The 72089-nt window shown below is 42.2% G+C and overlaps 2 protein-coding genes across 2 annotated transcripts; both read left to right on the top strand.

Annotated features, from left to right (window-relative positions):
• The first annotated feature begins 35680 nt into the window (after nucleotides 1-35680).
• Nucleotides 35681-42927, top strand: LOC141157707 (uncharacterized). The gene is made up of 6 exons (XM_073645252.1): nucleotides 35681-36673; nucleotides 36825-36886; nucleotides 37043-37203; nucleotides 39308-39405; nucleotides 40523-40608; nucleotides 42310-42927. Exons 1-5 carry the CDS (start codon nucleotides 35681-35683, stop codon nucleotides 40580-40582), a joined length of 1374 nt encoding a protein of 457 aa, XP_073501353.1. The 3' UTR covers nucleotides 40583-40608; nucleotides 42310-42927.
• A 5780-nt stretch (nucleotides 42928-48707) lies between these two features.
• On the top strand, nucleotides 48708-68972 carry CDC20 (cell division cycle 20). The gene is made up of 11 exons (XM_073642648.1): nucleotides 48708-48841; nucleotides 51095-51313; nucleotides 51828-51973; nucleotides 53110-53206; nucleotides 54093-54221; nucleotides 57984-58180; nucleotides 58259-58353; nucleotides 66288-66519; nucleotides 67757-67882; nucleotides 67953-68070; nucleotides 68149-68972. Exons 2-11 carry the CDS (start codon nucleotides 51106-51108, stop codon nucleotides 68322-68324), a joined length of 1524 nt encoding a protein of 507 aa, XP_073498749.1. The 5' UTR covers nucleotides 48708-48841; nucleotides 51095-51105; the 3' UTR covers nucleotides 68325-68972.
• Nucleotides 68973-72089: the final 3117 nt, after the last annotated feature.

Genomic DNA, 72089 nt, shown 5'->3' with positions numbered 1-72089 from the left:
TTTGCTCTCTGGTATCAGCCATTTCTCTGAAGCAGTCTTCATTGACTAGTTTTTCCTTAAAAGGACCACTCTGCTCCCTGATGGTGGCTTTCCTAAGTTCCAGCAGATTAATTTCAGATGTTAGCCTCTTTACCTCCGCCTGGAGTTTAATCTTCCTCTGTTTGGAGGCCCCCGCAGCTTTTGTGCTTGTGCAGCGCAGCTCCTCCCAAAGTCTCCTGAGAAGCTTACTTGCATCTTCATACTCATGGAGGTGATCATGACCCGGGAGGCATAGGTGGACACAGACTCCTGGGGTCCCTGCAGCCCCCACCCCCCCTCAGTGAGGTCGGCCTCACCTCCGTGAGCACTCAGCTTTCCTCCGGAAGGAGCACCATCGTGCACACCGCTGTCAGGCTTTACCTCCATGCTGGAAGCCTTGCGGCTTCTGGGAGTCTCCACAGTCCCGGGGGGAGTAGGAGCCACATTGCTGCAACTCCTGGGAAAGCGTTTCACCCCCGAGTCCTCCGATGTGCAGGCCGGTTGCTGGTTTCTTCTGCCCCCCCGCCGGCCTGGTTCGGGAAGCAGAAGCCTGGGACTTGGCTCCATCACTCATCCCAGGAAACCCACTCCCTCCCTGGGTAGGAGAGAGAGCAGATCCCCAGGTGGAGAGGTGTTGGTTCTCAGGAGAGCTGGAGCACACAGCAGGATCTGCAGCCACCACACTCACAATCAGCACACTGAGCAGCAGCTGATCAGAGCTGCACTCACTGTTCTGCTGGTACAGTCACTGTGTACATACATTACATTACTGATCCTGAGTTACATCCTGTATTATACTCCAGAGATGCACTCACTATTCTGCTGGTGCAGTTACTGTGTACATACATTACATTACTGACCCTGTAATGATCCTGAGTTACATCCTGTATTATGCTCCAGAGCTGCACTTACTATTCTGCTGGTGCAGTCACTGTGTACATACATTACATTACTTATTCTGTACTGATCCTGAGTTACATCCTGTATTATACCCCAGAGCTGCACTCACTATTCTGCTGGTGCAGTCACTGTGTACATACATTACATTACTTATCCTTTACTGATCCTGAGTTACATCATGTATCATACTCCAGAGCTGCACTCACTATTCTGCTGGTGGGATCTGTGTACAAAAAGTTCATGACTTTACCTTCTACTGATTCTTATCCTATAATTACCTTTAGGTGCACGAACTGACCAATTATCAAAAACTACAGCAACACAGGCAACTATTACATCAAGTACACAAGTAAATTCTGCGAGTACTGTAAATGTAACACAAACAACAACTGCTGGAACACAAACCACAAAATCAGATCAAGTAATCTCATCTGCAGTACCCAAAACTAAAGCAGCACAAACAACTATTTCTGCAAAAGTAAATTCTTCACATTTTGCAAACACATCTTCAGGAGAATCGTCAACCACAAAAGCGTCACCAAAAAGGACAGCACAAACACATTTTACAACAAATACACAAGCTAATACTACAACTAGTAAAACTTTATCACAAACAACAGCTACTGAATCTTTAGCAACCACAATATCTGCTAAAAATATCAACATAACTGCATCACCCACAACTAAAGCATCAGAAGCTATAACAAGAGAAAATGCTTCATCTGTTACAATTACATATTCACAATTACAACCAACCACCGAATCATCACAAAGTACTGAATCAACAATATCGACTACAACAAATATACAATTGAGCACTACAGCTAGCAGAGAATTAAAAGGGAATACTGCTGAATCATTCAGAATCACAAAATCTGCTGCAGAAATCTCAACATCAGCAACTGAAGCAGCAGCAGCTGCATCAACAGAAACTATTACCAGTGTAAATTATTCAACGGATGCAACCGCATCTTCAGAAACACCAGCAACTACAAAATCATCACCAACTCCAGCTAAATCACTTATTACATCAAATACACAAGTAAGCTCTAGAACTAATGGAAACTTAAATGAGACAACTCCTGAACCATCATCAACCATAAAATCAGCTACAGAAATCTCAACATCAACAACTGCGTCACGTAAAACTACATCAAAAGAAACTATTACAAGAATAAATTCTGCAACTGTTGCTACCAGATCTTCAAGAACACAAACAACCAAGAAATCATCAACAACAACAGTACAAACACCTATTACTACAAATACACAAGCTAATAATATAACTAGTGGAAACTCAATAAAGACAGCAATCACTGAATCATCAACAAACACAAAATTTCTTGAGGAAATCTCCACATCAGCAACATATGTATCACACTCAACTACAGCAGCACAAACAACAATTGCAACAATAGTAAATTCTCTAGTTGTTGCAAACACATCTTTAGGAGCACCACAAGCTTCCAAATTATTGCCAACAGCAGCAAAAACAACTGCAACTGTAACAAACAAACAAGCAAACACTACAACTAGTGGAAGCTTAAAACAGGCAACTGCTGCTGAATCATCTTCATCATCAACCTCAAAATTGACTGTAGCAATTGCAAATACAATAACTGCAGAATCATTACTGAACACAAATTCTGCTACAGAAATCTCAACATCAACAACTGAAACAGTGAAAACTGCTGATTCCATAACTACAGAAACAATGACAAGTGCTGATACCAAACCTACAAAAGTAGTTACAATTGCTGCTCCTATACCTATAAAACCAGTGACAACTGCTGTCCCCAAAACTACAAAAACAATAATAACTAATGCTCCTGAAACTAAAGAAAAAGTGACAACTGCTGCTTCCATAACTACAGAAATAGTGACAACTTCTGCTGCTGCTCCCATAACTACAGAAAGAAAGATGACTTATGTTCCCATAACTACAGAAACATTGACAACTGCTGCTTCTTTACCTAAAGAAACAGTGACAACTGATGCTCCCATAACTACAGAAACATTGACAACTGATGCTCCCATAACTACAGAAACATTGACAACTGATGCTCCCATAACTACAGAAAGAGAAACAACAACTGCTGCTCTCCCAAATACAGAAACAATGATAACTGCTGTTCCCTTAAGTAAAGAAACAATGACAACAAGTGCTGGTGCCAAAACTACAGAAACAGTTACAACTGCTGCTCCCATAACTACAAAAATAGCGAGAATTGCTGTTCCCATAACTACAGAAGCAGAGACAACTTATACTCTGGAAACTATAGAAACAGGAAAAACTGCTGCTACCATAACTAAAATAACACTGACAACTGCTGTTCCCAATACAACAGAAACATTGACAACTACTGCTCCTAAAAAAACAGTGACAACTGCAGCTACTATAACCACAGAAACTGTGAAAAACGCTTCTCCAATAGCTACAGAAGCAGTGACAGCAACTCATGATGGCATAACTAAAGAAGTATTGACAAGCAGTGTTCCCAATAGTTCAAAAACAGTGACAACTGCTGATGCTGTTATAACTAGAGAAACAGTGAAAACAACAGCTTCAGTATCTCCAGAAACAGTCAGAACTGCTCATTCTATAACAGAAATGGTAACAACTGCAGCTTCAATAAGTAGAAAAACTATGAGAACTGCGACTCCCATAACTACAGAAACACTGACAACTGCGGCTTCAATAACTGGAAAAACAGTGACAACTGCTGCACCCATAACTGCAAAAATAGTGACAACTGCTGCTCCCATTACTACAGAAACAGTGACAACTCCAACTGAAATAATTACAGGAATAAATATAACAGCTGTTCCCATAACTATAGAAAGAGAGACAACAGCTACAGCTGGCATAAATATAAAACCAGTGACAACTGCAGCTGCCATAACACCTGCAACAGTGTCACCAGCTGTTCCCACAAGTAGAGAAAAAATGGCAAGTTCTGGTGCCAAAACTACAGAAGAAGTTACAACACTGACAACTGCTGCTCCCATAAGAAAAGAAATAGTGACAGCTGCTGCTCCCATTATTACAGAAACAATGACAAATTCTGCTGCCACAGCTACAGAATCAGTAACAACATTGGCTGCTGTCATAACTACAGAAGTAGTAAAAACAGATATTCCCATAATTACAGAAACAGTGACAACTGCTGCTCCCACAACTACAGAATCAATTAAAACTGCTGTTCCAGTAACTACAGAAACAATGACAAGTGCTGGTGCCAAAACTACAGAAGCAATCACAACTGCTGTTCCTATAAGTACAGAAACTATGACAAGTGTTGGTTCCAAAACTACAGAATCAGTTACAACTGCTGCTCCCATAATTACAAAAACAGAGAGAACTGCTGCATCAATAAGTAAAGAAACAGTGACAACTGCTGCTCCCAATACTACAAACATAACCACAAAGACAGTGAGAACTGCTACTTCTACAGAAACACTGACAACTTCTGCTGCCATAACTACAGAAGCAGTGACAACATCTGTAGCTGTCAAAACTACAGAAACAGTGAAAACTGATGTTCCCATAACTACAGAAAAAATAACAAGTACTGGTGCCAAAACTACAGAAGTGATTACAACTACTGCTCCAATAACTACAAAAACAGTCACAACCGGTGTTTCCATAACTACAAAACCAGTGACAACTGCTGCTCCCAATACTACAAAAACAATAACTACTGCTCCCGAAACTAAAGAAACTGTGACAACTGCTACTTCCATTACTACAGAAACCGTTAAAACTGATTCTCTAATAGCTGCAGAAGCAATGACAACTGCTGTTCCCATAAGTATAGAAACTATGACAAGTGCTGGTGCCAAAACAACAGAAGCAGTTACAACTGCTGCCCCCATAACTACAAAAACAGTGACAAATGCTGCTCCAAATACAACAGAAATATTAACAACATCTGCTGCTGCTCCCATAGCTAGAGGAAAAGAGACAACAACTTCTGCTCCCATAATTACAGAAACAGTGAAAACGACTTCTCCAATAGATACAGAAGCAGTGACAACAATTGTTGCTGCCATACCTACAAAAGCAGTGGCAACTTCTGCCCCCATAACTACAGAAGAGGTGACCAACACTGGTCCTAATGGTATAAAAATGGTGACAACTGTTGCTGCCATAGACAGAGAAGCAGTGAAAACAGCTGTTACAATAACGCCAGCAACAGTGACAGCTGCTGTAACTACAGAAAAAGAAAAATCAACTGCTGCTCCCATAACTAAAACAGTAACAACTATAGCTCCAATAACTAGAAAAGCAGTGACAACTGCTACTCCCATAACTACAGAAACACTGACAACTGCTACTTCAATAACTGGAAAAACAGTGACAACTGCTGCTCCCATAACTATAAAAATAGTGACAACTGCTGCTCCTATTACTACAGAAACAGTGACAACTCCAATTGAAATAATTACAGGAACAAATATAACAGCTGTTCCCATAACTACAAAGAGAGAGACAACAACTGCTGTTCCCCTAAGCTCAGAAACAATGACAACTGCTGGTGACAAAACTTCAGAACCAGTTATAACTGCTGTTCGCATTACTACAAATACAGTGAGAACTGCTGCTCCCATACCTACAGAAAAAGTGAAAACTGCTGCTCCCATAACTAAAACAGTAACAACTATAGCTCCAATAACTAGAAAAGCAGTGACAACTGCTACTCCCATAACTACAGAAACACTGACAACTGCTACTTCAATAACTGGAAAAACAGTGACAACTGCTGTAACTACAGAAAAAGAAAGATCAACTGCTGCTCCCATAAGAAAAGAAATAGCGACAGCTGCTACTCCCATTATTACAGAAACAATGACAAATTCTGCTGCCACAACTACAGAATCAGTGACAACATCGGCTGCTGTCATAACTACAGAAGTAGTAAAAACAGATATTCCCATAATTACAGAAACAGTGACAACTGCTGCTCCCACAACTACAGAATCAATTAAAACTGCTGTTCCAGTAACTACAGAAACAATGACAAGTGCTGGTGCCAAAACTACAGAAGCAATTACAACTGCTGTTCCTATAAGTACAAAAACTATGACAACAAGTGTTGGTTCCAAAACTACAGAATCAGTTACAACTGCTGCTCCCATAATTACAAAAACAGAGAGAGCTGCTGCTTCAATAAGTAAAGAAACAGTGACAACTGCTGCTCCCAATACTACAAACATAACCACAAAGACAGTGAGAACTGCTACTTCTACAGAAACACTGACAACTTCTGCTGCCATAACTACTGAAGCAGTGACAACATCTGCAGCTGTCAAAACTACAGAAACAGTGAAAACTGTTGTTCCCATAACTACAGAAAAAATGACAAGTACTGGTGCCAAAACTACAGAAGTGATTACAACTACTGCTCCAATAACTACAAAAACAGTCACAACCGGTGTTTCCATAACTACAAAACCAGTGACAACTGCTGCTCCCAATACTACAAAAACAATGATAACTACTGCTCCTGAAACTAAGGAAACGGTGACAACTGCTACTTCCATTACTACAGAAACCGTTAAAACTGATTCTCTAATAGCTGCAGAAGCAATGACCACAGCTATTCCAATAAATCCAAAAACATTGACAACTGTTGTTCCTATAACTACAAAAACAGTGACAACTGTTGTTCCTATAACTACAAAAACAGTGACAACTGTTGATCCCTTAAGTACAGAAAAAGAGAGAACAACTGCTGCTCCCATAATTAAAAAAACAATTGCTCCCATAACAAAAGAAACAGTGACAACTGCTACTGCCATAACTACAGAAGCAGTAACAACATCAGCAGCTCTCATAGCTACAGGAGTGGCGAAAACAGCTGTTCCCACATCTGCAGAAACAGTGACAACTGCAGTTCCCATAAGTATAGAAACTATGACAATTGCTGGTGCCAAAACAACAGAAGCAGTTACAACTGCTGCCCCCATAACTACAAAAACAGTGACAAATGCTGCTCCAAATACAACAGAAATATTAACAACATCTGCTGCTGCTCCCATAGCTAGAGGAAAAGAGACAACTTCTGCTCCCATAATTACAGAAACAGTGAAAATGACTTCTCCAATAGATACAGAAGCAGTGACAACAATTGTTGCTGCCATACCTACAAAAGCAGTGGCAACTTCTGCCCCCATAACTACAGAAGAAGTGACCAACACTGGTCCTAATAGTATAAAAATTGTGACAACTGTTGCTGCCATAGACAGAGAAGCAGTGAAAACAGCTGTTACAATAACGCCAACAACAGTGACAGCTGCTGTAACTACAGAAAAAGAAAGATCAACTGCTGCTCCCATAACTAAAACAGTAACAACTACAGCTCCAATAACTAGAAAAGTAGTGACAACTGCTACTCCCATAACTACAGAAACACTGACAACTGCTACTTCAATAACTGGAAAAACAGTGACAACTGCTGCTCCCATAAATGCAAAAATAGTGACAACTGCTGCTCCTATTACTACAGAAACAGTGACAACTCCAATTGAAATAATTACAGGAACAAATATAACAGCTGTTCCCATAACTACAAAGAGAGAGACAACAACTGCTGTTCCCCTAAGCTCAGAAACAATGACAACTGCTGGTGACAAAACTTCAGAACCAGTTATAACTGCTGTTCGCATTACTACAAATACAGTGAGAACTGCTGCTCCCATACCTACAGAAAAAGTGAAAACTGCTGCTCCCAATACAACAGAAACAGTGACAACTGCTGCTCCCAATACAACAGAAACAGTGACAACTGCTGCTCCCATAACTACAGAAGCAGTGAAAACTGTTTCTCCAAAGGCTGAAGAAGGAGAGACAACCACTGATGCTCCCATAACAACAGAAGCAATAACAACGACTATTCCAATAACTACAGAAGCAAAGACAACTGCTACTCCCATAACTACAGAAACACTGACAACTGCTACTTCAATAACTGGAAAAACAGTGACAACTGCTGTAACTACAGAAAAAGAAAGATCAACTGCTGCTCCCATAAGAAAAGAAATAGCGACAGCTGCTACTCCCATTATTACAGAAACAATGACAAATTCTGCTGCCACAACTACAGAATCAGTGACAACATCGGCTGCTGTCATAACTACAGAAGTAGTAAAAACAGATATTCCCATAATTACAGAAACAGTGACAACTGCTGCTCCCACAACTACAGAATCAATTAAAACTGCTGTTCCAGTAACTACAGAAACAATGACAAGTGCTGGTGCCAAAACTACAGAAGCAATTACAACTGCTGTTCCTATAAGTACAAAAACTATGACAACAAGTGTTGGTTCCAAAACTACAGAATCAGTTACAACTGCTGCTCCCATAATTACAAAAACAGAGAGAGCTGCTGCTTCAATAAGTAAAGAAACAGTGACAACTGCTGCTCCCAATACTACAAACATAACCACAAAGACAGTGAGAACTGCTACTTCTACAGAAACACTGACAACTTCTGCTGCCATAACTACTGAAGCAGTGACAACATCTGCAGCTGTCAAAACTACAGAAACAGTGAAAACTGTTGTTCCCATAACTACAGAAAAAATGACAAGTACTGGTGCCAAAACTACAGAAGTGATTACAACTACTGCTCCAATAACTACAAAAACAGTCACAACCGGTGTTTCCATAACTACAAAACCAGTGACAACTGCTGCTCCCAATACTACAAAAACAATGATAACTACTGCTCCTGAAACTAAGGAAACGGTGACAACTGCTACTTCCATTACTACAGAAACCGTTAAAACTGATTCTCTAATAGCTGCAGAAGCAATGACCACAGCTATTCCAATAAATCCAAAAACATTGACAACTGTTGTTCCTATAACTACAAAAACAGTGACAACTGTTGTTCCTATAACTACAAAAACAGTGACAACTGTTGATCCCTTAAGTACAGAAAAAGAGAGAACAACTGCTGCTCCCATAATTAAAAAAACAATTGCTCCCATAACAAAAGAAACAGTGACAACTGCTACTGCCATAACTACAGAAGCAGTAACAACATCAGCAGCTCTCATAGCTACAGGAGTGGCGAAAACAGCTGTTCCCACATCTGCAGAAACAGTGACAACTGCAGTTCCCATAAGTATAGAAACTATGACAATTGCTGGTGCCAAAACAACAGAAGCAGTTACAACTGCTGCCCCCATAACTACAAAAACAGTGACAAATGCTGCTCCAAATACAACAGAAATATTAACAACATCTGCTGCTGCTCCCATAGCTAGAGGAAAAGAGACAACTTCTGCTCCCATAATTACAGAAACAGTGAAAATGACTTCTCCAATAGATACAGAAGCAGTGACAACAATTGTTGCTGCCATACCTACAAAAGCAGTGGCAACTTCTGCCCCCATAACTACAGAAGTGACCAACACTGGTCCTAATAGTATAAAAATTGTGACAACTGTTGCTGCCATAGACAGAGAAGCAGTGAAAACAGCTGTTACAATAACGCCAACAACAGTGACAGCTGCTGTAACTACAGAAAAAGAAAGATCAACTGCTGCTCCCATAACTAAAACAGTAACAACTACAGCTCCAATAACTAGAAAAGTAGTGACAACTGCTACTCCCATAACTACAGAAACACTGACAACTGCTACTTCAATAACTGGAAAAACAGTGACAACTGCTGCTCCCATAAATGCAAAAATAGTGACAACTGCTGCTCCTATTACTACAGAAACAGTGACAACTCCAATTGAAATAATTACAGGAACAAATATAACAGCTGTTCCCATAACTACAAAGAGAGAGACAACAACTGCTGTTCCCCTAAGCTCAGAAACAATGACAACTGCTGGTGACAAAACTTCAGAACCAGTTATAACTGCTGTTCGCATTACTACAAATACAGTGAGAACTGCTGCTCCCATACCTACAGAAAAAGTGAAAACTGCTGCTCCCAATACAACAGAAACAGTGACAACTGCTGCTCCCAATACAACAGAAACAGTGACAACTGCTGCTCCCATAACTACAGAAGCAGTGAAAACTGTTTCTCCAAAGGCTGAAGAAGGAGAGACAACCACTGATGCTCCCATAACAACAGAAGCAATAACAACGACTATTCCAATAACTACAGAAGCAAAGACAACTGCTGCTCCCACAAATACAGAAACACTGACAACTGCTACTACCACAACTACAGAAAGATACACAACTGCTGCTCCCATAAGAAATGAAACGATGACAAGTGTTGGTGCCAACATTATAGAAATAGTGACAACATCTGCAACTGCCATAACTGCAGAAATAGTGAAAACAGCTGTTCCTATAACTACAGAAACAGTGACAACTGCTCTTCCCATTAGTAAAGAAACTATGACAAGTGTTGGTGCAAAAACTACAGAAGTAGTTACAAGTACTGCTCCCATAACTACAAAAACAGTGGAAATTGCACCCATAACTACAAAAACAGTGACAATTGCTGCCCCCATTACTACAGAAATATTGACAACTGTTGCTCGCAATACTAAAAATACAGTGACAACTACTGCTCTTGAAACTAAAGAAACACTCACAACTTCTGCTCCCAATACTACAGGAAGAGAGATAAAAACTGCTGAACCCATTACTAAAGAAACACTGGCAACTTCAGCTTCCAATACAGCAGAAATAGTGACAACATCTGATGCACCCATAACTGCAGAAACATTAACAGCATTTGCTGCTGCTCCCATACCTACAGAGAGAGAGACAACAACGGCTGTTCATGTAACTACAAAAACAGTGACAACTGCTGCTCCAAATACTACAAAACCTGTGACACTTGCTGCTCCCATTACTTCAGAAACACTAACAAGTGCTGGCGCCATAACTACAGAAGCAGCGACAACATCGTCTGCTGTCATAGCTATAGAAGTAGGGAAAACAGCTGTTCCCATAGCTATGGAAAGCGTGACAACTGCTGTTCCAACAACTACAGACACAGTAAAAACTGCTGTTCCATTAAGTACAGCAACAATGATTAATGATGGTTCCATAACTACAGAAGTAGTTACAACTGCTGTTCCCATAACTACAGAAACAGTGACAACTGCTGCTGTTATAACTACAAAAACAGTCACAACTTCTGCTCCCATGAATACAGAATCAGTAAAAATTGCTTCTCCAATAACTACGGAAACAGTGACAACTACTAATCCCATTCCTACAGAAACACTGAAAAGTGCTGGTGTCAAAACTACAGAAAAAGTGACAACTGCTGTCCCCATAACTACAAAAACAATAAAAACGGCCTCTCCAATAAGTTCAGAAGCAGAGACAATTTATGCTGCCATAACAGAAACTGTGAGCACTGCTTCTTCAATAACTCCAGAAACAGTGACAACTGCTGCTCCTGTGGCTAAAGATACACCGACAACTGCCGCTCCCAATACAAGAGAAACAGTGACAACTGCTGCTCCCATAAAAACTGAAAAAATGACAGTAAGCGCTGGTTCCATAACTACCGCAGCGGATACAACTCCTGTTCTCATAACCACAGAAACATTGACAACTGCTGTTCCCATAACTACAAAAATAGTCACAACTGCTGGTCCCATAACTACAGAAACACTGACAACTACTGGTCCAATAACTACAGAAACACTGACAACTGCTACTGGCAAAATGACTGAAGGAGAGAAAATAGCTGTTCCGATAACTACAGAACCAGTGGCAACTGCTGCTCCCAATACTCTAAAAACGGTGACAACTGCTGCTCCCATAACTAAAGAAACACTGACAACTACGGTTTCCCATACAACAGAACCTGAAACAACTGCTGCTGACGTAACTGCAGAAGAAATTACAACTGCTGTTCCCGATATTACAGAAACAGTGACATCTGTTACTATTCCCATAACTGCAGAAAGAGAGACAACAACTACTGCTCTCATTACTACAGAAACACTGACAACTGCTGCACCCATAACTACAGAAAAAGAGATAACAACTGCGGCTCTCACAACTACAGAAACAATGAAAACTGCGGTTCCCATAAGTACAGAATCAATGACAAGTGCTGATGCCAAAACTACAGAAAAAGAGGTAACAACTGCTGCAGAAAAAGAGGTAACAAATGCTGCCCCCATAACTATAAAAACAGTGAAAACTGCTGCTCCCAAAACTACAGAAATAGTAAAAACTGATTTTCCAATAACTACAGAAACAGTGACATCGACTAATCCAATTACTACAGAAACACTGACAACTGCTGCTGCCATAACTACAGAAGTAATGAAAACAGCTGTTCCACTAAACACAGAAGCAATGCCAACTGCTGCTCCTGGTACTACAGAAACACTGACCACTACTGCTCCCTCAACTACAGAAACAGTGACAACATCTGCAGCTGTCAAAACTACAGAAGTAGTGAAAACAGATATTCCAATAACTACAGAAACAGTGACAACTACTGTTCCGATAAGTATAGAAACTAGGCTAACAAGTCTAGGTACTAAGACTTCAGAAGCAGTTACAACTGCTATTCCCATAACTGAAAAAACTGTGAAAATTACTCCAATAACTACAAAAACAGTGACAACTGGTGCTCCCATAACTACAAAAACAGTCACAACTGATGGTCCCATAACTATACAAACACTGACAACTACAGGTCCCATAACTACAGAAACACTGACAATTACTGCTGGAATAACTACTGAAGAAGAGAAACCAGCTGTTCTGATAACTACAAAACCAGTGGCAACTGTGGCTCCAAATACTCTAAAAACAGTGACAACTGCTGCTCCCATAACTAAAGAAACACTGACAACTGCGGTTTTCCATACAACAGAATATGAGAAAACTGCTGCTCCCATAACTGCAGAAGAAATTACAACTGCTGTTCCCGATATTACAGAAACAGTGACATCTGTTACTATTCCCATAACTGCAGAAAGAGAGACAACAACTACTGCTCTCATTACTACAGAAACACTGACAACTGCTGTACCCATAACTACAGAAAAAGAGATAACAACTGCAGCTCTCACAACTACAGAAACAATGAAAACTGCGGTTCCCATAAGTACAGAAGCAATGACAAGTGCTGATGCCAAAACTACACAAAAAGAGGTAACAACTGCTGCAGAAAAAGAGGTAACAAATGCTGCTCCCATAACTATAAAAACAGTGAAAACTGCTGCTCCCATAACTACAGAAATAGTAAAAACTGATTTTCCAATACATACAGAAACAGTGACATCGACTAATCCCATTACTACAGAAATACTGACAACTGCTGCTGCAATAACTACAGAAGTAATGAAAACAGCTGTTCCACTAAACACAGAAGCAATGCCAACTGCTGCTCCTGGTACTACAGAAACACTGACCACTACTGCTCCCTCAACTACAGAAACAGTGACAACATCTGCTGCTGTTATACCTATAGAAGTAGTGAAAACAGCTGTTCCCATAGCTATGGAAAGAGTGACAACTGCTGTTCCCACAACAACAGAAACAGTGAAAACTGCAGCTCCATTAAGTACAGCATCAATGATTAGTGATGGTTCCATAACTACAGAAGCGGTTGTAACTGCTGTTCCCATAACTACAGAAAAAGTGACAACTGCTGCTCTTATAACTACAAAAACAGTCACAACTTCTGCTCCCATAACTACAGAATCAGTAAAAACTGCTTTTCCAATAACTAAGGAAGCATTGACAACTGCTGCTCCCAATACTAAAAAAACAGTGACAACTTTTGCTCCTGAAACTAAAGAAACACTGAAAACTTCTGCTCCCAATACAACAGAAAAAGTGACAACTGCTGCTCCCAATACTACAAGAAGACAGATAAAAACTGCTCCACCCACTACTAAAGAAACACTGACAACTTCTGCTTCCAATACAGCAGAAATAGTGACAACATCTGATGCGCCCATAACTGCAGAAACATTAACAGCATTTGCTGCTGCTCCCATACCTACAGAGAGAGAGACAACGGCTGTTCATGTAACTACAAAAACAGTGACAACTGCTGCTCCAAATACTACAAAACCTGTGACACTTGCTGCTCCCATTACTTCAGAAACACTAACAAGTGCTGGCGCCATAACTACAGAAGAAGTGACAACATCTGCTGCTGTTATACCTATAGAAGTAGTGAAAACAGCTGTTCCCATAGCTATGGAAAGAGTGACAACTGCTGTTCCCACAACAACAGAAACAATGAAAACTGCAGTTCCATTAAGTACAGCAACAATGATTAGTGATGGTTCCATAACTACAGAAGCAGTTGTAACTGCTGTTCCCATAACTACAGAAACAGTGACAACAGCTCTTATAACTACAAAAACAGTCACAACTTCTGCTCCCATAACTACAGAATCAGTAAAAACTGCTTTTCCAATGACTACGGAAACATTCACAACTACTAATCCCATTCTTACAGAAACACTGAAAAGTGCTGGTGTCAAAACTACAGAAAAAGTGACAACTGCTGTCCCCATAACAACAAAAACAGTAAAAACTGCCTCTCCAATAATTTCAGAAGCAGAGACAACAACTAATGCTGCCATAACAGAAACTGTGAGCACTGGTTCTCCAATAACTCCAGAAACAGTGACAACTGCTGCTCCTGTAACTAAAGATACACTGACAACTGCCGCTCCCAATACAAGAGAAACAGTGACAAGTGCTGCTCCAATAAGAACAGAAAGAATGACAGTAAGCGCTGGTTCCAAAACTACCGCAGTGGATACAACTCCTGTTCTCATAACCACAGAAAGATTGATAACTGCTGCTCCCATAACTACAAAAACAGTCACAACTGATGGTCCCATAACTATACAAACACTGACAACTACTGGTCCCATAACTACAGAAACACTGACAATTACTGCTGGAATAACTACTGAAGAAGAGAAACCAGCTGTTCTGATAACTACAAAACCAGTGGCAACTGTGGCTCCAAATACTCTAAAAACAGTGACAACTGCTGCTCCCATAACTAAAGAAACACTGACAACTGCGGTTTTCCATACAACAGAACATGAGAAAACTGCTGCTCCTGTAACTGCAGAAGAAATTACAACTGCTGTTCCCGATATTACAGAAGCAGTGACATCTGTTACTATTCCCATAACTGCAGAAAGAGAGACAACAACTACTGCTCTCATTACTACAGAAACACTGATACCTGCTGCACCCATAACTGCAGAAAAAGAGATAACAACTGCAGCTCTCACAACTACAGAAACAATGAAAACTGCGGTTCCCATAAGTACAGAAGCAATGACAAGTGCTGATGCCAAAACTAGAGAAAAAGAGGTAACAACTGCTGCAGAAAAAGAGGTAACAAATGCTGTTCCCATAACTATAAAAACAGTGAAAACTGCTGCTCCCATAACTACAGAAATAGTAAAAACTGATTTTCCAATACATACAGAAACAGTGACATCGACTAATCCCATTACTACACAAACACTGACAACTGCTGCTGCAATAACTACAGAAGTAATGAAAACAGCTGTTCCACTAAACAAAGAAGCAATGCCAACTGCTGCTCCTGGTATTACAGAAACACTGACCACTACTGCTCCCTCAACTACAGAAACAGTGACAACATCTGCTGCTGTTATACCTATAGAAGTAGTGAAAACAGCTGTTCCCATAGCTATGGAAAGAGTGACAACTGCTGTTCCCACAACAACAGAAACAGTGAAAATTGCAGCTCCATTAAGTACAGCATCAATGATTAGTGATGGTTCCATAACTACAGAAGCGGTTGTAACTGCTGTTCCCATAACTACAGAAACAGTGACAACTGCTGCTCTTATAACTACAAAAACAGTCACAACTTCAGCTCCCATAACTACAGAATCAGTAAAAACTGCTTTTCCAATAACTACGGAAACATTGACAACTGCTGCTCCCAATACTAAAAAAACAATGACAAATTTTGCTCCTGAAACTAAAGAAACACTGAAAACTTCTGCTCCCAATACAACAGAAAAAGTGACAACTGCTGCTCCCAATACTACAAGAAGACAGATAAAAACTGCTCCACCCACTACTAAAGAAACACTGACAACTTCGGCTTCCAATACAGCAGAAATAGTGACAACATCTGATGCGTCCATAACTGCAGAAACATTAACAGCATTTCCTGCTGCTCCCATACCTACAGAGAGAGAGACAACAACGGCTGTTCATGTAACTACAAAACCTGTGACACTTGCTGCTCCCATTACTTCAGAAACACTAACAAGTGCTGGCGCCATAACTACAGAAGAAGTGAGAACATCTGCTGCTGTTATACCTATAGAAGTAGTGAAAACAGCTGTTCCCATAGCTATGGAAAGAGTGACAACTGCTGTTCCCACAACAACAGAAACAATGAAAACTGCAGTTCCATTAAGTACAGCAACAATGATTAGTGATGGTTCCATAACTACAGAAGCAGTTGTAACTACTGTCCCCATAACTTCAAAAACAGTAAAAACTGCCTCTCCAATAATTTCAGAAGCAGAGACAACAACTGATGCTGCCATAACAGAAACTGTGAGCACTGCTTCTCCAATAACTCCAGAAACAGTGACAACTGTTGCTCCTGTAACTAAAGATACACCGACAACGGCCGCTCCCAATACAAGAGAAACAGTGACAACTGCTGCTCCTGTAACTAAAGATACACCGACAACTGCCGCTCCCAATACAAGAGAAACAGTGACAACTGCTGCTCCCATAAGAACAGAAAGAATGACAGTAAGCGCTGGTTCCAAAACTACCGAAGCGGATACAACTCCTGTTCTCGTCACCACAGAAACATTGACAACTGCTGCTCCCATAACTACAAAAACAGTCACAACTGATGGTCCCATAACTATAGAAACACTGACAACTACTGGTCCCATAACTACAGAAACACTGACAATTGCTGCTGGAATAACTACTGAAGAAGAGAAACCAGCTGTGCTGATAACTACAAAACCAGTGGCAACTGTGGCTCCAAATACTCTAAAAACCGTGACAACTGCTGCTCCCATAACTAAAGAAACACTGACAACTGTGGTTTTCCATACAACAGAACCTGAAAAAACTGCTGCTCCTGTAACTGCAGAAGAAATTACAACTGCTGCTCCCGATATTACAGAAACACTGACATCTGTTAGTATTCCCATAACTGCAGAAAGAGAGACAACAACTACTGCTCTCATTACTACAGAAACACTGACAACTGCTGTACCCATAACTACAGAAAAAGAGATAACTGCAGCTCTCACAACTACAGAAACAATGAAAACTGCGGTTCCGATAAGTACAGAAGCAATGACAAGTGCTGATGCCAAAACTAGAGAAAAAGAGGTAACAACTGCTGCAGAAAAAGAGGTAACAAATGCTGCTCCCATAACTATAAAAACAGTGAAAACTGCTGCTCCCATAACTACAGAAATAGTAAAAACTGATTTTCCAATAACTACAGAAACAGTGACATTGACTAATGCCATTACTACAGAAACACTGACAACTGCTGCTGCCATAACTACAGAAGTAATGAAAACAGCTGTTCCAATAACTACAGAAGCAATGCCAACTGCTGCTCCTGGTACTACAGAAACACTGACCACTACTGCTCCCTCAACTACAGAAACAGTGACAATATCTGCTGTCAAAACTACAGAAGTAGGGAAAACTGATGTTCCCATAAATAAGGAAACAGTGACTACTGATCCGATAAGTATAGAAACTAGGCTAACAAGTCTAGGTACTGAGACTACAGAAGCAGTTACAACTGCTATTCCCATAACTGAAAAAACTGTGAAAATTACTCCAATATCTACAAAATCAGTGACAACTGCTGTTCCCAGTACTATAAAAACAGTGACAACTTTTGCTTCAGAAACTAAAGAAACACTGAAAACTTCTGCTCCCAATACTACAAGAAGACAGATAAAAACTGCTACACCCATTACTAAAGAAACACTGACAACTTCAGCTTCCAATACAGCAGAAATAGTGACAACATCTGATGCGCCCATAACTGCAGAAACATTAACAGCATTTGCTGCTGCTCCCATACCTACAGAGAGAGAGACAACAACGGCTGTTCATGTAACTACAAAAACAGTGACAACTGCTGCTCCAAATACTACAAAACCTGTGACACTTGCAGCTCCCATTACTTCAGAAACACTAACAAGTGCTGGCGCCATAACTACAGAAGCAGTGACAACATCTGCTGCTGTTATACCTATAGAAGTAGTGAAAACAACTGTTCCCTTAGCTATAGAAAGAGTGACAACTGCTGGTCCCATAACTATAGAAACACTGACAACTACTGGTCCCATAACTACAGAAACACTGACAATTGCTGCTGGAATAACTACTGAAGAAGAGAAACCAGCTCTTTTGATAACTACAAAATCAGTGGCAACTGTGGCTCCAAATACTCTAAAAACTGTGACAACTGCTGCTCCCATAACTAAACAAACACTGACAATTGCGGTTTTCCATACAACAGAACCTGAGACAACTGCTGCTCCTGTAACTGCAGAAGAAATTACAACTGCTGTTCCCAATATTACAGAAACAGTGACATCTGTTACTATTCCCATAACTGCAGAAAGAGAGACAACTACCACTGCTCTCATTACTACAGAAACACTGACAACTGCTGTACCCACAACTACAGAAAGAGAGATAACAACTGCGGCTCTCACAACTACAGAAACAATGAAAACTGGGGTTCCCATAAGTACAGAAGCAATGGCAAGTGCTGATGCCAAAACTACAGAAAAAGAGGTAACAAATGCTGCTCCCATAACTATAAAAGCAGTGAAAACTGCTGCTCCCATAACTACAGAAATAGTACAAACTGATTTTCCAATAACTACAGAAACAGTGACATTGACTAATCCCATTACTATAGAAACACTGACAACTGCTGCTGCAATAACTACAGAAGTAATGAAAACAGCTGTTCCACTAACTAAAGAAGCAATGCCAACTGCTGCTCCTGGTACTACAGAAACACTGACCACTACTGCTCCCTCAACTACAGAAACAGTGACAACATCTGCTGCTGTTATACCTATAGAAGTAGTGAAAACAGCTGTTCCCATAGCTATGGAAAGAGTGACAACTGCTGTTCCCACAACAACAGAAACTGTGAAAACTGCAGTTCCATTAAGTACAGCAACAATGATTAGTGATGGTTCCATAGCTACAGAAGCAGTTGTAACTGCTCTTCCCATAACTACAGAAACAGTGACAACTGCTGCTCTTATAACTACAAAAACAGTCACAACTTCTGCTCCCATAACTACAGAATCAGTAAAAACTACTTTTCCAATAACTATAGAAACATTGACAACTACTAATCCCATTCCTACAGAAACACTGAAAAGTTCTGATGTCAAAACTACACAAAAAGTGACAACTGTTGTCCCCATAACTGCAAAAACGGTAAAAACTGCCTCTCCAATAATTTCAGAAGCAGAGACAACTGATGCTGCCATAACAGAAACTGTGAGAACTGCTTCTCCAATAACTCCAGAAACAGTGACAACTGCTGCTCATGTGACTAAAGATATACCGACAACTGCTGCTCCCAATACAAGAGAAATAGTGACAACAGCTGCTCCCATAAGAATAGAAAGAATGACAGTAAGCGCTGGTTCCAAAATTACCGAAGCGGATACAACTCCTGTTCTCATAATCACAGAAACACTGACAACAGCTGCTCCCATAACTAAAAAAACAGTCACAACTGATGGTCCCATAAAAATACAAACACTGACAATTGCTGCTGGAATAACTACTGAAAAAGAGAAACCAGCTGTTCTGATAACTACAAAACCAGTGGCAACTGTGGCTCCAAATACTCTAAAAACCGTGACAACTGCTGCTCCCATAACTAAAGAAACACTGACAACTGCGGTTTTCCATACAACAGAACCTGAGAAAACTGCTGCTCCGGTAACCGCAGAAGAAATTACAACTGCTGTTTCCGATATTACAGAAACAGTGGCATCTGATACTATTCCCATAACTGCAGAAAGAGAGACAACTACCACTGCTCTCATTACTACAGAAACACTGACAACTGCTGTACCCATAACTACAGAAAAAGAGATAACAACTGCAGCTCTCACAACTACAGAAGCAATGAAAACTGCGGTTCCGATAAGTACAGAAACAATGACAAGTGCTGATGCCAAAACTACAGATAAAGAGGTAACAACTGCTGCAGAAAAAGAGGCAACAAATGTTGCTCCCATAACTATAAAAATAGTGAAAACTGCTGCTCCCATAACTACAGAAATAGTAAAAACTGATTTTCCAATAACTACAGAAACAGTGACATCGACTAATCCCATTACTACAGAAACACTGACAACTGCTGCTGCCATAACTACAGAAGTAATGAAAACAGCTGTTCCAATAACTACAGAAGCAATGCCAACTGCTGCTCCTGGTACTACAGAAACACTGACCACTACTGCTCCCTCAACTACAGAAACAGTGACAACATCTGCTGCTGTTATACCTATAGAAGTAGTGAAAACAGCTGTTCCCATAGCTATGGAAAGAGTGACAACTGCTGGTCCCACAACAACAGAAACAGTGAAAACTGCAGTTCCATTAAGTACAGCAACAATGATTAGTGATGGTTCCATAGCTACAGAAGCAGTTGTAACTGCTGTTCCCATAACTACAGAAACAGTGACAACTGCTGCTCTTATAACTACAAAAACAGTCACAACTTCTGCTCCCATGACTACAGAATCAGTAAAAACTGCTTTTCCAATAACTATGGAAACATTGACAACTACTAATCCCATTCCTACAGAAACACTGAAAAGTGCTGATGTCAAAACTACAGAAAAAGTGACAACTGCTGTCCCCATAACTACAAAAACAGTAAAAACTGCCTCTCCAATAATTTCAGAAGCAGAGACAACAACTGATGCTGCCATAAACACAGAAACTGTGAGCAATGCTTCTCCAATAACTCCAGAAACAGTGACAACTGCTGCTCCAGTAACTAAAGATACACCGACAACTGCCGCTCCCAATACAAGAGAAACAGTGACAACTGCTGCTCCCATAAGAACAAAAAGAATGACAGTAAGCGCTGGTTCCAAAACTACCGACGCGGATACAACTCCTGTTCTCATAACCACAGAAACATTGACAACTGCTGCTCCCATAACTACAAAAACAGTCACAACTGATGGTCCCATAACTATAGAAACACTGACAACTACTGGTCCCATAACTACAGAAACACTGACAATTGCTGCTGGAATAACTACTGAAGAAGAGAAACCAGCTCTTTTGATAACTACAAAATCAGTGGCAACTGTGGCTCCAAATACTCTAAAAACAGTGACAACTGCTGCTCCCATAACTAAAGAAACACTGACAACTGCGGTTTTCCATACAACAGAACCTGAGACAACTGCTGCTCCTGTAACTGCAGAAGAAATTACAACTGCTGTTCCCGATATTACTGAAGCAGTGACATCTGTTACTATTCCCATAACTGCAGAAAGAGAGATAACTACCACTGCTCTCATTACTACAGAAACACTGACAACTGCTGCTCTTATAACTACAAAAACAGTCACAACTTCTGCTCCCATAACAACAGAATCAGTAAAAACTACTTTTCCAATAACTATAGAAACATTGACAACTACTAATCCCATTCCTACAGAAACACTGAAAAGTTCTGATGTCAAAACTACACAAAAAGTGACAACTGTTGTCCCCATAACTGCAAAAACGGTAAAAACTGCCTCTCCAATAATTTCAGAAGCAGAGACAACTGATGCTGCCATAACAGAAACTGTGAGAACTGCTTCTCCAATAACTCCAGAAACAGTGACAACTGCTGCTCCTGTGACTAAAGATATACCGACAACTGCTGCTCCCAATACAAGAGAAACAGTGACAACTGCTGCTCCCATAAGAACAGAAAGAATGACAGTAAGCGCTGGTTCCAAAACTACCGAAGCGGATACAACTCCTGTTCTCATAACCACAGAAACATTGACAACTGCTGCTCCCATAACTACAAAAACAGTCACAACTGATGGTCCCATAAAAATACAAACACTGACAATTACTGCTGGAATAACTACTGAAGAAGAGAAACCAGCTGTTCTGATAACTACAAAACCAGTGGCAACTGTGGCTCCAAATACTCTAAAAACCGTGACAACTGCTGCTCCCATAACTAAAGAAACACTGGCAACTGTGGTTTTCCATACAACAAAACCTGAGAAAACTGCTTCTCCCATGACTGCAGAAGAAATTACATCTGCTGTTCCCGATATTACAGAAACAGTGACATCTGTTACTATTCCCATAACTGCAGAAAGAGAGACAACAACTACTGCTCTCATTACTACAGAAACACTGACAACTGCTGCACCCATAACCACAGAAAAAGAGATAACAACTGCGGCTCTCACAACTACAGAAACAATGAAAACTGCGGTTCCCATAAGTACAGAAGCAATGACAAGTGCTGGTGCCAAAAGTACAGATAAAGAGGTAACAAATGCTGCAGAAAAAGAGGCAACAAATGCTGCTCCCATAACTATAAAAACTGTGAAAACTGCTGCTCCCATAACTACAGAAATAGTAAAAACTGATTTTCCAATAACTACAGAAACAGTGACATTGACTAATCCCATTACTACAGAAACACTGACAACTGCTGCTGCCATAACTACAGAAGTAATGAAAACAGCTGTTCCAATAACTACAGAAGCAATGCCAACTGCTGCTCCTGGTACTACAGAAACACTGACTACTACTGCTCCCTCAACTACAGAAACAGTGACAACATCTGCTGCTGTTATACCTATAGAAGTAGTGACAACTGCTGTTCCCACAACAACAGAAACAGTGAAAACTGCAGTTCCATTAAGTACAGCAACAATGATTAGTGATGGTTCCATAACTACAGAAGCAGTTGTAACTGCTGTTCCCATAACTACAGTAACAGTGACAACTGCTGCTCTTATAACTAAAAAAACAGTCACAACTTCTGCTCCCATGACTACAGAATCAGTAAAAACTGCTTTTCCAATAACTATAGAAACATTGACAACTACTAATCCCATTCCTACAGAAACACTGAAAAGTGCTGATGTCAAAACTACAGAAAAAGTGACAACTGCTGTCCCCATAACTACAAAAACAGTAAAAACTGCCTCTCCAATAATTTCAGAAGCAGAGACAACAACTGACGCTGCCATAAACACAGAAACTGTGAGCACTGCTTCTCCAATAACTCCAGAAACAGTGACAACTGCTGCTTCGATAAATAAAGATACACCGACAACTGCTGCTCCCAATACAAGAGAAACAGTGACAGCTGCTGCTCCCATAAGAACAGAAAGAATGACAGTAAGCGCTGGTTCCAAAACTACCGACGCGGATACAACTCCTGTTCTCATAACCACAGAAACATTGACAACTGCTGCTCCCATAACTACAAAAACAGTCACAACTGATGGTCCCATAAAAATACAAACACTGACAATTGCTGCTGGAATAACTACTGAAGAAGAGAAACCAGCTGTTCTGATAACTACAAAACCAGTGGCAACTGTGGCTCCAAATACTCTAAAAACCGTGACAACTGCTGCTCCCATAACTAAAGAAACACTGGCAACTGTGGTTTTCCATACAACAAAACCTGAGAAAACTGCTTCTCCCATAACTGCAGAAGAAATTACATCTGCTGTTCCCGATATTACAGAAACAGTGACATCTGTTACTATTCCCATAACTGCAGAAAGAGAGACAACAACTACTGCTCTCATTACTACAGAAACACTGACAACTGCTGCACCCATAACTACAGAAAAAGAGATAACAACTGCGGCTCTCACAACTACAGAAACAATGAAAACTGCGGTTCCCATAAGTACAGAAGCAATGACAAGTGCTGGTGCCAAAAGTACAGATAAAGAGGTAACAAATGCTGCAGAAAAAGAGGCAACAAATGCTGCTCCCATAACTATAAAAACAGTGAAAACTGCTGCTCCCATAACTACAGAAATAGTAAAAACTGATTTTCCAATAACTACAGAAACAGTGACATTGACTAATCCCATTACTACAGAAACACTGACAACTGCTGCTGCCATAACTACAGAAGTAATGAAAACAGCTGTTCCAATAACTACAGAAGCAATGCCAACTGCTGCTCCTGGTACTACAGAAACACTGACCACTACTGCTCCCTCAACTACAGAAACAGTGACAACATCTGCTGCTGTTATACCTATAGAAGTAGTGAAAACTGCTGTTACCACAACAACAGAAACAGTGAAAACTGCAGTTCCATTAAGTACAGCAACAATGATTAGTGATGGTTCCATAACTACAGAAGCAGTTGTAACTGCTGTTCCCATAACTACAGAAACAGTGACAACTGCTGCTCTTATAACTAAAAAAACAGTCACAACTTCTGCTCCCATGACTACAGAATCAGTAAAAACTGCTTTTCCAATAACTATAGAAACATTGACAACTACTAATCCCATACGTACAGAAACACTGAAAAGTGCTGATGTCAAAACTACAGAAAAAGTGACAACTGCTGTCCCCATAACTACAAAAACAGTAAAAACTGCCTCTCCAATAATTTCAGAAGCAGAGACAACAACTGACGCTGCCATAAACACAGAAACTGTGAGCACTGCTTCTCCAATAACTCCAGAAACAGTGACAACTGCTGCTTCGGTAACTAAAGATACACCGACAACTGCCGCTCCCAATACAAGAGAAACAGTGACAGCTGCTGCTCCCATAAGAACAGAAAGAATGACAGTAAGCGCTGGTTCCAAAACTACCGACGCGGATACAACTCCTGTTCTCATAACGACAGAAACATTGACAACTGCTGCTCCCATAACTACAAAAACAGTCACAACTGATGGTCCCATAACTATAGAAACACTGACAACTACTGGTCCCATAACTACAGAAACACTGACAATTGCTGCTGGAATAACTACTGAAGAAGAGAAACCAGCTGTTTTGATAACTACAAAATCAGTGGCAACTGTGGCTCCAAATACTCTAAAAACTGTGACAACTGCTGCTCCCATAACTAAAGAAACACTGACAACTGCGGTTTTCCATACAACAGAACCTGAGAAAACTGCTGCTCCTGTAACTGCAGAAGAAATTACAACTGCTGTTCCCGATATTACAGAAGCAGTGACATCTGTTACTATTCCCATAACTGCAGAAAGAGAGACAACAACTACTGCTCTCATTACTACAGAAACACTGACAACTGCTGTACCCATAACTGCAGAAAAAGAGATAACAACTGCGGCTCTCACAACTACAGAAACAATGAAAACTGCGGTTCCCATAAGTACAGAAGCAATGACAAGTGCTGATGCCAAAACTACAGAAAAAGAGGTAACAAATGCTGCAGAAAAAGAGGTAACGAATGCTGCTCCCATAACTATAAAAACAGTGAAAACTGCTGCTCCCATAACTACAGAAATAGTAAAAACTGATTTTCCAATAACTACAGAAACAGTGACATTGACTAATCCCATTACTACAGAAACACTGACAACTGCTGCTGCAATAACTACAGAAGTAATGAAAACAGCTGTTCCACTAAACACAGAAGCAATGCCAACTGCTGCTCCTGGTACTACAGAAACACTGACCACTACTGCTCCCTCAACTACAGAAACAGTGACAACATCTGCTGCTGTTATACCTATAGAAGTAGTGAAAACAGCTGTTCCCATAGCTATGGAAAGAGTGACAACTGCTGTTCTCACAACAACAGAAACAGTGAAAACTGCAGTTCCATTAAGTACAGCAACAATGATTAGTGATGGTTCCATAGCTACAGAAGCAGTTGTAACTGCTGTTCCCATAACTACAGAAACAGTGACAACTGCTGCTCTTATAACTACAAAAACAGTCACAACTTCTGCTCCCATGACTACAGAATCAGTAAAAACTGCTTTTCCAATAACTATGGAAACATTGACAACTACTAATCCCATTCCTACAGAAACACTGAAAAGTGCTGATGTCAAAACTACAGAAAAAGTGACAACTGCTGTCCCCATAACTACAAAAACAGTAAAAACTGCCTCTCCAATAATTTCAGAAGCAGAGACAACAACTGATGCTGCCATAAACACAGAAACTGTGAGCACTGCTTCTCCAATAACTCCAGAAACAGTGACAACTGCTGCTCCGGTAACTAAAGATACACCGACAACTGCTGCTCCCAATACAAGAGAAACAGTGACAACTGCTGCTCCCATAAGAACAGAAAGAATGACAGTAAGCGCTGGTTCCAAAACTACCGACGCGGATACAACTCCTGTTCTCATAACCACAGAAACATTGACAACTGCTGCTCCCATAACTACAAAAACAGTCACAACTGATGGTCCCATAACTATAGAAACACTGACAACTACTGGTCCCATAACTACAGAAACACTGACAATTGCTGCTGGAATAACTACTGAAGAAGAGAAACCAGCTGTTTTGATAACTGCAAAATCAGTGGCAACTGTGGCTCCAAATACTCTAAAAACTGTGACATCTGCTGCTCCTATAACTAAAGAAACACTGACAACTTCGGTTTTCCATACAACAGAACCTGAGAAAACTGCTGCTCCTGTAACTGCAGAAGAAATTACAACTGCTGTTCCCGATATTACAGAAACAGTGACATCTGTTACTATTCCCATAACTGCAGAAAGAGAGACAACAACTACTGCTCTCATTACTACAGAAACACTGACAACTGCTGTACCCATAACTGCAGAAAAAGAGATAACAACTGCGGCTCTCACAACTACAGAAACAATGAAATCTGCGGTTCCCATAAGTACAGAAGCAATGACAAGTGCTGATGCCAAAACTACAGAAAAAGAGGTAACAAATGCTGCAGAAAAAGAGGTAACAAATGCTGCTCCCATAACTATAAAAACAGTGAAAACTGCTGCTCCCATAACTACAGAAATAGTAAAAACTGATTTTTCAATAACTACAGAAACAGTGACATTGACTAATCCCATTACTACAGAAACACTGACAACTGCTGCTGCAATAACTACAGAAGTAATGAAAACAGCTGTTCCACTAAACACAGAAGCAATGCCAACTGCTGCTCCTGGTACTACAGAAACACTGACCACTACTGCTCCCTCAACTACAGAAACAGTGACAACATCTGCTGCTTTCAAAACTACAGAAGTAGTGAAAACAGATATTCCCATAAATAAGGAAACAGTGACTATTGTTCCAATAAGTATAGAAACTAGGCTAACAAGTCTAGGTACTGAGACTACCGAAGCAGTTACAACTGCTATTCCCATAACTGAAAAAAATGTGAAAATTACTCCAATAACTACAAAATCAGTGACAACTGCTGCTCCCAATACTAAAAATACAGTGACAACTTTTGCTCCTGAAACTAAAGAAACACTGAAAACTTCTGCTCTCAATACAACAGAAAAAGTGACAACTGCTGCTCCCAATACTACAAGAAGACAGATAAAAACTGCTACACCCACTACTAAAGAAACACTGACAACTTCTGCTTCCAATACAGCAGAAATAGTGACAACATCTGATGCGCCCATAACTGCAGAAACATTAACAGCATTTGGTGCTGCTCCCAAAACTACAGAGAGAGAGACAACAACGGCTGTTCATGTAACTACAAAAACAGTGACAACTGCTGCTCCAAATACTACAAAACCTGTGACACTTGCTGCTCCCATTACTTCAGAAACACTAACAAGTGCTGGCGCCATAACTACAGAAGCAGTGACAACATCTGCTGCTGTTATACCTATAGAAATAGTGAAAACAGCTGTTCCCATAGCTATAGAAAGAGTGACAACTGCTGGTCCCATAACTATAGAAACACTGACAACTACTGGTCCCATAACTACAGAAACACTGACAATTGCTGCTGGAATAACTACTGAAGAAGAGAAACCAGCTCTTTTGATAACTACAAAATCAGTGGCAACTGTGGCTCCAAATACTCTAAAAACTGTGACAACTGCTGCTCCCATAACTAAAGAAACACTGACAACTGCGGTTTTCCATACAACAGAACCTGAGACAACTGCTGCTCCTGTAACTGCAGAAGAAATTACAACTGCTGTTCCCGATATTACAGAAGCAGTGACATCTGTTACTATTCCCATAACTACAGAAAGAGAGATAACTACCACTGCTCTCATTACTACAGAAACACTGACAACTGCTGCTCTTATAACTACAAAAACAGTCACAACTTCTGCTCCCATAACTACAGAATCAGTAAAAACTACTTTTCCAATAACTATAGAAACATTGACAACTAATAATCCCATTCCTACAGAAACACTGAAAAGTTCTGATGTCAAAACTACACAAAAAGTGACAACTGTTGTCCCCATAACTGCAAAAACGGTAAAAACTGCCTCTCCAATAATTTCAGAAGCAGAGACAACTGATGCTGCCATAACAGAAACTGTGAGAACTGCTTCTCCAATAACTCCAGAAACAGTGACAACTGCTGCTCCTGTGACTAAAGATACACCGACAACTGCTGCTCCCAATACAAGAGAAACAGTGACAACTGCTGCTCCCATAAGAACAGAAAGAATGACAGTAAGCGCTGGTTCCAAAACTACCGAAGCGGATACAACTCCTGTTCTCATAACCACAGAAACATTGACAACTGCTGTTCCCATAACTACAAAAACAGTCACAACTGATGGTCCCATAAAAATACAAACACTGACAATTGCTGCTGGAATAACTACTGAAGAAGAGAAACCAGCTGTTCTGATAACTACAAAACCAGTGGCAACTGTGGCTCCAAATACTCTAAAAACCGTGACAACTGCTGCTCCCATAACTAAAGAAACACTGGCAACTGTGGTTTTCCATACAACAAAACCTGAGAAAACTGCTTCTCCCATAACTGCAGAAGAAATTACAACTGCTGTTCCCGATATTACAGAAACAGTGACATCTGTTACTATTCCCATAACTGCAGAAAGAGAGACAACAACTACTGCTCTCATTACTACAGAAACACTGACAACTGCTGCACCCATAACCACAGAAAAAGAGATAACAACTGCGGCTCTCACAACTACAGAAACAATGAAAACTGCGGTTCCCATAAGTACAGAAGCAATGACAAGTGCTGGTGCCAAAAGTACAGATAAAGAGGTAACAAATGCTGCAGAAAAAGAGGCAACAAATGCTGCTCTCATAACTATAAAAACAGTGAAAACTGCTGCTCCCAAAACTACAGAAATAGTAAAAACTGATTTTCCAATAACTACAGAAACAGTGACATTGACTAATCCCATTACTACAGAAACACTGACAACTGCTGCTGCAATAACTACAGAAGTAATGAAAACAGCTGTTCCAATACCTACAGAAGCAATGCCAACTGCTGCTCCTGGTACTACAGAAACACTGACCACTACTGCTCCCTCAACTACAGAAACAGTGACAACATCTGCTGCTGTTATACCTATAGAAGTAGTGAAAACAGCTGTTCCCATAGCTATGGAAAGAGTGACAACTGCTGTTCCCACAACAACAGAAATAGTGAAAACTGCAGTTCCATTAAGTACAGCAACAATGATTAGTGATGGTTCCATAGCTACAGAAGCAGTTGTAACTGCTGTTCCCATAACTACAGAAACAGTGACAACTGCTGCTCTTATAACTAAAAAAACAGTCACAACTTCTGCTTCCATGACTACAGAATCAGTAAAAACTGCTTTTCCAATAACTATAGAAACATTGACAACTACTAATCCCATACCTACAGAAACACTGAAAAGTGCTGATGTCAAAACTACAGAAAAAGTGACAACTGCTGTCCCCATAACTACAAAAACAGTAAAAACTGCCTCTCCAATAATTTCAGAAGCAGAGACAACTAATGCTGCCATAACAGAAACTGTGAGCAATGCTTCTCCAATAACTCCAGAAACAGTGACAACTGCTGCTCCGGTAACTAAAGATACACCGACAACTGCCGCTCCCAATACAAGAGAAACAGTGACAACTGCTGCTCCCATAAGAACAAAAAGAATGACAGTAAGCGCTGGTTCCAAAACTACCGAAGCGGATACAACTCCTGTTCTCATAACCACAGAAACATTGACAACTGCTGCTCCCATAACTACAAAAACAGTCACAACTGATGGTCCCATAACTATACAAACACTGACAACTACTGGTCCCATAACTACAGAAACACTGACAATTGCTGCTGCAATAACTACTGAAGAAGAGAAACCAGCTGTTTTGATAACTACAAAATCAGTGGCAACTGTGGCTCCAAATACTCTCAAAACCGTGACAACTGCTGCTCCCATAACTAAAGAAACACTGACAACTGCGGTTTTCCATACAACAGAACCTGAGAAAACTGCTGCTCCTGTAACTGCAGAAGAAATTACAACTGCTGTTCCCGATATTACAGAAGCAGTGGCATCTGTTACTATTCCCATAACTGCAGAAAGAGAGACAACAACTACTGCTCTCATTACTACAGAAACACTGACAACTGCTGCACCCATAACTACAGAAAAAGAGATAACAACTGCGGCTCTCACAACTACAGAAACAATGAAAACTGCGGTTCCCATAAGTACAGAAGCAATGACAAGTGTTGATGCCAAAACTACAGAAAAAGAGGTAACAAATGCTGCAGAAAAAGAGGTAACAAATGCTGCTCCCATAACTATAAAAACAGTGAAAACTGCTGCTCCCATAACTACAGAAATAGTAAAAACTGATTTTTCAATAACTACAGAAACAGTGACATTGACTAATCCCATTACTACAGAAACACTGACAACTGCTACTGCAATAACTACAGAAGTAATGAAAACAGCTGTTCCACTAAACACAGAAGCAATGCCAACTGCTGCTCCTGGTACTACAGAAACACTGACCACTACTGCTCCCTCAACTACAGAAACAGTGACAATATCTGCTGCTGTTATACCTATAGAAGTAGTGAAAACAGCTGTTCCCATAGCTATGGAAAGAGTGACAACATCTGCTGCTGTCAAAACTACAGAAGTAGTGAAAACAGATGCTCCCATAAATAAGGAAACAGTGACTATTGTTCCAATAAGTATAGAAACTAGGCTAACAAGTCTAGGTACTGAGACTACCGAAGCAGTTACAACTGCTATTCCCATAACTGAAAAAACTGTGAAAATTACTCCAATAACTACAAAATCAGTGACAACTGCTGCTCCCAATACTAAAAAAACAGTGACAACTTCTGTTGCTGAAACTAAAGAAACACACACAACTTCTGCTCCCACTACAACAGAAGCAGTAACATCAGCTGCTCCCATAACAGCAGAAACAGTGACAACTGCTGCTCCAGTAACTAAAGAAACAGTGACAACTGCTAATCCCATAACTACAGAAGCAGTGAAAACTGCCTCTCCAATGGCTGCAGAAGGATTGACAACCACTGATGCTGCCATAACTACAGAAGCAATAAAAACAGCTGGTACAATAACTACAGAAGCACAGACAACTGTTGCTCCTGATAATACAGAAACACTGACAACTGCTGCTATCACAACTACAGAAAGATTTACAACTGTGGCTCCCATAAGTACTGAAACCATGACAAGTGCTGGTGCCAAAACTATAGAAATGGTGACAACATCAGCAGCTGTCATAACTTCAGAAGTAGTGAAAATAGCTGTTCCCATAACTGCAGAAACAGTGACAACTGCTGTTCCTATAACTACAGAAACAGTGACAACTGCTCTTCCCATAAGTATAGAGACTATGACAAGTGTTGGTGCCAAAACTACAGAAGTAGTTACAAGTGCTGCTCCCATAAGTACAAAAACAGTGACAACCGCTGCTCCCAATACTAAAAATACAGTGACAACTACTGCTCCCAATACTAAAAATACAGTGACAACTACTGCTCCCAATACAACAGAAACAGTGGCAACTGCTGCTCCCAATACAACAGGAAGAGAGATAAAAACTGCTGCACCCATTACTAAAGAAACACTGACAACTTCCGCTTTCAATACAGCAGAAATAGTGACAGCATCTGATGCTCCCATAACTGTAGAAACATTGACAGTATTTGCTGCTGCTCCCATAACTACAGAAAGAGAGACAACAACTGGTGTTCCTGGAACTACAAAAATAGTGACAACTGCTGCTCCAAATACTACAAAACCTGTGACACTTGCTGCTCCCATTACTTCAGAAACACTAACAAGTGCTGGCGCCATAACTACAGAAGCAGTGACAACATCTGCTGCTGTTATACCTATAGAAGTAGTGAAAACAGCTGTTCCCATAGCTATGGAAAGAGTGACAACTGCTGTTCCCACAACTACAGAAACAGTGGAAACTGCTGTTCCCATAAGTACAACAACAATGATTAGTGATGGTTTCAAAACTACAGAATCAGTTACAACTACTGTTCCCATAACTACAGAAACAGTCACAATTTCTGCTCCCATGACTACAGAATCAGTAAAATCTGCTTCTCCAATAAATACAGAAGCAGAGAAAACAGCGGTTCCAATTACTCCAGAAACAAAGACAACAGTTGCATCCATAAGTACAAAAACAGTAACAACTCTTGTTCCCACAACTACAGAAACAGCGACAACTGCAGCTTCAGTAAAAAGTGCTGCTCCAATAACTACGGAAACACTGACAAGTAATCCCATTACTACAGATACACTGACAAGTGCTGGTGTCAAAACTACAGAAAAAGTGACAACTGCTGCCCCCATAACTACAAAAACAGTAAAAACTGCCTCTCCAATAATTTCAGAAGCAGAGACAACAACTAATACTCCCATAACTACAGAAACAGTGACAACTGCTGCTCCTGTAACTAAAGATACACCGACAAGTGCCGCTCCCAATACAGGAGAAACAGTGACAACTGCTGCTCCCATAAGAACAGAAAGAATGACAGTAAGCGCTGGTTCCATAACTACAGAAGCGGTTACAACTCCTATTCTCATAAGCACAGAAAAACTGACAACTGTGGTTTCCCATACAACAGAACCTGAGACAACAGCTGCTCCCGTAACTGGAGAAGTAATTACAACTGCTGTTCCCGATATTACAGAAACAGTGACATCTGTTACTATTCCCATAACTGCAGAAAGAGAGACAACAACTACTGCTCTCATTACTACAGAAACACTGACAACTGCTGCACCCATAACTGCAGAAAAAGAGATAACAACTGCGGCTCTCACAACTACAGAAACAATGACAAGTGCTGGTGCCAAAACTGCAGGAAAAGCGGTAACAAATGCTGCAGAAAAAGAGACAGTGACAACTGCTGCTCCCAATACTACAGGAAGAGAGATAAAAACTGCTGCACCCATTACTAAAGAAACACTGACAACTTCCGCTTCCAATACAGCAAACTCAGTGACAACAGCTGATGCTCCCATAACTGCAGAAACATTGACAGCATTTGCCGCTGCTCCCATACCTACAGAGAGAGAGACAACAACTGGTGCTCCTGTAACTAAAAAAAGAGTGACAACTGCTGCTCCCATTAAAACAGAAACACTGACAACTTCTGGTGCCATAACTACAGAAGCAATAACAACATCTGGTGCTGTCATAGCTATAGAAGTAGTGAAAACAGCTGTTCCCATAAGTACAACAACAATGTTTAGCGATGGTTCCAAAACTACAGAAACAGCAACAACTGCAGCTCCAATAACTCCAGAAGCAGAGACAACTGATGCTGCCATAAACACAGAAACTGTGAGCACTGCTTCTCCAATAACTACAGAACCAGTTACAACTGCTGCTCCTGTAACTAAAGATACACTGACAACTGCTGCTCCCAATACAAGAGAAACAGTGACAACTGCTGCTCCCATAAGAATAGAAAGAATGACAGTAAGCGCTGGTTCCAAAATTACCGAAGCGGATACAACTCCTATTCTCATAATCACAGAAACTCTGACAAGTGCTGCTCCCATAACTAAAAAAACAGTCACAACTCTTGTTCCCATAACTACAGAAACACTGACAACTGCTGCTGACATAACTACTGAACAAGAGAAACCAGCTGTTCCAATAACTATAGAACCAGTGGCAACTGCTGCTCCCAATACTCTAAAAACTGTGACAACTGCTGCTCCCATAACTAAAGAAACACTGACAACTGCCGTTTTCCATACAACAGAAACGGAGACAACTGCTGCTCCTGTAACTGCAGAAGAAATTACAACTGCTGTTTCCGATATTTCAGAAACACTGACATCTGTTACTATTTCCATAACTGCAGATAGAGAGACAACTACTGCTCTCATTACTACAGAAACACTGACAACTGCTGCTCCCATAACTACAGAAAAAGAGATAACAACTGCGGCTCTCACAACTACAGAAACAATGAAAACTGCGGTTCCCATAAGTACAGAAACAATGACAAGTGCTGGTGCCAAAACTACAGAAAAAGACGTAACAAATGCTGCAGAAAAAGAGGTAACAAATGTTGCTCCCATAACTATAAAAACAGTGAAAACTGCTGCTCCCATAACTACAGAAATAGTAAAAACTGATTTTCCAATAACTACAGAAACAATGACATTGACTAATCCCATTACTACAGAAACACTGACAACTGCTGCTGCCATAACTACAGAAGTAATGAAAACAGCTGTTCCACTAAACACAGAAGCAATGCCAACTGCTGCTCCTGGTACTACAGAAACACTGACCACTACTGCTCCCTCAACTACAGAAACAGTGACAACATCTGCAGCTATCAAAACTACAGAACTAGTGAAAACAGATATTGCCATAACTACAGAAACAGTGACAACTACTGTTCCCATACGTATAGAAACTAGGCTAACAAGTCTAGGCACTAAGACTACCGAAGCAGTTACAACTGCTATTCCTATAACTAAAAAAAAGGGGAAAATTTCTCCCATAACTACAAAAACAGTGTCAATTGCTGCTCCCAATACTAAAAATACAGTGACAACTACTACTCTCGAAACTAAAGAAACACTGACAACTTCTGCTCCCACTGCAACAGAAACAGTGACATCAGTTACTCCAATAACTGCAGAATCGTTGACAACTGCTGCTTCTGTAACTAAAAAAACAATAACTGCTGCTTCCAATACAACAGAAATAGTGACAATATCTGATGTTACCATAACTGCAGAAAAATTAACAATATTTGCTGCTGCTCCCAAAACTACAGTGAGAGAGACAACTGTTGTTCCCATAACTACAAATGCAGTGACAACTGCTGTTCCCATAACTACAGATAAGGTGACAACTGCTGTTCCCATAAATATAGAAACACTGACAAATGCTGCTCCTAAAACTAGAGAGACAGTGACAGCTGCTGTTCCCATAACTACAGTAGCAGTGACAACTGTTAATCCCATTAAGACAGAAATACTGACAATTGCTGCTTCCATAACTACAGAAACAATGACAACACCTGCTCTAATAAATACAGAAACTGTGACAACTGCTAATGCCATAACTACAGAAGCAGTGACAACTGCCGCACTGATTACTTCTGAAACACTGACAAATAGTGCACCAACAACTACAAAAACTGTGATAACTGCTATTCCCATAATTAAAGAAAGAGTTACAACTGCTGCCCTCAATAGTAAAGAAAATGTGACACCTGCTTCTCCCATATCAACAGAAACAATGACATCTGCTGCTGCTATAAATACAGAAACACTGACAACTGCTGCTCCCATAAGTACAGGACCACTAACATCGATTTTTCCTATAACTACAGAACCACCGATAACAACTGATCCTATAGCTAAAGAAACACTGACAACTGTTGCTTCTACAACTGCAAAAACACTGATATCAATTGCAGGTCAAAGAATTACAGAAAGACTGACAACTGTGGCTCCTAAAACTATAGAAACACTGACAACTGCTGCTCCTATATTTACAGAGACGCTGACATCTGCTGCTCCAAAACATACAGAAAAACTCTCAGTTGCTGTTGCCATACATAGAGAAACACTGACATCATCTTCTCCTACGACTATAGACACACAGAACACTGCTGCTCTAACTACAGAAATACTTAAGACAACTTCTGTGAACACAACAAATGGAACGCCAACAACTACAGCTCCCATAACTGCAAAAATACTGACAACTGCTGCTGCTACTACAGGGACACTGAAAAGTGCTGCTGCTCCTGTAACTGCATTAACAAAGGCAACAGCTACTCCCAAACCTGCAGAAATACTGAGAACAGCTACAGCAGCCGTATCTACAGAAAAGTGGACAACTGCTTCTCCTACAACTTTAGGAACACTCACAACATCTGCTGTTTCAGAAACTACAAGGACCTCGACTACAGCTAAGCAGGTGGCTACAGCGACACTGAAAACAACAGCTCCTGATCCTACAAGTACAGGAAACTTGCCAACAATTGCTACTCCTATCACATCAGGAACACTGACAATTGCTCCCTGGATAACTACAGGAACTCTAAAAACATCTGCTGCTCCCATAACTACAGGAATCACAACTGCTGCTCCTGTATCTGCTGAGACTCCCTCCCTAAGTTATGTAAAGTTCTCCTTCACAATTCTGAATATGGAGTTTGATGAAAGACTTTTAAATTCATCTGATCCTTATTATATCGAGCTAAAGAAAAGGATTGAAGCGCTGGTGAGTCTACAATCATTGTCGCACTATTATATCACGAAGCTAAATGGTTCTGCACCATGTCAGGGGCAAAATAACATCTATGATTTATGGCTGACATTCTGTATTCTATGGCCTGACATTACTAATGTCCTCTGTTGTATCTTAAATACAGGTATTCCCGGTGATAAGAATAATTCATCCTTCCTGTCAATCTGTGGCAATAACTGGATTCACGTAAGTTAATAATGGCCATTTCCTTGGTCTCGGTCATCTGGTCACCAATTTGGGTTCTGCTTTTTAACTATCAGTGAATAAGTGATGTTAGGGAGGCAAATATTTTAGAGAAGTAGAAATGAGTCCTCAGTGACAACAGTTGTTTCTCTCCCCCAGAAAAGGCTCGGTGAAGACTGAAAATGTAGCCGTGTTTCCAAATAGCTCAGTGGCGCCATCTAGTGAGAATCTGCAGAGTACATTTTTAGAGGTGGTAAAAAAGAATGGAGAAATGATGGAAGAACTACAGTTGTTGTTTCCTGTCAACACCACATCTGCAGGTGAGATATCAGGGGTTGATACAGTCATTACTGAGCTCCACGACTTGTAAATTACTTCGATTCTTATTGATGGTTTTGATTTTTACATCTGTTCGTTTCAATAATTATGGATATTTACATGTGTCAGTATGTGTTATTATTCTGTCGTTGAATGCTTGCATTTTTTTACATTTTGTATTATTTTGTGTCATATTTATAACAGATCATTTATACATTTTTCTGTTTATTACTTTTTTATTTTAGATTTAATTTGTTGTTAGTTATTTATTTGTAAACACTGAATTTGAAATATTTATCTACAGTATTTGTACTTTAATTCTACATGTATTCAATGTTAAAGGGAATCTGTCACCAGATTTGTGTCACCTTATCTGAGACCAGCATCATGTAGGGTCAGCGATGTATCACTTACTGGGCTGCTTGATGTAATTTTGAGAATATCAATGTTTTATCAGGAGATTATCGCTAAAGGACTAGATGTCTTGTGCTTTCTAATCAACTTGTCCCGTATAATCCTGCTCCCACCACTGATTGGCAGCTTTCTGCCTATGCACAGTGTACACAGAAAGATGCCAATCAGTGTTGTGGGCGGGGTTATACAGAGCTCAGCATTCAGAGAACTGCTAGATCTTCAGCAGATAATGCAGGGATTTTATCAAAACTACAAGCAGCCCAGTAAGAGGCACATCGCTGGAATCAGGGTCTCTGCCCCTACATCATGCCACTATCAGATGGGATAGCAAAATCCTGGTGACAGATTCCCTTTAATACAACAAAATTATATAATGTAAACATGGACCATTTAAAAGAGAGGCAATGCTGAAGCCGAGTCATAATAACCATCTACATGAAGCCGATCAGTACAGTAACGCTATGGTAAGATACAGAAGTAGCAGCAAGCTTCCTGGTTCTATAGGTTTGTTTATATAGCAGATTGTATCCCTCTCTATAAATGTACGTGTTATAGCCATATACATTTGTAGTGATGAGCGAATCTTTTGAAATTTTATTTAGTTTTGAAAATTCGGCAGATAATTCGATTGGCAAGGGAATCGATTCACCACAAATGGAAAGTAATCAAAAGCTTCCAATTGTCCTGAAGAGATGTGTACGATGCCCTGAGGTCTCGTAGGACTGTATCCAACCCTTTTTAAGCTTTCTAACAAATACAGCCTAAGTAATGTCCAAGTGACCTCAACATTCAGTATATGGTTATGGATATGTAGATGGCAATTTCTGGAAACCAACAGCCTGTTAGTAAGACTTTTTGTGCTTTTTTTCCCTTTTGCTTCTGAACTTACAGAAACACTGACAACAGCAGCCACAGCAGGTACGGCCGGCTTCCACTCATTTTATGCAAATGATCAGCGCCATTTTTTTTTCACCTGTGGACTTTCCTCATAGAGGTTAGGTCTATGGGAAAAGCCCACATGAAGAACCGCCGGAGAAATTGACATGCTGCGGTCTGGAAAGACGCGCCACATGTCAGTTTCTGCGGGTGAGCCACAGACACATAGTGGACATAGGATTTCTACAAATCCCATCTACTATTTTGTAACAGCTGGTCGCTGCAGTTTTGATGCTGCATAACAAGTAGAATACCCTAAGAGTATGGAGCCTTGTTCTGACACTACATAGACTTACATTGTAAAAGTGACTTTTAGAGCCAAGTGTGCTTTGGCAAGTCGAAATAGCCGTCAGCTGACCCAAAAGAGGACCGGAGCGGCTCTGGAGACCCGAAATATGCCAAATCACCTTGCAAAGAAATGGTTATATTTTACAGTGAAATTGCACTTTACCATATCAATCATATTATATCAGGGATGTTTACTGGACCCCCACTGATCACTAGAACAGGGGTCCAAACTCCGCTGTGAGAAGAAGCTTCTTTGGAGCAGTGGTAAAGCATGTGCACTGCAGCTCCAGTTTTAGACGCACATGAGAGTACTTACTTTAGTGAGAAGGAATGGAGGACTTAGGACCCAGATATAAGGATCAATGGGTCTCCCAGCTCTACAGACTGATATACCCCTTTACTAAGTATATCATATTCTGCACTTTCTCACTGACCCATCTTTGCTAATAAACTTTTGGTTTTGCGCAGGCCTCGCTGGAATAGATGGGACTATCCCCGTGTACGGCAGCGTACTTATTGGCTTGATGGTGGCGGCCGTGGTCCTCATCCCTGCAGGAATCTGCTTGGTGTGTATGTTATTACAGTATATAAACCCATAATGTAAAATGAATATCAGTCTTATAACAATGAACATATTTACAAAAAAACATAGCTAAAGCAGCTTTAAATAGTAAGTTTTACTGTACTAATATAGTTGTAATAGCCATGATCCGTTGGTGATCAATCCGTCCGGGGACCCAGCTGCTGTGTTTCCGGTCCTGCATTTTCAGCATTTCCACATTACTACCATTATTTGCCTTTGGAGGGTCAAAATGGCAGCAACTCCCCTGAGTGGCACATAGGAATTATTTTAATTAATTTAATGTTTCAAAGTGGGGTTTCCAGGCTCTAGGAAATCCATTCTAGAGGCCTATATGGTTGGGTATAGATGAGATCCATTAAAAATTGTATGCAATAGTCCTTGGTGGAAGAGATGGTTTCCCAACAAGAGGATGGCAGAAAGAATTCAGAGTACACAGGAGACAGAGCAGAAGCAACAGACAATGTGTGGTTACCTCTTTGTCCCTTATGAGAGGCCAATTATTCTGTTGGTTGATGAACTCTTCACTCACAGGAATAAGTCCCATCGTTCACCTCCGTGATGGCAATCGTCTTTCTCTGTGCAATGGCGGGACTACATGTGGATGGGTCTCCCTTGCAGCAGAGGCTGGAACTTTCTTCTACTCTCTTTGGTGGCCTCTCTAAGGTCCTTGGGTAGCGCAGCAAATATTATTATTTATTTTTAGAGCACAATTGATTCCATGGTGCTGCACATGAGAAGGGGTTACATACAAAACACATATAGAAATGATAGGGAACAAACTAACAATGACAGACTGGTACAGAAAGGAGAGGACTCTGCCCTTCTGGGCTTATATTCTACCAAATTTAGTGAGTGCTGCTCACCCTCACTTCCAGCTAGCTGTGACGCAGGCATTCTCTGCTTTTCTTTTTCACTTGCATCACTCATGCAGTATTCCTCCTAATTGTTGCACAAGGTATACTACTAAATATCTGCCAACGGCTAGGGGAGGTCCAACTGCCAAGAAAGATAGTTCCAAAATGTATTATTAGGTGCAAATTCCCTTGATACAGGATTATCACTACTCTCTTTAGTGACATATTGTTCCCTCCATCCTCCAGGCTTTGCAAACCAACTTTTTTAACTCCATAGTGAATATCAATGGGGACTTGAATGTGTGAAGAGATCACAGACAGTTGGAGGAATGGTGAGTAAAAAAAAGGTTATTAGAAAGCCAAGTGCAAGGATATCCCAGGAGGGAACAACAAGCCTCAGGGTAATTTCTTCATTTTAAAAGGTAACTAGAAGGAATATAGAGGGCACAGAGGGTGTTATCCGAGATAAAATGAATATTCGTGAAAGATAATTCAAATTCACTCACCTATTAGGGTTGTGTGAGACACAACCACTGTACTTAGCATTGGCGGCTGCTGCAAACTCCGAAGCAATGATCCTTTATTGCGTAAAGAGAGTGGGGCATCAAAATGCGCTGCTCGCCTGGCAGAATAATGTACCAGAGGAATCCAAGTCAATGTAATGGTGAAATAGACTTTATTTCTACGTGTTTGGTAGTGATGACACCACTTCCTCAGGACAGTCTATACACATACAGATACAGGGTCTGTTGTTTATAGCGAAAGAATGCACACAGAGACGCCTCCCTTCGAAAAAACACCATGCCTAGTGGGTGGGGAATCAGACTTAAACGCATGTATACACCGTAAAGCACACACAATACAATCATAAAGCATAATGGAGTATATCACTTAAAAACATTACTCATTGTAATAAAGGGGAATCCATTATTGTTTAAAAACAAAAAGAAAACAAACAAGGGGTTGTCCTATTAAGAATACAATTTTTAAATTGAAGCCAATGAATTACCAGAACAGCTGGTAGCCCCCATCACTGCCATCTTTGAACTCTTATGAACCCTAGGAGATCATGATTACTAATATATCCTGCAACACTGTATTGCAGTATATGGTACAAAGTGATCAAATGTTTATTATAGAGTCATATCCCCTATGGGGACTAAATAATAAAGTAAAAATATATAAAAAATACTTTTTTAAAAAAACATTTTTTTTTATAAAATATACATATTTAATTAAAGAGGATCTTTCACCATTTTTTTAATTTAGACCTGGTCACAGGCTGTAATAGTGGGTGGCTACAGAGTGGAATAATACTATTTTTTTTTTAATTTTGCCTCTCTGTTGCAGAGATATTAGCAATCAAAGTATTTCACACCTAATTAGTTAACTTTTGTTAAATCTAAGTGGGTGTTATCAGATATATTTCACTGGGGGTGTGTACTTTGTCTCCCTGTACGAGTTGCCCAATCATAAACAGGCAACAACACAGCAGAAAAAAGAACACGCCCCCACCAAAGTTTAGGTTTCTTGATGTGTGAGATGTAATGATACAGCTCTGATCTCAATTGGAAAGTGCTGGGAGATTAGTGCACAGATGACTAACTTCTTTCAGATAAGGCCCATGTGGAAGAAGGGGCAGCACAGCTGTGTTTAGCTGTGTCACATTACAAACCCTTTTATCAGCTCTCCTCCTCTCATAGCACTGTCAGCTCTGCTGTATTGCCCCTACCACCACAATGCCTTTCCGGAGATGAGTCCATACATAAGCGTGAATACTGACACAGCTCCTCCTCCACTGATAGCATATCGATGACCTATCCTACGGGTAGCTCACTAATAGTTTGGTACTAGGCAACCCCTTTAAGTTTACCTTCATATTAAGCTACAACTATCATCCCTGTGCAGATAACAGGTATAACTGGTGGAGGTTTTGCACTATTCATGGGGTTTCAGTATTCACCGTAATAAGGAGTGTGTGACATGACTGATAATGTTTTTTTTTCTCCCTTTTTTATTTGTTTGGGTTTTAGTTGCTTTGATTTCCAGCTATTTCCTAGGGAAGACTGCCGCCTGAGCTGATGTATACGACGCTGCCTCTCCTCTGCCTCCATCTCTAGATGTCCATAGGACCAGATTTGTTGTTTGGATGCTTTTTTTACGCAACATATTTATATGCTGTTTATATGGTATTTTATGTCTATGTCTAACTAAAACGAAAGACCGTAAGATATGCTATTTTTTTAATAAACGGATTAAAAAATGATGTCATTGTCATAATAAACCTCATACAGTATCCTGATTGCGCCTCTTGAAAAAGACTGGCGAAACGCGCGTCGGGGCGCGTTGTCACTATCATCATCAGACCGATCGGTGGGTCACTCCTGGGTGAGTCTTATAGGGGACATTATTAATCTCAGAGGGGTGGGATCACTACCATAAGGAGTTTATCTACATGTTCGGGCTTCAGAGCCCTTTACTAGCACTGAGCAGTATACTATTGAGTATCTATCCCCACATAACCTTTCTGATATATGTCTGAACGCCCATCTTTTACATCTATAGTGATGCATCTATACCCGCATAACTTGCATGACTCATTATTCATGTGACCCCCCCTAACATCTGGCACCTTGCACTTTATATCTCTTATTATGTTATGTAATCTTTTTGTACTTGCCGTTATGTAATCTTGATTAAATAAAATGTTTTTTATGCCGCAACACTCATTTTTTCTCCTTTTTAAAGTTATTGATTATATGAGTAGGCAACAATCTGTCCAGCATCTGGTATTTATGACCAGACACCATGGTCCGTTCAGCTTTGTAAGGTGGGCCACTATTTGTTTAGTATCCTGATTAATAGTTAAACTACAGGAATGTTCTCTTACCGTTTCCAGCAAGCAGAGATATTAAAAATGATGAGGTACTGAAAGACAAAATATATAAGAAAATTATTTAGCTGCCATAAAGCCTCATTTTAAGGCTGGTTTCCTCACCTTCAACATTCACAGTTCGAGTACGGACCACAATGTCTGGCGGTTCCCCTGATACATGAGTTTCATATATGCCTATGAGCAGGCTTGGACTGGCCCACAGGAGAATCCTCCGGTGGGCCCCTGTGCCACCACCCTTTTATATAAGTAGTACCCGACCAAGTATTGAGGGCATTTACTGAACATACATTTCAGTAGGCCAACTTTTTGGATTTTAAAAACATTTTTCAAGCTGTTATTATAAAGTATTCTAATTTACTGAGATAATAATGACTTTTGTGTTTTCATTGGCTGTAAGCCATAATCATCAACATTAACAGAAATAAACACTGGAAATAGATCACTCTGTTTGTAATGACTCTATATAATAGATGAGTTTCATTTTTTGTATTGAAGAACTGAAATAAATTAACTTTTTGATGATATTCTAATTTAGTGAGATGCACCTCTAAATTTGTGATTGATGACATTTGCATTTAACTGAAAATGGGGGCCCTATAGTTGGTTACTGGTGGGCCCTTGGCACCCCAGTTTGACACTGCCTATGAGACTGTCAGGAAAAAAGAGTCCGGCACAAGTGTATACTTTCCTGTAAACACCGCACCACATCTGTCCAAGGCTTGGTATTGTAACCTATCTCTGTTGAAGTGAACAGAGATGAGCTGCAGTACAACATACAAACTTCGGACAGGAGTTGTGCTGTTTTTGGAAGAAAGTAGCTGAGACCTGCACTTATTGGCAGAAACAGGCACTTATATCTCAGTTACAATGGAGCATGTTCGCTGTGTTGGCACCATTATAGGCTATGGCCCCATTGGCGCATAGGTCCGAATGCCATTTTGTGGGGGTTTCAGACGTAAGCACCGATGGGGCCACCGAACGGGTGCCTGAACGCAAGTACGAAAGTACCCTAAGGGTAAAATATAAGTCAGAGATTTTATTTTATTTCTATAAAATTAATAATAAAAAATAATGATTAACAATCAGGGCATTTTTAATGGTCTATAAAAAATAAATAAAATTATATATATACACTACAGACCAAAAGTTTGGACACACCTTCTCATTTAAAGATTTTTCTGTATTTTCTTGACTATGAAAATTGTACATTCACAATGAAGGCATCAAAACTATGAATTAACACATGTGGAATTATATACTTAACAAAAAAGTGTGAAACAACTGATAATATGTCTTTTGCTTTGATGACTGCTTTGCACACTCTTGGCATTCTCTTGATGAGTTTCAAGAGGTAGTCACCGGAAATGGTCTTCCAACAATCTTGAAGGAGTTCCCAGAGATGCTTAGCACTTGTTGGCCCTTTTGCCTTCACTCTGCGGTCCAGCTCACCCCAAACCATCTCGATTGGGTTCAGGTCTGGTGACTGTGGAGGCCAGGTCATCTGGCGTAGCACCCCATCACTCTCTTTCTTGGTCAAATAGCCCTTACACAGCCTGGAGGTGTGTTTGGGGTCATTATCCTGTTGAAAAATAAATGATGGTCCAACTAAACGCAAACCGGATGGAATAACAAGCCGCTGCAAGATGCTGTAGTAGCCATGCTGGTTCAGTATGCCTTCAATTTTGAATAAATCCCCAACAGTGTCACCAGCAAAGCACCCCCACACCATCACACCTCCTCCATGCTTCACGGTGGGATCCAGGCATGTAGAGTCCATCCGTTCACCTTTTCTGCGTCGCACAAAGACACGGTGGTTGGAACCAAAGATCTCAAATTAGGACTCATCAGACCAAAGCACAGATTTCCACTGGTCTAATGTCCATTCCTTGTGTTCTTTAGCCCAAACTTGTCTCTTCTGCTTGTTGCCTGTCCTTAGCAGTGGTTTCCTAGCAGCTATTTTACTATGAAGGCCTGCTGCACAAAGTCTTCTCTTAACAGCTGTTGTAGAGATGTGTCTGCTGCTAGAACTCTGTGTGGCATTGACCTGGTCTCTAATCTGAGCTGCTGTTAACCTGCGATTTCTGAAGCTGGTGACTCGGATAAACTTATCCTCAGAAGCAGAGGTGACTCTTGGTCTTCCTTTCCTGGGGCGGTCCTCATGTGAGCCAGTTTCTTTGTAGCGCTTGATGGTTTTTGCAACTGCACTTTGGGACACTTTCAAAGTTTGCCCAATTTTTCGCACTGACTGACCTTCATTTCTTAAAGTAATGATGGCCACTCCTTTTTCTTTACTTAGCTGCTTTTTTCTTGCCATAATACAAATTCTAACAGTCTATTCAGTAGGACTATCAGCTGTGTATCCACCAGACTTCTGCACATCTCAACTGATGGTCCCAATCCCATTTATAAGGCAAGAAATCCCACTTATTAAACCTGACAGGGCACACCTGTGAAGTGAAAACCATTTCCGGTGACTACCTCTTGAAGCTCATCAAGAGAATGCCAAGAGTGTGCAAAGCAGTCATCAAAGCAAAAAGTGGCTACTTTTAAGAACCTAGAACATAAGACATGTTTTCAGTTGTTTCACACTTTTAAGTTAAGTATATAATTCCACATGTGTTAATTCATAGTTTTGATGCCTTCAGTGTGAATGTACAATTTTCATAGTCATGAAAATACAGAGAAATCTTTAAATGAGGTGTGTCCAAACTTTTGGTCTGTACTGTATATATTAGAATCATAGAATGTTAGAGTTGGAGGGACCTCCAGGGTCCTCGTGTCCACCCTCTTGCTCAATGCAGGATTCACTAAACCATCTCAGACAGATGTCTGTCCAGCTTCTGTTTGAAGACTTACATTGAAGGAGAACTCACCACCTCTCATGGCCGGCTGTTCCACTCATTGATCTCCCTCACTGCCAAAAAGTTTTTTCCAATATCTAACCTGTATCTTCTCCCTTTCAGTTTCATCACATTGCTTCGTCTTTCTTTGTGCAAAATGAAAATAAAGCTGATCCCTCTACACTGTGACAGTCCTTCAGATATTTGTATACAGCTATTTTGTCTCCTCTCAGTCTTCTCTTTTGCAAGCTAAATATTCCCAGATCCTTTAACCGCTCCTGGTAGGACATAGTTTGCAGTCCGCTCACCATCCTGGTCGCTCTTCTCTGAACTTGCTCCAGTTTTTCGATGTCTTTTTTTAAAATTTGGTGCCCAGAACTGGACACAGTAATCCAGATGAGGTCTGACCAAGGAGGAGTAGAGGGGGATAATTACTGTATTTTTTGGACTATATGACGCACCGGACCATAAGACGCACCCAGCACCCCAAATTTTCAGGAGGAAAATAGGGGAAAAAAATGTAATGAGTTAAATGGGGGTCCGTCTTACAGTCCGAATTCAGCGTACCGGCGAGGAGCGGCGGAGGTGGAGCGGGGACACAGGAGGTGTTCGGAGGTGCAACGCTGCGGAGTGATGCTGGGAGTCCATTCCCAGGCTGGAAGAAGGGGCTGCTCAGCGGTAGGAGTCGGGCGATACTGAGGTCGATGCTGCGAGTCCTGCGCTTGGAAGAGGGGATGTCTGGAGGTGCGACGCTGCGTGTCCCGGGGTGGTAGGAGGGGATGTTTGACGGTCCTCAGCGGTGCGTGGGCTCCGTTGACATTTAGTGAAAGTCAGGAGCCCCTGCACTTCCATGTTTTCTATGTGGTAGACTCCAGGAAAATGGCCACAGAGGGCCGCGCATGCGCAGATTTTGATCTCTGGAGACGAGATCTCAGCGCCGAGATCTCAATCTGCAAAGGCGCCGCCTCCTGTGGCCATTTTACCGGAGTCCACCACATAGAGAACATGGAAGTTCGGGGGCTCCTCACTTTCACAAAATGTCGGCGGAGCCCCCGCAACGCCGAGGACAGTCAAATACCCCCTCCTACCACCCTGGGCATCGTACCTCCGGACATCCGCGCCTCCAAGCGCGGGACTCACAGCATCGCCAGACTCCTGCAGCCACCCACCCTCCCCCGGTAAGCTACATTCGGTCTATAAGACGCACCCCAATTTTCCCCCAAAATTTTGGTGGGGAAAAAGTGCATCTTATAGTCTGAAAAATACGGTACTTCACATGATCAAGACTCTATGCTTCTCTTAATAAATCCCAGAATTGTATTTGCCTTTTTTGACTCATGTGCAGTCTGTGATCTATTAGTATAACAAAGTCTTTTTCACACGAGCTGTTGCTTAGTTCTATTCCTCCCATTCTGTAGATGTCATTTTCTTTTTTCTTGCCCAGATGTAAAATCTTTAATTTCTCCCAAACCATTCCATTAGTTGCTGCCCATTGTTCAAGCTTATCTCGATCCTCCTGAATCCTTTCTCTGTCTTCTCTAGTGTTAGCTATCCCTCCTAGCTTTGCATCGTCTGCAAATTTGATTAGTTTACCTTCAGTTCTCAGTTCCCATAAATATAAATATATATATATATATATATATATATATATATATATATATCAGAAATCAGCAAACAACATGGGAGATATCTGATATCTCTGTAATTGTACCAACCCAAATAATACAGTGAACAGATTATTTACAGTGATTGGTAAATGGCATAAAAAATGACAAGATTTTCTCTCTCCATTAAAGCGGAAAAGTAATAGAAATTTAACGCTGAGGCCGTGTTCACACTTAGCATAAACACTACTTTTTTTTAGCACAAAACGTCAAGATAAAAAGCAGCAGAAAAAATGCAGCTTTTAAGTTTTTCGAACCTGCAGGTGTCCTCACAAAACTACGCAATAACAATCGCTGATGATTGCGCTTTTGCTGCACTTTTATGCCTTTTCCTACTTATTTGATGCGTTTTTGCTACAGATGTGAAGCAGCGTTTTTAATGTGTTTTTATAGTACAGAAAATCTTTGATTCTGCACTTAAAAATGTAACAGTGTTTTTTTTTTTATTACTTGCAATTTTTTTTCAGACTCCCCATAGAAGCTTAAAGTGAAAAAAAAGCACCAAAATGCATAAAAAAGAATATTTCAGCATTTACGCTACATGTGAACACGGCCTTACAGACATGTTTGTCAAAATGACACTTAAAAAAAAAAATGACAGCTTATCTCACAAAAATACAATGGCTGCTGCAACCACGGATGAATCGACTGTCAAGTACATCTAGACAACCCCTTTAAGGCCAGGTATAAACATGCACTAAATCACATATACTGAGGTAAAAAAATATCTCAGGATGACCCCTTCAAAGCTTTTCTTAAAAGTCATCCAGAATGACTATAATTCCTAGGCTAAAGCTTCTATGAAAACACCATACACTTTAATGCCCACCCTGACGACCTGAGCCGCACAGAATCAGGCAGCATCTTCTCCTAGCAACTGCTCACCCTCAACAAATATGGTGGTTTGGTTACTTCCCGTGACGTCACTTCCCTTTGGTCGTTTTTGAACCAATCACCGCCTGGCACTAGGTACGCTTCGTCCAATCAGAACGCAAGGTTTGGCGCTTCCTGAAGCTTTTTTTTTCCTGTCTGGTGGTTGCCATGGAGTCACTCAGAGCCGAGCGTCCAATCAGGAGCCGCGGCGGGTGGGTTTTAAAACAAGCTGCGCCCGGCGTGTGACCGTTACTAGCTGCTGACTTGTGTCTGTGGTTACTCAGTGCCAGAGGTGAGTGCGGGGCTGCGGCCGGTAACCCCGGGTGTAACGGGGTGCTGAGCGGTGGTGCCCCCATGTAAAGGGCAGCTGCTGGTAATGGAGGTGTCCGCTCTCATGCATGGCCTTTGTCACCCACTAATGGAGCCCAATGGCTTCTGTATGTAAGTTATACCGGCAGCCAATTAGAGACTCGGGGCCCATTACTTTTGGTGGGGCGGCAGTAAACCATCTTGTGGTGGTTGGGGTGTACACTATTACAAATATTAGCTGGGGGGGGTGGGGGTTGGCCAGGAGATAGAGATATCTAATCTCTCTCTCTCTCTCTCTCTCTCTCCATCGCCCTGTGTTTTCATTAAAGGAAATATACGCCCCCAATTACTTTTAAAGTAACCATGCAGTGCTATAGGGGACTGCAAAATCCTCCTGGTGCTATTATTTCAGTGCCAGAGAAAAATCACTCAATGCTTATGCAAATGAGGGGTCTTCAGTGCAGCCTTGGTGTGGAGACTTAGGCTGTGTGCCCACGATACGTTTTTTAAGCGTTTCCGCAGCGGCAGAAATGCTTAAACGCATGGTAGAAGGCCTGCCATGTTCCCCAATGATAATCCGCATGTGCTGTGCACATGCTGTGGAAATTTCCGCTGCGGATTATCATTGCGGAAAAAAACGCAGCACTACCAATTATTTTGCGGAAGCGCTGCGTTTTTGCCGCCATTGACTTGCGTTAGACTGCATGGATTACGCATCACTGTATATGTAGATGCGTAATCCATGCGTTCCAATGTGCGGATGGTACCTGGGTCTGGAGGAGAGGAGACTCTCCTCCAGACCCGGGTACCATAGAAACTAAAAAAAAATAAAGTTATTTACCTTCTGATGGCCCCCGCTGCGCTCGTTCTCCCATGCCGGCAGATCGCTGTGGACTGAAGGACCTGCGCTGACATCATAGTCATGTGACGGGTCACGCGATGCGGACGTCGGCAGGTCCTTCAGTGTACTGCCGGCAGCCAGGACTGAGCGAAGCAAGACACCGGGGGCCATCGGAAGGTAAGTATAGATTTTTCAGCTGGGAAAGTCCTCAAGATGCAAAATGAGGCAGTGTATAAGATGCACTGAGCATTGACTATGCCAAAGGGGCACAGAAGCCCTTAATTTGCATAGGAGCTAAGATGTATTCTCAAGATCGGTATCAGTAACAGGCCCCTATGTTACACATACACCATTAGGTTCAGATAGGGCGAGACAGGTTTCCGTTACTCAGGACGACCATAGGCTGCAGCTTCTCTCAGGCACACATTAGATTCAGTTGCTAACCAGACATGTCTGACAAGAGTCTTCATAAACAGTTGAACAGGGGAGTTTAATCAAGTACCGCCAGTACCATTTAACTCTTTGAAGCAACAGACTATTAAAGCAGGAACAGTAATGTCCATCTCTACAGTAGCATAATTCAGCACAGATTAGATCTTAGCAGCACACTTTTATGCATGCACAACCACAGGTTTTTCCTTCACAAGGACACAATAATACACAGCATTATTTATCCTGTTAGGGGGGGGGGGGTTGATGAGGGAGATGATTCCTTCCAGTCCTTATCTTCCAGGCCGATAATACTCTGCACTGTTAGTTCAGGGAGTCTCTGACCAGAATTCTGTTCACTTGCCTTCTGAGAGATACAGATCATACACCACCTTTCTCTTGGGCTCCAGCTGGATTAATAAACAAGTTCCCCACAATCTCCCTGGGGCTCTGCTAAACACTCCCTGTCTCTTGTGACTGTTAACTCTTATAGTTGCTGGATCCTTTTGAAGCAACAGCACTACTTCTGCATGTCACACCTATATATAATGAAAAAAATCAGTCGCTGTACTGAAGTCCCCTATAGCACTGTATAGTTAATTTAAAAGGCATTTTGGGGGGTAACAGATTCCCTTTAAAGGGGTGCTGTGATATAATCAATCTGTAGTCACTCATTTGTAATATTTACTAGATTTGGAGTGAATAGATAAGGAGGACCTAGTGCAGCAGCCACGTCAGTAATCTGACAGCCGGATTGGGGCCCTGACCGCAGCCTCCTACATCATTGAATCTGGAGCTCTTCTTTTGATTGGTCAGCCTGATGCAATATCACATGTGTGCCAGGCCAGCTAATCAAAGGAGATGGTTCTTGGGGTCTCACATATGGTGCCCTCCATGTCTTGGATACATTTGTTCTTTTGGTCATTGAAGTTCATCCCCATTAATTATCTCGTTCCTGTCCTGCAGATTAGACACTTATGGCACAATTTGTGTTTGAGAACGACCTGAACAGCATTCTAAAGCTGGATACGCCGATCACAAACGCTCCGCTGGCGCGATGGCAGCGCAAGGCGAAGGAGGGAGCCTGCTCGTCAGCAAACACGTCGGTGAACTCCAGTATCGTGTCTCCTATGAAGGCGGCAAACCGATCCCACAGCTCCAGCAAGACGCCATCAAAAACCCCAGGTGCGGCTTCTCTATACTGGGCACCCCCTCATGAATATTAGGACATCAATCAGATGTTTGTGCAGTCGCAATTCTGCATCTTTACCATCTGAAAGCCCCCAGCACTCCCTGCTTGTTCACTTTCTGCAGAGATGCTTTTGCAAATTTATTTGATTTATTCACTTAATGGGCAGAACTGAGCCCCCCCACCCATCTCGTACAGATTAGACTGATATCGATGGGTTCGGCTGGGGGTGTAACATGTATGGTGCGCTGGCCATTTTGATCGTCAGGGAAGAGAACGATCGGACATATCTGTTTTCGGACTGTCTATCTTTGTTCTCCCAGAGATAAGCTGCCGGGGGATGTTAGTCGGTGACTTTCTCAGAAGGAACAAACGCTCCTGTGTATGGGAGAGATTGCTTCTGACGATTGTCTGCCATCAGCATTGCTAGGCTTACCGCCATCTAATCTGATGTGTTTGGCCGGCTTTGGAGGTTTATCTGCTAACTGTAACAGCAAATTGTCTGTCCAGGCAAATCGCAGGGGAAGCTGCAGGGTACGCCGTCACGAGCTGGAGGCGATCGCTTTATTCCCAACCGCAGTGCCATGCAGATGGATGTGGCCAGCTTCCTGCTCACTAAGGAGAATGAGCCGACTGACCAGTCCCCCACAAAAAAGGTGATTATTGCGTCTGCCACTTTTTTTTTTTTGTTGTTGTTGTTACTGGGGATCTCGTGGACTTTGAAGGGGTTTTCCGGTAATTGGATGTATCGCATGTCTACAGAATAGGTGATAAATAGCAATATATTCACTAGGTACATTTTTGCAGTGAGTCCACCTACACCATATTATGGTCCAAGAATGGGGGTGGCTGTCACTCCAAATCAATGTATAGCAATTAGCCAAGAGGTTTTTTTTTGGGGGGTGGGGGGGGGTGGAGGAGATGCGCATATGATTAAGAAGGACTACAACCAGAAACAATACCGGAGTTATATGTGTGTAATGTATTACATAATGTGACAAAAATATAGGTCTCAATGGAAGAAAGTGCACTGAAAATATGTAATGGTATATAGGTAATATACCCCAAAGCACCGTAAATTATGGTTACTAGTTAGTCGTCCCCCTAATATTGCAGTCACCAGGACAGAAGACCAGAGCCCCAGATTAGGTGATTGTCTAGATCGGTGGGCATCCGACCAGAGATCCCACCACCACTAATCTCCAGAACAGGATTCTTTTGTTCTTCGTCTGCATAAATCAGCCGTAAATACATGTTGCCGCGTTGCTCCATTCGTTCTCTATGGTACTACAGTAGCCAGAGGATAAACCACCCAGCACGGGGGCATTTATACTCACGCGGAACGGTGGTCCCATATGTGATGACTTATTGTAAGTGGAATATCCCATTACATGAATAAATTGGTATTTGCTGATATTGTTGACCCAGTGCACTGACTTCTATAGGAATAATATGGGGCCATAACACCCCCAAGCTGCTGACAATACGGCTGTATGGTGTATCACTAGGGGATTACATAAATGGGTGGGGGGGCACCATAGATTTGCATTGTTAAAGTGGTTCACACACAAACCCCTGCATGATCCGATGAGTCAGAAGAGAAGCGGTTCTGGAAACCAGCCATCGATAAGTAAGTATTTTAATACAGCTACACACATTTAGGGGATACGTCTTGTCGGGAGCACTTCTTCAACACCAGGAGGTGTGGTGCTAGCACTCTCCTTATGGCAGATCTTGGTCCCTCGTTTGTTCTTGGCCTCACCCGTCTTTTTTTATCCTATGTGCTAAACAGGAGCAGCAGAAGGCCTGGGCAGTCAACCTGAATGGGTTTGATATGGAAGATGCCAAAATCTTACGTCTTGGTGGAAAGTCGCTCAATGCTCCTGAAGGTTTGTGAGATCTGACTGGAAAACCCCTTTAACCCAAATCAAAACTTGAATCGCTAATAAAGAAAATTTGATTCTTTGGATTCTCTTGATTACCCTTTAAAAGGAACCGGTCTCCAGGGTTTCCCCAATATAAACGAAGACTACCACTTTTTTAATGCCTTTTATTAGTTTAGCAACCTGTATAGAAGTCCTCAACCCCCTCTGCATATCCCAAAAAATACAGTTTATAATCGTCCCCATGTGGTGCGCTCCAGTCTGTGGTTTCTGATCTTGCTCAGCTCCTCCTCGTGTCGGTCGCCGTCCTCCTGCCCTGCTGTGTAGATGAGCAGGACGTGTCATACACAGTGTCCCCCAATCTCGTTCCTGTACAGGCGTACTCCGCTCTGCACTGCTGAGCAAAGCCCTGTAATGTTGACCTCTCCTGGCACATGCCAATTACACTCTCAGCAGTGTGAGGTACACCTGCGCAGGAGCCAGATTGGGGACACTGAGGGGATGACGTAGGATACGTCATCCACATGGAGCAAGGCAGGAACACGACTATTGTGGGGAGAGATGAGTCACTGAGCAAGATCAGCGACACCCATCAGACCCCACTGTATGTTGGGGAATTATAAGTGGGGTTTTTTTTTGGGGGGGGGGGGGTAGTGCAGAGGAGGCTGGGGACTTGTATACAGGTTGCTAGACTGATATGAAAGGTATTAAAAGTGGTGGCCTTAGTTTTTTTTTTGTTTTGTTTTTTATTGTGACAACCTGCTGACTGGTTCCCTCTAAAAATCCATGCCAGAAATTGGGGATTAGATTTGGGAGGGGGGGAGGGGCAGAACCCCTTTCAACTTTAGTTGTTTCTTTGTTTTGGCTTTTTATTAAATCTTTTCCTTTTCAGGTTACCAGAACAACTTGAAGGTTCTGTACAGTCAGAAAACAACTCCTGGATCCTGCAAAAAGGCCAGCCGATACATCCCCTCCATGCCCGACAGAGTCCTCGACGCTCCTGAGATCAGGAATGATTACTGTAAGTTTAGTACTTAAGACCTGGGGAGGCTATCTGAAGGAGCTTTACAAGCTTTAGTTATCACTTATTTTTAGACAATTTACTTTTCAACTTTCTTTATTTTTTCTGCAGCTGCTGGGGGCTACTTTTTTATTTTATTTAGTGGTGTGTAAGTGTCGGAGCATGATACTTGTATACTGCAGCCATAGGAGACTGTTTGGTGTCCCACCGCATCTTTCATACTGTGAACTGGTAACTCCCCCCTTCCTCTGGGCTGTCTAGTTAACAGCTGTAGTTGAGGCTACAGTTTTCACCTATTGCCGCTCGCGCAGTGTTCAGCGGTGACAGGAGCACAATTACTGCAGAAGTGAGCACCGATCGGGCATCCTGGCATTGTACCACCAATCTGTTCTCACCGCTGGTAGAAGTTGCCTCTAGTCCTGCAGTAAGAGCAAGGCTGCGGTGGAGAGACCAGGTCAGCAACATTGTAGGAACACTTGGTCAGACTGCCTGACCTGTGCTCGCCACCACTGTCAGTGCTAGTGTTCAAAGCATAGTGGTGAAATGGTTACACTGCTGTGTTTTGAACATTGACTGTGCGGAGCCTAATCCATGTGAAGCCTCATTCAGACATCCGTGCTTTCTGAGGCTTTACTGCTGCGTCTGCAAAGTCGCTCCAATGCAGCGGCAGTGGTGACTTCATCCAGCAGGGAGTACACCTCTCTGGACAAAATCATTGCTGCAGCTCTGGTGTCTGGACCCATGCGCACAGATGATTACCTTTTTCTGAGCACCGCAGATGCAGTGACAAGACTGCTGCACTCAGATCACAATAGTTGTCAGCTCAGCTGTGTATCTAATCCATGATGTGTGATGCACTCAGCTATGTATCGATTCCAGAGTATTGGCCTGCATAGACGTTTAATTTAATAAATTTTTGTGTGGTCAGCTGACCTGTGATCGGAGTGCTGCAGCCGCAGTGATATGATTGCTTCACTCGGATCTCTGTAAAGACCAGTGAGCGGTTCCGTGCCATGTATCAAAATCTGCACTGCCGCCTGTCCTCGGTGTTTGGCCTCATCTTGGTATCACATTGAAGTTGACTACAAACTGGCGCTGCTGTGTGATCCTAAGGGCTCTTCACACTTCAGTGTCCAGTTCTTGTGGTGACAGTTTCCACATGTACTGGAGACACTGACACACGGAAACCCATTCAAATCTATGTGCACATGTCAGTGTGTTTCCACGGACCGTGTCTGGGCAAAATACGCTGACATACAGTATGTATGTTATACGCACACGCACATACTGTGTGCAGGATTATTTTTATTATTGATCAACATCTACGTTCTCAATCAACCGAAAAGACTCATAAATATCCAAGCTTAATATTTTTGGAAGTTGGAGTGGTTTTTTTTTTTTTAGATTTGGCTATCTTAGGAGGATATCTGGTTGTGCAGGTAACTATTACTGTGCAGAATTATTAGGCAACGTAATAAAAAAACAAATATAATCCCATCTCACTTGTTTATTTTCACCAGGTAAACCAATATCAGTGCACAAAATTTAGAAATAAACATTTCTAACATGCAAAACCAAAAAAACTAGTGATCATTATAGCCACCTTTCTTTATGATGACACTCAGCAGCCTCCGTCCATAAATTGTCAATTGCTTGATCTGTTTTCGATCAACATTGCGTGCAGCAGCCACCACAGCCTCCCAGACACTGCTCCGAGAGGTGTACTGTTTTCCCTCTCTGTAGATCTCACACTTTATGATGGACCACAGGTTCTCTATGGGGTTCAGATCAGGTGAACAAGGGGGGCCATGTCATTATTTTTTCTCCTTTGAGACCTTTACTGGCCAGCCACGCTGTGGAGTAGTTGTATGCATGTGATGGAGCATTGTCCTGCATGAAAATCATGTTTTTCTTGAACGATACGGACTTCTTCCTGTACCACTGCTTGAAGAAGTTGTCTTCCAGAAACTGACAGTAGGTCTGGGAAGTTGAGCTTCACTCCATCCTCAACCCGAAAAGGTCCCACAAGTTCATCTTTGATGATACCATCCCATACCAGTAACCCACCTCCACCTTGCTGGTGTCTGAGTCGGAGTGGAGCTCTCTGCCCTTTACTGATCCAGCCTCTGGTCCATCCATCTGGCCCATCAAGAGTCACTCTCATTTCATCAGTCCATAAAACCTTTGAAAAATCAGTCTTAAGATATTTATTGACCCATTCTTGACATTTTATCTTATGTTTCTTTTTCAAAAGTGGTCGTTTTTCAGCCTTCCTTACCTTGGCCATGTCCCTGAGTATCGCACACCTTGTGCTTTTTGGTACTCCAGTAACGTTGCCGCTCTGAAATATGGCAAAACTGGTGGCGAATGGCATCTTGGCAACTTCACGCTTGATTTTCCTCAATTCATGGGCAGTTATTTTGCGCCTTTTTTGGCCAACACGCTTCTTGCAACCCTGTCGGCTATTTGCCATGAAACGCTTGATTGTTCGGTGATCACGCTTCAAAAGTTTGGAAATTTCAAGACTGCTGCATCCCTCTGCAAGACATCTCACAATTTTAGACTTTTCAGAGCCCGTCAAATCTCTCTTCTGACCCATTTTGCCAAAGGAAAGGAAGTTGCCTAATAATTAAGCACACCTTATATAGGGTGTTGATGTCATTAGACAACACCCCTCCTCATTACAGAGATGCACATCACCAGATTTACTTAATTGGTAGTTGGCTCTCAAGCCTATGCAGCTTGGAGTAGGACAACATGTATAAAGTATCAAAGTGATCAAAATACGCATTTGCCTAATAATTCTGCACGCGGTGTATATGCTGCACAGGCCGCAAAAGGTCTCACGCTGAACACACAAGGGTGACATCTGTGTGTCGTCATTGTGACACGTATTGGTGCCTGGGAACCGGCATACAGTTAGCACTGTTCCCAAGCGACTGGTGCTGAAAGCTGCCCTCATTGTCACTTGTTTGCGCTGTGATCAGCACGAGCAAGGGACAATGTTGGGAGTAGTCTGCTCTGTGTCCAATTTGTAAACATAAGAATAAAATGGTAAAATCCTTAGTCGTCTGTTAGGAGATGTAATCCTCTGACACCGGGGAGCATGAGCAGCTCCAGCGAGCGGGGCCCGGAGCTGCGCTCAGCGAGTGGTGTCCTATCATTCAGTGACCTCCATGCAGGGCCCCGCTTTCTGGTCTGGCTCATTCTCATCAGCGTCGGGGGTCAGAGGATTTCAGCAGGGGACATCTTATTTTTACACATAGAAACTCCAGGAGCAGACTACTACCAACATTGTCCCTTGATCTTGCTGATCACAGCGCGAGCAAGGGACAATGATGAGGGCAGCTTTTAGCACCGGAGCTTGGGATCAACGCTAACTGTACCGCTGATTCCCAAACACCAGTACATGTGCTCCTGATGCGGCACACAGGTGCACACGGACATCTCCGGTACCTGAAATATCCGGATGTGTGAAACCGCCCTGAACTTCATTCTCCCTTCTCCTCCTCTCAGTACACCTGACACCTGGAGTAGATCAGGCTCATTTACTGCAGTCCTAATGTGAATTGGCACAACAATAGGTGATCACGGCAAATGTCGGCAGCTGCTCCCCCTAGTGTTTAAAAGTTGAATGATTATAAAGTTTTTTATTTTTTCATTTTACCATTCAAAATTTAAAAAAAATAATAAATCATTACTTTTGTTTGAGAAGGGGGCCATACATCTAACGATGGGACAAACCCTTTAACTTCACTTCAGATTTGAACCTAATTGATTGGAGCTCGCAGAACCTGCTGGCTGTAGCACTGAATGACTCCGTTTACCTCTGGAACTACCTGAGCGGAGACATCGTTCTGCTTCTCCAGATGGAGAACTCTGAGGAGTACGTGTCGTCTGTCTCTTGGATCAAGGAGGGCAATTATCTCGCAGTAGGAACCAGCAATGCTGAAGTACAGGTGAGTCCACGTCTGTTGCTTATTGCTGCTTTCATGGCAGTCTGAATGTGTCTTATATTTCTCCCTATACTTTCTCAGCTCTGGGATGTTCAGCAGCAGAAGCGTCTCCGGAATATGGTCAGCCACTCATCCCGTGTCGGTTCTCTCAGCTGGAACAACCACATCCTGTCCAGGTGAGGCTCGGCTCTCGCTTCATACTCTTTAAATGCACTCCTGCAGTTTGTTGTAAGCTTACATAAGCTTGAGTTGGTCATTAAAACTCGTAATTATCCCCTCCAGATTTCAGATCAACAGACTTGAGTATTACCCAACTTGATAAAGTAAACCTATAAAGAACTGAGTTCTAGTTCTGAGTTTGCACCTGTTATCATATTATTTCTTTATACACTTGTTATACATACTGTTCCTATTTTGACCAACTAGATAAAGAAATCATGGAGAACTCTCCAAATGGTGAACAAGTCTTCCTTTTAAGTCTTGCGTCCAAGGACTGGAGAGTAGCAAGGGGTGACGGTGACTACTGTTTCCTTCTGATACTTTCTCGAAAGCTGGGGTCACGCGAGTGATTCTCTCATGTGAGAGAATCGGGCCAATTATTCTAATGACACTCAGATCAAACTGTTTGAGCCAAGTATCATCTTGATGTGATACCACTTTTTACAGGAAAAAAAACTTTAGCAAGTTGTTTAGGAGGCCTACTTTGTACACCATACAAGCAATTTTTCTAATACATTTTTAGCAAACAAATTTCTTCATCCATAATTCCATTAGGACAAGGGTTTACATACAAAGTTTTAACTGTCCTTGGCTCAAACTCCTATAAAACACATTAAGGCTGTGTGCCCACGATGCGCTTTTTAAGCGTTTCCGCAGCGGCAGAAACGCTTAAACGTATGGTAGAAGGCCTGCCATGTTCCCCAATGATAATCCGCATGTGCTGTGCACATGCTGCGGAAATTTCTGCTGCGGATTATCATTGCGGAAAAAAACGCAGCACTAGCAATTATTTTGCGGAAGTGCTGCGTTTTCCAGTGCATCCCCATGACCGCACCGTAGGAGGAGGAGTAATCCCAAAAAGCCCTACCACCCCCAACCTCCTCAGTGTTTTTCCGGTCCCTACACAGGACAAGGGAGTACAGGAGCACTGGAGAAGAAGTTTTACCTTTAAGGGATCGGGAGGTGGGCGCGGCTCTCTCCTTCCTGCCGTCAAGCGGGTCCTGGGCTGACACTCCCTGTCGGGAGTCCCTCAGCCCTCTGGTGTGCTGGAGCCTCCGGGTGCCGCTTCCCCATCCCCGGGGCTCTCGGCGTCCTGCTCTGGGCGGGTCCGGCTTCTCCCAGCTCCAGGACCACCCGGCGTCGAAACCGGAAGTCCAGAGATGACTACTTCCGGTGGCGGTCGTGTGGGAAATTCAAACCGCGGTTAGACCAGACGCCAAGGAGCAGGAGAAAATGACTGGATGACCAGGTAAGTTATAAAAAGGGGGGCTGGGGAGCATCAGAGGCAGGCTTGCAGCTTGGGCACCCCTGACAGCAAAATGGCAGATATGTCTCACCCTGATACATGGCTGTGGGGCGATCCAGGGAGGGTAAGTGTACCATTACCCCTTTTTATATGGCTAATGGAGCTTGCGCTTACCAGACCCTCCATATTTTTTTTTTTTTATAGGATGTCTCTGGGCAATTACCACCTCCTGAAAAAAAGGATACGGGGGTGGGTGGGGGGCACAGTAAAATACAATCCAGGCACCTCTTGGAACATCAGACTTCCCGACTCGTATACAAAATGTCTGTGCTGAATGTAGAGCCTTCATGCTAAAGGAGCACGGGGCTTTATTAAATGAGATGCGCAGTATAATTAAAGTTCAGGCTTCTATTGCGTCTCTGCAGCCCCCAAGTTCAGGAGTTCTGGATGTCCCGGGACCCAAAAGACCCAGAGAAGATATAACACCATCTTCTGAGGGTGAAATCGACCCATCTGGCGACTCTTGACAGTGAGACTATTAGCCCACCTCAGGGCGGGGAATGAAAAAAATGTTCCACTCAGATGGTATGGATATTCTTCTACGAGCCATCCAAAACACGATGCTAGTAGAGGAAACTGAGAAGAGCAGTAACATTCAGGATGAGATGTTTTGTGGTCTTAGAACCCAGAGAGCCATGTTTTTTTCCTGTTAATGCTCATGTGAAGTGTCCTTGATACATGATACTGGAGGAATGGGAGGATGCGGCGAACAGACTCTCTATACCATGAGACTTCCATGCCCGACTATCTTTTTGACCCAGGGGACACCAACGTGTGGGACACTGTTCCTAAAATTGATGTCCCAGTGGCTAAGGTGGTCAAGAAAACCTCTATCCCCTTTGAGGACTCGTCAGGGCTTAAAGATCCTATGGATAGTAAGGCGGATGGACTTTTGAAAAAAGCCTGGGAAGTTTCGGTGGCAATTAAAACTAATATTGCTGCTACATCTATGGCCAGATCCATGAAAGTCTGGCTAGAAGAGCTAGAGAGTCTTCTACGGGATGGCACCCTGAGGGAATCTCTCCTTCAATCATTGCCCCTAGTTAAAAATGGCAACAAAGTTTTTGGCTGACGCTTCAGCAGAATCTGTCAGATTTGCGGCCAGAAATAATGTGCTTTCCAACTCAGCCCTTAGAGCTGTTTGGTTAAAGACATGGTCTCGAGATACAGCTTCTAAGAACAAACTGTGCTCAATTCCATTTTCGGGGCTCTGAGTATTCGGACCTGTACTAGATGACATTCTAGAAAAAGCGTCCGATAGAAAGAAGGGCTTCCCCCGAGGAGAAAAAGGAGCAGCCCTTTAACAAACCCTTCCCCTCTCGTAAATATAACACTCAGAAAAAAGGGGGGGCCCACAAGCTGGAGTTTTCATAGGGGAACAAAGATAGGAAATGCCAGCCCAGTACTAGCTCCTGTCCAAAACGACAATGATTGTCAGAAGAGTAGCGGGGCGATTAAAGTTTTTCAAAAAGTTTGGCATCGGGTCGCTCAAAATCCCTGGATACTAACAACTATAGCGCAGGGTTACAGGATGGTTTTCTCAAGATCCCCCTCAAAAATTCCTCCTGACAAAGTGTTCCCCTACCTCTTTCCCGTCTATGGGCAGACATAGAGAAGCTGCTATATCAGACGGTTATTGTACCAGTTCCAGAACACTAACAACATCGGGGCCATTACTCTGTCTTCAATAAAGAAACCCTCAGGGGAGTTCCTTTACGATTATCAACCTGAAACCCCTAAATCAATGGGTCCGCTACAAAAAAATTCTGCATGGAATCGGTAAGATCAGCCATTCCTCTAATAGACTCCGATGCAGTAATGTGCACCCTGGATCTCAGACGCATACTACCACCTGCCAATACATTCCTCAAGTTGGCAATATCTGAGGTTTGCGCTACCATCAGGCAGTCAGATTCTACACTACCAGTTCCAATGTCTTGCCTTTGGCCTGTCATCTGCTCCCAGAATCTTTTATGAAGATCATGGCAGTGGTGGTGGCCTATATCCGACTCGGGGATATTACCATCATTCTGTACTTGGGCAACTTCCTGGTGGTGGCAGGATCTCCTCTAGGTATGATGCAACATCTGGAACTTGTCCTACATTTACCAGCCTGGGTTTGATTGTGAACAAAGAAAAATCCAATCATATCCCCAGTACTTCACACATCTTCCTGGGAGTCCATCTCTACTCCTGAATGCGAATGTCTTATCTCCCGGAAGACAAGATGCTCTCAATTCCACCAAGGATTCGTTCTTTTGCAAGAGAGAAGAAACATTTGATCCGAAAGGCAATGAGTATTTTGGGAATTATGACGTCATGCATCACCTGCTTCAGATGGAGCCAGTTCCATTCCAGGCCTCTACAGAAATGCATCCTGGAAGTGACAGATGGACATCAGAATTACCTAGACAGGAAGATGTCTTTATCCAGAGATGCCCAGGACTCTCTACACTGGTGGCTCGACCAGAAGGGAGTGCAGTGGATTCTGGCACCTTGTCTTTTAGTGACCACTGATGCAAGTCTCTCAGGATGGGGAGCTCGAGTGGGAGATTCTTATTTCCAAGGAACATGGTCCACAGAGATTCAGACCTGATCATAATCAATTTTCGGGAACTACAGGCGATCTGGGAAGCCCTACAGAGAAGCTGGGCGGTCTTAAGAGACAGACATGTAAAAATCCTGTCGGACAACATCACAGCAGTCTTTCATCAGACATCAGAGCGGACCAAGACGCCCACTTCTCCAGTCCCTGGCCAAAAGGATATTCTTAGGGATGGAGAAAATGGTGAGCTCCATTTCAGCAGTTCACCTTCGGGGATCCGACAATCGGGAGGCCGATTTATCTCAGCAGGCGTCAGATGAAGGCTTCAGAATGGGAACAGAACGAAGAGGTGTTCCAGCAACTAACTTGCAGATGAGGTCAGCCGCACCTAGACCTTTTTGCATCCAGAACGAATGCAAAGACATCTTTCTACTCTCTCGACCCAGGAGATCATCCTCTGGCAGTGGATGCTCTCACAATATTCGGGAGAAGGCCTAACATATGCCTTCCCACATGCCCCTCTAATTTTGAGAATGCTGCAGTAAATGCAGGAAGATCGGACGACAGTCATAGCAATTGTCCCATTCTGGCCAAGGAGGAGTTGGTTCTCCCTTCTACGTCATACAGCGTTGGAAGACCCAATCTTTTTACCATTTCAGGAGGATGTTCTGACGCAAGGTCCACTGTTGCATTGGAATCTTCAACAACTCTGGCTCTAAGCCTGGCTTCTGAATGGGAGATCCTGAAGAACAAGGGCTTATCTGCCAGAGTGATCCAGACTATGCAGGCTAGTAGAAAACCTGTAACCCAGGCCATATATTTAAAAAAAAAAAAAAAAAAAAAAAAAAAAAAAGTCTGGAGGACCTTTTCAGTTCCACAGGACGGTAGACACCTCTCAGCCAGACATCCCTGCGATCCTTGATTTCTTGCAGGCGGGATTTGACGCAGGTCTTAGACCAAGTACCTTGAAGGTGCAGATTGCAGCACTAGGTGCTTTCTTCGACACATGATTGTCCTTGCATCCCTGGATAATCAGGTTTGTCAAGGCAATCCAGAGACTTTAGGCCTACCCAGAGAATTTCTCCCCCCTCAGTGGGATCTGAATCTTGTCCTGAGAGTCCTTTGCAAACCTGCCTTCGGCCCAGTTAATGAATTGGGAATAAAGAACTTGACTCTGAAAAGTCTTCTTGGTGGCAATCACCACGGCTAAACGGTTGGGTGAAATCCAGGCTCTGTCTGTCAAGCCTTGTATGCAGATTTGGGATGATTGCATCATTCTGAAGCTGGATCCAAGTTTCTCCCTGAAGGTGGTGTCATCAATGACCTTAAACAAAAAAGTGGTTCTTCCATCATTCTGCGAAAACCCTAGGAATCTGAGGGAGGAAGAGTTCCACCATCTCGATGTCCGCAGAGCAGTGTTGGCCTATTTGGAAGCCACTTGGAACTGGTGATTAGACTCTAATCTTTTTATACAGTTTGGGGGGAAAAAAGGCAGGAAGGCTTCAAAACCATCCTTAGCTAGATGGGTCACATCCATGATTAATCTAGCATATCTTTCAGGACAGCCTCCCCCTGAAATTATCAAAGCCCATTCCACCAGAGCAATTTCCACCTCATGGGCAACTAGAGCAGGGGCTACCATTGAACAGATATGTACTGCAGCCACATGGTCAGGACATACTACTTTCTGCAAACACTACAAGATAGACGTTCTCTCACAGCAGAGATCTGCGTTTGGTAGGAAGGTACTTCAGGCAGTTATCCCACCCTCAGGTATGAGTTCTTGGGTATACTCCTATGGTGCTGTCATGGGGACGTACTGGAAAACCAGAATTGGTCTTGCTGGTAATGTTTCCAGGAGTCCACATGACAGCACCCTTATTTACCTCCCTATATTGCTACTGTATGTGACTAACCTATATCTAAGCAATCTAAAATAAAATTTTGTTGTACCCAGCCAATGTGGTTCTTGGAAAATCACTGAGGAGGTTGGGGGTGGGAGGGCTTTTAAACTCTTGTGCTTCCAGTCCCTACACAGGATATGGGATTACTCCTCCTATGGTGCGGTCATGTGGACTCCTGGAAACATCATTACCGGTAAGTCCTGACGTCAGTCATGTGACAGCAGGTCCTTCAGTGTACTGGCGAGCTGCCGGCAAGCCAGGAATAAACACTCCGGGAGCCATTGGAAGGTAAGTATATAGATTTATTTCATTTTTTTACCATTCATTAAGGTCGTACTATATAAATCCATGCCAGTTGCATGGATTTATATAGTGTGACCAAGTTGTCAAGCACTTTCCAAGTGATGCTAAAATCGCTTGGAAAGCGCTTGTCAACCCGCATGTGAACGCTTCACCTCCGCCTGTCCCTGGCAGGAAAAACGCATGTACAATCCGCATGCGTTTTTTTTCTGCCAGGGAGATGCAGAAACGCTCAGGAAAAAATCCGGAGCATTTCTGCATCGTGGGCACATAGCCTAAGGCTAAACTCAGATGTTCATGAAACTGTACTGTGATGTACATAAACTCAACAGCTTAATATGATAGAGCCCGGCAGCCGTGGGTCTCCCAACCCTATCTTCCAGTGTTTCACGAACGTCTGAATTTGACCAAATGGTCTATGAAGGCACCAGCTAACTAATTGACACTATCGCAGTATTTGGTGTATGTGGCAGCATGAAGGCCTATGCCGTCATAGGAAAATCTACCAAGACCAAAAAAAAAAAATATGCTAGTACATCCCTGGGAGCAACTGCTAAATGTCTGAAAGTACCATGTTCATATGATCTGCAAATGTAAGCACAATGTGACCCTCCCCCATGGTCATTATACTGTTTAGGGAGGAGACTCGCTCTCGCTTAGAATGACTTGTACTTTCATACAAAAAGTACAAGTCAGTTCATCTCTAAGAACAGAAGAGCTTGTGAAGATGCTGGAGGGAACAGGTTATACCAGTAATGAAGCCATAGTAAAACTTCTCATGTCAACGTGACCAGACAGGCCACTGAGCAAGGAAGCCACTGCTCGAATACCACCATAAGAAGCCGGGTTACAGTTTTCAACTCGCATGGGAACAAAGATGTTACGTTTTTGGAGAAATGTCCTCCGGTGTAATGTAACGAAGAAAAAAAAAACTCCTCCATGTATGAGGGTGAATATGGCCAAAGGGGAGGCTTGCAAGGCAAAACCATGAAATACAGGGATGGTAGCATCATGTTTATGCTTTGCTGCCGGAGGGACCGGTGCACAAAATACAGGGCATTATGAGGAAGGAAAGTCCGGTCAAGATGATGGCGATAAGGCCACAATCAGGAAAAGTATAATAGAAACTCGTCACCACTTCTACATTTTTCACCCACTCCAGTATTTTACATCAGTATTTATAAACCAAAACCAGAACGTGTGAACGTGGCCTACAGCTTGGGCACGATTGAGTCTTCCAAATGACCCAAAGTGTAAATCCAAAAAATGGCTTAAGGGCAACAGTGTCATCACAAACCTCAATCCATTAGATAATTTCTGGGCAGAACTGTAAAGGCCTGTGCGAGCAGCGAGACCTACAAACCTGACTGACACCAGTTATGTCCAAACACTAAACTCCTACATTTCTGAGCTTATGGGAATGTGATGTAAAGAAAAATGGTCAAAATAATCTGTAGTATAATTCTGACATTTCGTTCTTGGACTACAGTAGTGATCCAAACGGACCTAAGAGGAAATGCGCTCTAGGATTGTAAAATAAATGCAACTAAGTGTATAAATATGTATGACTTCAGATGTAGCAGCACAACTTTATCCCAGGAGTGTGAACACTGCTTTATGTAGTCCTGATGTCTTATAACCCCCACAGATTAGAGCGTTGTCCTCTAAGGCTACCCTCCTGTGATGAGTGTTTGGTGGGTCGTTTGTGCCTTTTTTTTTTTTTTTTTTTTGTGCAAAATTACACCACTTCAAAAGCTCATCGTGGGAACTTAACCTAAGGGACTATGACTGCCTTCCGCTCAACTCTTATTTATTTATTTTTTTTTGCTATTTTAGTGGCTCCAGGACGGGACACATCCACCATCATGATGTCAGAGTTGCTCAGCATCATGTGGCCACTCTGACTGGTCACACGCAAGAGGTCTGCGGCTTGAAGTGGTCTCCCGATGGCCGCTATCTATCCAGTGGGGCAAACGACAACCTGGTAAATATCTGGCCCTGTGTCCAAGGAGACTCTGGAGAATTCACACCTGTACAAACCTTCACACAACACCAAGGTGCTGTCAAGGTAAGGCAAGGAACTGCTTCAGATGTACACTGCTCAAATACATAAAGGCAACACTTAAACACAATGTAACACAAGTCAATCACACTTCTGTGAAATCAACCTCTAGTTATGATTGTGAATAAACTTCTGCTGTTGCACAAATGGAAACAGACAACAGGTAGAAATGATAAACAATTTGCAAGACACCCCCTATAAAGGAGCAGTTCTGCAGGTGGTAACATCATACCACCTGTCATCCTTTTTGGCTGTTTTGGTCACTTCTGCATTTTGTCAATGCTCTCACCTCTAGAGGTACAGTAGCATGAGGCGTTGTCTACTGTACAACCCACAGAAGTTGCTCAGGTAGTGCAGCTCATCCAGGATGACACCTCAATGCAGACTGTAGCAAGAAGGGTAGCTGTGCTAGCCAGAGGTACCCTGACTGCCATTAGTTACTGGGATGTGATCCTCAGACCCATTTGGAGACCATATGCTGGTGCGGTTGGCCCTGGGCTCCTTCTGATACATGAAAATGCTAGGCCTTATGTGGCTGAAGTGTCAGCAGTTCCTGCATTGATGCTTTGGACTGTCCTGCCTGTGTCCCATTCCCCCCCCCCCAACCTGAATCCAATCGGGCACATCTGGGACATCATCTCTGTTCCATCCGCCATATTGCACCACAGACTGTCCAGGAGTTGGCGGATGCTTTAGTCCAGGTCTGGGAGGAGATCCCACAGGAGACCATCCACAACCTCATCAGGAGCATGCCCAGGCATTGTAGGGAGGTCATACAGGCACGGGGAGGCCACACACAATACTGAGACTCCTTTCCTTGTTGAGGCATTGCCACTGAAATTGGATCAGTCTGTAATTTGAGTATCATTCCAAATCCAGACCTCCATGGGATATTTAACTTTTGATTTTACATTGATCATTTTTGTTTTTATTCTTAGTGCGTTCCACTATATAATGAGTAAAGATTTGCAACTGGAATATTTCATTCAGCGATCTCTAGGATGTGGTATTTGTGGTGCCATTTTTTTGAGCCGTGTATTTTGTGCTAATTTGAAGTTACTTAATGTTTTCTACTCCAGAGCTGTGCTCTGTCTCATGATTTTGTTTAAAAGCTAAAATCTTAGCTCGTTCAGTGAGAGCAGCCTAAGAATTCTAGATCCGCATAGGTTTTTTATATATCTTGGTCCATGTAGGAGATGGATTCAGTTCAGTGCTCCAGGGTAAATGCCTTTTTCTCTCGTAGGCGGTGTCCTGGTGCCCCTGGCAGTCTAATGTCCTTGCGACTGGCGGTGGGACGAGCGACAGACACATCAGAATCTGGAATGTTTGCTCAGGAACCTGCTTGAACTCTGTGGACACCCACTCACAGGTAAGGGCGACTCCTTGTCCATAGTGATCGCAAAGGGCTTGTCGGTAAGCTCGAACTGTCTGTCCTCCAGGTCTGTTCGATCCTGTGGTCCACAAACTACAAGGAATTAATCTCTGGCCACGGATTTGCACAGAATCAACTCGTCCTCTGGAAATATCCCACGATGACCCGAGTAACAGAACTGAAAGGTAAGTGCCGCATGCTCCCTGAATCTGTCCGTAGCATTACGTGTGTTGTAGTCCAGCATCGGTGCTTTCCTCCCGCAGGACACAACTCCAGAGTCCTCAGCCTGGCGATGAGTCCGGACGGCAGCACCGTGGCCTCCGCTGCAGCAGACGAGACCCTCCGACTGTGGAAATGCTTCGAAGTGGATCCTGTCACAAAGAAGGAAAAGGAGAAGGCGAGAAGCAGCAAGAGCATCATCCACCAGAGCATCCGCTGAGCTGTGTGCCCCCCCACCCCCACCTGGAACTTTTTTTAATACTTTTTTTTTTTTTTTTTTTTATGTACATTTGGATCTTGTAATTAAACATTTTGTTTTGTACTGTGACTTATAACTGCGTCTATAGTGTGGTTGGTTGTGGTTTTATAGACTTTTTAACCTATGATTGGGATGAGTGCTGTACTGATGGGAGTCTCTACACTGATGTGCCTTGTCCAATGATTAAACTTAACTTTTATGATGTACAGAAATTGACAATGACTTGATCTCGATTCGTCATGTGCCAGACCTGATATATGGTATTGTATTCTGGGTATTGCCATGAAGTGAGCGAGCTGTCACATTCACTATCTTCACCCACATCCTCTTGCAATCACTCCAACCCTTGTTTCCTGTCTTACATTGCGGTCCTTGCACGTTCACTGAGGGTTTGTCTGGCACTGAACTGTGTATAAAGCTGCTACAATCACTTTAATAAAGGTGTATAAAATGATGATGCGCATGCTTATTGGGGGAGATGCCTTGCTATACACTGAAGACCCCCGTACACGCTACCTGAAACTTTTATCAGTGAGACTGCATGGGGTGTCCGGAGTAGAGATGAGTGAACCCAAACGTAAAGGTTCCAAAGGAAGTCCAGGGACGAGAGGTGTTTTCCAGAACCAAAGTTCTTGTCTCCATTGTTTGTTTTTGTTTTTTAAATGGGGATCAGGTTCTAATATCCTTTGGATCAGGTACCAGAACTCGAACTTCCAAGGGTCCGCTTATTCCTAGTCTTGATTCTCACTTGACAGCCTGGGAGGATTGGCATATTGAATGTCTTAAGGTTGATCTTTTGTTTCTTGAAGTTGCTGTAGATTACTCCCCATCCAGAACGCATGCACGTTCAGCCAAAGTCCATGCATGGAGGGGCACTTTGCTTGACAACAGGGCTTTGCAATGCGCTGTTTTGAATGCAACGATCCACCATTGCTAAATTCACTTTGTGCCCCTGCATTCAAGTTATACCTGTAATGTAGCAAGCTCACACTACTAGTAAGATGGCTCCTGTAGGGTTAACACTGCAAATGTATGTAAATCACACATTCAGATCATGCATGCAAACTTTGATGGGGACTTTAATTTTTATTTATATTTTCAAACTTGTACAGGCTATCATAGAATGGTAGAGTTGGAGGGGACCTCCTGGGTCATCTGGTCCAACCCCCTGCTCAATGCAGGATTCTCTAAACCATCTCAGACAGATGTCTGTCCAGCCTCTGTTTGAAGACTTCCATTGAAGGAGAACTCACCACCTCTCGTGGCCGCCTGTTCTACTCATTGATCACCCTAACTCAAAGTTTTTTTCTAATATCTAATCTGTGTCCTCTCCCCTTCAGTTTCATCCCATTGCTTCTAGTCTTTCCTTGTGTAAATGAGAATAAAGATGATCCTTCTACAATGTGACAGCCCTTGACATATTTGTAGACAGCTATTAAGTCTCCTCTCAGTCCTCTTTTTTTGCAAGCTAAACATTCCCAAATCCTGTAACCGTTCCTCATAGGACATGGTTTGCAGACCGGTCACCGTTCTGGTTGCTCTTCTCTGAACTTGCTCCAGTTTGTCGATTGTCTTTTTTAAAATGTGGTGCCCAAAACTGTACACAGTATTCCAGATGTCTGACCAAAGAGGAGTAAAGTGCGATAATGACTTCACGTGATCTAGACTGTATGCTTCTGTTAATACATCCCAGAATTGTATTTGCCTTTTTTTTGCTGCTGCATCACACTGTTGACTCATGTTCAGTCTATGATCTATTAGTATACCTTAGTCTTTTTCACATGTACTGTTGCTTAGTTCTATTCCTCCCATTTTGTATATGCTTTTTTCATTTTTATTGCCCAGATGTAGGACTTTGCATTTTTCCCTGTTAAAAACCATTCTGTTGGTTGCTGCCCACTGCTCCAGTTTATTTAGGTCTTTTTGAATCCTCTCTCTCTCTCTTCTCTAGTATTAGCTATCCCTCCTAGCTTTGTGTCATCAGCAAATTTAATCAGTTTACCCTCAATTCCTTCATCTAAATCATTGATTAAGATGTTGAACAATACAGGACCCAGGACAGAGCCCTGTGGTACCCCACTTGAGAAATTCATCCAACTGGATGTGAAACCATTTACGACCACCCTTTGAGTCCGATCACTAAGCCCGTTATCAATCCACCCAACAGTTGCCTTGTCCATTCCATACTTGGTCATTCCATACTTGGTCATTTTTTTCAATAAGGATGGTGTGAGATACTTAGTATATCTTGACTTCAGCAAAGCATTAGACAATGTCTACAGTATTTCCCTGATCCACCCAGTCAGTGATTCTGTCATAGAAGGAAATTAAGTTAGTCTGACATGACTTGTTAGTTACTATGTTTCATACTGTGGCCACTAGAGGCGCTATTGCACTAATTCAGAGCATATAGAATGCAACTAATTGTATAATCACAATTATCTAACATCACCTCCAATCTGGTTTATTGGTAAAATTTACAAATGTTTTGTTCTTGAATTGGTTTATTGCAATAGAATCTGCTCAACACCACTAATGGAAAAAGTGGTTTCTCCAAATTTGCCACTCTTATTACTGCAGTTTCTGACTTATTCACTACTAGTGATGAGCATGCTCATTTACCCCTTTCACTGAGAATGCTCGGGTGCTTTCTGAGTCTCTTCGGTGTGCTCATATATTATGTTTGAGTCTCTGCATGATTTATGGCTGATATGCAGGGATTGCTTGTTTGTTAGGAAATCCTCACGTGTTCAAGCCATCTAACCACCATAAATCATGCATACATAGGGACCCTAACATGATATACGAGCACGCTGAAGATACTCAGTAAGCACCTGAGCATGCTCAGTGAAGGGGTTAAATGAGCACGCTCGCACATCACTATTAACCATCTTTAATAAAGATTCTTTGGCTGCTGTGACAAATTACAAATGTGATGTAAAACCACTGCCAGAAGCTGGTATTTGGCTATATCAGCCTCTGCCTCAGGGGCAACTGCATCCTGGTTCTAATTATTTTGGGTTTGTTTTCTGATAGCAATTCTTGGCCTTTAGGGTATGTTTAACAGCATTGCCCTCTTTGGACAATCCAATGATGCCAACACTTAACTTTATTGACAGGGCATGATTTCTCCTAGGAGTTCTTGACACAATCTTGCCCTCCACAATCTGTAGGTTTCCAGAGGAAGAAAAAACAGCTTCCACCATGCTTTATTGTAGAACATTACCAAGCCAACACCATGCTTCACTGTATGCAGGGTGTTCTTTTCAGAATTTGCTATATTCTTCCTCCTCCAGACATACCACTGCTCCACAGACAAGAATCTCAAATGATCTGGTTTGGTAGGTTGGGGTCAGATGTGTACTTAAAGTTTGGTCAGGGGGGTGTGGCCTGCAAGACAAGGTGGCAGCAGCTTAACTGCATAGCTCCAGCCATCCAGGATTAAAACCAGCACACAGCATCGTCCTACAGCCTATTACCTAACACCCAGTGGCGGCAGAACACCTAGGGCCCATGACGACCAGGGGAAGGTCTCAAAAAAGAGGATCCCTGGCGAGATTGGAGGCTTTCTTCCAGAGGGGACAAACAACAAGAACAGTGAGTAAGATGGCATCTGCCTCTCCTGCAACTTCTTCACACTCCTCAGGGGGAGGGGAAGCAGAGAATGTGAAACACAGCAGCAGGGATAATGAGCCCACAGCACCAATGACGAGGGCAGATATGCAA

This window comes from Phyllobates terribilis, unplaced genomic scaffold, assembly GCF_046119375.1.
Source record: "Phyllobates terribilis strain yellow unplaced genomic scaffold, ASM4611937v1 Scaffold_8__6_contigs__length_399053987, whole genome shotgun sequence".
NCBI classification, from domain to species: Eukaryota; Metazoa; Chordata; class Amphibia; order Anura; family Dendrobatidae; genus Phyllobates; species Phyllobates terribilis.
The sequence above is the reverse complement of the archived record's forward strand: the minus strand, read 5'-3'. Positions and strand labels throughout refer to the sequence as shown.

Excerpts from the sequence above, each read along its gene's own strand:
- LOC141157707 (XM_073645252.1), top strand. The coding sequence starts at position 35,681 with ATGACATCTGCTGCTGCTATAAATACAGAAACACTGACAACTGCTGCT. Across the intron at positions 36,887-37,042 it reads GTGGCAATAACTGGATTCAC|AAAAGGCTCGGTGAAGACTG; the intron begins GTAAGTTAATAA and ends TCTCTCCCCCAG. Across the intron at positions 39,406-40,522 it reads TCCCTGCAGGAATCTGCTTG|GCTTTGCAAACCAACTTTTT; the intron begins GTGTGTATGTTA and ends TCCATCCTCCAG.
- CDC20 (XM_073642648.1), top strand. The coding sequence starts at position 51,106 with ATGGCACAATTTGTGTTTGAGAACGACCTGAACAGCATTCTAAAGCTG. Across the intron at positions 58,354-66,287 it reads AACAACCACATCCTGTCCAG|TGGCTCCAGGACGGGACACA; the intron begins GTGAGGCTCGGC and ends TTGCTATTTTAG. Across the intron at positions 67,883-67,952 it reads CTGTGGACACCCACTCACAG|GTCTGTTCGATCCTGTGGTC; the intron begins GTAAGGGCGACT and ends TCTGTCCTCCAG.